Source organism: Lactuca virosa, chromosome 5, assembly GCF_052849685.1.
Source record: "Lactuca virosa cultivar CGN04683 chromosome 5, Lactuca_virosa_CGN04683_v6, whole genome shotgun sequence".
NCBI classification, from domain to species: Eukaryota; Viridiplantae; Streptophyta; class Magnoliopsida; order Asterales; family Asteraceae; genus Lactuca; species Lactuca virosa.
Window position 1 is genome coordinate 405,232,376 of NC_136430.1, and position 72,089 is coordinate 405,304,464.

At 37.3% G+C, this 72,089-nt stretch overlaps 1 protein-coding gene and 3 long non-coding RNA genes across 7 annotated transcripts; 3 read left to right on the plus strand and 1 right to left on the minus strand.

Annotated features, from left to right (window-relative positions):
* Positions 1 to 14,046: 14,046 nt before the first annotated feature.
* On the plus strand, positions 14,047 to 16,619 carry LOC145111416 (uncharacterized). 4 transcript variants are annotated; one of them, XR_013710260.1, is made up of 3 exons: positions 14,047 to 14,319; positions 14,443 to 15,029; positions 15,124 to 16,619. It is a non-coding gene; the product is annotated as an uncharacterized LOC145111416 (long non-coding RNA). The 4 variants fall into 4 exon arrangements; XR_013710261.1 differs by having other exon boundaries at positions 14,443 to 14,681; positions 14,829 to 16,619; XR_013710259.1 differs by having other exon boundaries at positions 14,443 to 14,681; positions 14,862 to 16,619.
* Positions 16,620 to 25,544: 8,925 nt separating this feature from the next.
* On the plus strand, positions 25,545 to 29,005 carry MEE12 (maternal effect embryo arrest 12). Its single transcript, XM_079047696.1, has 5 exons — positions 25,545 to 25,698; positions 26,537 to 27,106; positions 27,179 to 27,976; positions 28,220 to 28,353; positions 28,436 to 29,005. Exons 2-5 carry the CDS (start codon positions 26,560 to 26,562, stop codon positions 28,946 to 28,948), a joined length of 1,992 nt encoding a protein of 663 aa, XP_078903822.1. The 5' UTR covers positions 25,545 to 25,698; positions 26,537 to 26,559; the 3' UTR covers positions 28,949 to 29,005.
* A 6,187-nt stretch (positions 29,006 to 35,192) lies between these two features.
* LOC145116437 (uncharacterized) lies at positions 35,193 to 37,352 on the plus strand. The gene is made up of 3 exons (XR_013712085.1): positions 35,193 to 35,568; positions 35,662 to 35,733; positions 37,194 to 37,352. It is a non-coding gene; the product is annotated as an uncharacterized LOC145116437 (long non-coding RNA).
* LOC145116438 (uncharacterized) lies at positions 37,278 to 38,032 on the minus strand. The gene is made up of 2 exons (XR_013712086.1): positions 37,827 to 38,032; positions 37,278 to 37,732 (listed from the first exon to the last, which is right to left on the minus strand). It is a non-coding gene; the product is annotated as an uncharacterized LOC145116438 (long non-coding RNA).
* Between the last annotated feature and the right edge of the window lie 34,057 nt (positions 38,033 to 72,089).

Sequence of the window (72,089 nt, forward strand, 5' to 3'; positions counted from 1 at the left end):
TTTAACTTCTTTTCAGAATTCACCTTCTCCTTTTATTCCCCAAGCTTGCCTATTTCTGTCAGCTTCTTATCATCTCCTTTTGAAGAAATCATATCCTCCTTCACCTCCCCAATCTTATTCCATTTTAGCTCCTTTGATGCACCATCAAATAATTTTCTGTCTAAAAATATTTCTTGCACATAATCATTAGAAAACTCACAGCTGCCCTCAGGTAAATGACTGTCTAAAAATATTTCTTGCACATAATCATTAGAAAACTCACAGCTTCCCTCAGATAAGGACTGTTGGTACCCATAAAGTTAATAGAAACATTATCAGAAGTAACGATGGGAATAGTGGGAATAAATGAGTGTACCAGCAAAAATATCAAATTTTGTTTTGGCAGTTTTCATAAAAGGCCTTTGTAAAATAATTGAGTTTTTGTCTAATATGTCTAAATTTCCCATGTCCAGTATGTAAAAATCAGCAGGGAAAATTAACTCATTCACTTGGACAATAACATCCTCCAATACACATTTTGTACGTATTGTTGAGTGATCTTCCAACTAAATGATGGTCCTGGTCTTTTTAAAGTTCCCAACTTTAATTTTTCAAAAATAGATAATGGGAGGACATTGACTGAAGCATCTAAGTCAAGCATGGCTTTTGGAAAAGTAACGTTTCCTAATTTACAAGGAATCGAGAAATTCCCGGATCCTTGCACTTTGGGGGGGGAAACCTTTTTACAAAATTGCAGAAATGTTTTCGCCAACTTTTATTGTTTCATTTATTTTCAGCTTTGTCTTAGAAACACATAAGTTTTTTAAAAACTTGGCATAACGAGGAATTTGTTTAATAATATCAAGTACATGAATATTTACCTCCACCTTACGAAAGGTGTCCATGATATCCTATTCCTCTTGCTCACACTTTCTGATTTTTAGTCACGATGGGAATAGTGGGATTGTCTTATACTCCCTTGGAATCGGCTTGGGTTGCTGGGAGTCTTTTTTTCCACCTCTTTTTCAGCTTGTTTCTTACCCAAAACTTCTCCAGTTTCTTTTTTAGCCCCTTCTTTTGGTTTAGATTTGCTTGGGCCTTCATAACTCTTCCCACTTATCAAGGAAATTACACTCACATTATGCTTTGGATTGTTTTTAGTTTACCCCAATAACTTTCCTTGAGATTCCATCCGACTTACAGAAGTAGTAAGTTGAGACACCTGATGTTCCACATTTTTTATGCTCGCTCTGGTTTCGATCTGGAACGTGTGAGTTCCGGTGGCTAAGCTTTTTACAATATCTTCTAAGGCCACACTGGAACTGCTAGCTTGTTGTTGAACAAGTGGCTGATGGAAAGTGGGTTGTTGCTGATTCTGCTGAAAAGCAGGTTGGTGGAACCCAGGTGGTTGCTGGTATTGTTGTCTTTGTTGGATATTTTGTTGGAGCCTTTGCTGAAAGTTGTTGTTATTCTGGAATCCTCTCCAAGCTTTATTGTTGCGAGGCTGGTCAAAATATCTCTATTGGTGTGCTTGATAACTTCCCATGGCTTGAATAGCTTCAGTGTTTTCCTACAATATTGGGCACCTATCTATTGGGTGTCCATTCTTCAAGCATATCTCGCAGGTTTTAACCTTTGTCTCAACACCCCTTTCCTTTGTCAGTGAGAGAACAACTTTCGTTAATTCTGAAATATGAGATTCGAGGTGGGTATTTCTGATCTCTTTTACTCTTTTTGGCTGATGTGGGTACCATTCTTCATCATTTGCAGAATGTTTTGATTCGATCACCAATTTTTCTATTAACGCTCAGATTTTAGTTGGCGTCATATCTGCAAGTGAACCTCCGCTCGAAGCATTGATCAGTCGCCTTTCTATAGGTGATAGACCTTCACATAAGCACTAATAAATCTGTTAATCACTAATCTCATGTTCCGGGCACCAGAACAGTAACTTCTTGAAGCGCTTCCAGTAGGTGTGGAGAGCTTCTCTTTTTCCACGTTTTATGGAGAGTATTTCTCTGTGTAAATTAGAAACCATTGCTTCTGGAAAATATTTATCCAGGAAAAGTTTTGCAACTCGTTCCATGTGGTGATTGATCCAGAGGAGAGATCATATAGCCATTCTTTTGCTGTATCCTGAACTGAAAAGGGGAATGCCCTTAACTTGATTTAGTCTTCTGTAATAGCATGTGGCTTCATCCCAGAACAGACAACATGGAACTCCTTGAGAAATTTATGTGGGTCTTTGATTTCAAGGCCTCGAAAAGTAGGGAGCAGATGGATTAAACCTGACTTCAATTCAATGTTCCAAGCTTCTGGAAAAGTGATCAACATAGGCTATTGTGTAACCTCTTGTGTTGTCCATTCTCTATGAGTCTTCTCCTGATCGTCTCCTGCGTCACTCATGGTTAGTTTTGTTTCAGAATCTGAATAAGATGATTCGGTGTTCTCATATTTAACTGAGGGTGTTGGTGAGTATTTTTTTTAAATGGTATGTGATAAGGTGAGGATGGGGGCGCTTTTGGAAATAGTGAATAACTTGGTTCAGGTTCATTCCACAAAGGTCTGCCTTGTGGTGTGGTGATTTCTGGTAGTAAGGAAAAGGATGGAACTGAGGAAACCGCTTTTTGCTTCTGAAGTTTTGTCTGCTTCTTCAGCTTCCTTGCGGTTTTCTCAATTTCTGGATAAAAAACTAGAGGTGTACATGTACAAAAAGTTTTAGGCATACAAACTATTAGCAGTACAGTGTCTCAGACAACGAAGCCAATTTGTTAAACCGTTGTCGCGCACGATTTAAGAAAATAAAATATTCACTACTTGATTGCACTAAAAATATAGCACAGGGAATCATGGTCGAATCCTCAGGGACACAACTTAATGGTCAATGCCTCTTTGCGTTAGGCACATACTAGTAAAAAAATAGAAAAAGGAAGATTTTTATTATCAATTAAAACAAAAAATTACAGTGAAATAAACTAAAATAAAATTCAGTACTAAAAACGAATACAGTTGTGTTACGACTTTCCTAATTATGCAATCAATCTAGACTCGGTTATTCAAAATGTGTTCTATCTAAGTTGGTACTGAAAACTACTAATAAGCTCTAGTAAGTTCTCTTTTACCTAGTTAAATTAACCGAAACAAGATCTTCCGTTAACCATAACTTTTTACTAATTCAATTAAACAAGCTCTTACTCAAATCAGAAAAGCAGCATTACGATCAGTGTAAAATTCCCACCAATACCCAATACTTCTCACAAGCTCGGAAGCATAAAGAATATGAAATTTATGTTTATAATAAAGTCAAATCCAAAAATAGAACCGATTTATTACTTGTTATTTATTATAGATTGTCAAAACAATTACGGATTTCAACAACTGATTAAATGGAATGATTAAGCCATACCTAGATGATCAAACTAACAAGAATCAAAATCAAACATTCATTAAGCATAAAACTGAAATATCTAAATAGAATCACACAGTGAAAACGAAATCTTATGTTTGATCACATGAAAAATACTAGTCTTTTGCAGAACTGAAAACTAGGGTTTTAGCCAGACATGACTAAAACCAAATTAAAACTAATAAAAAGAGAAACTAAATGGCTAATCTTACAAAACAAAATGATTGAGATGATTTACATCCTTCATATCTTCAGAAAGTGATGAAAAGTGCAGAAAATCGCATTCAGAAGTCGTTTTCGACGTTTGGGAACGTCTCTGCTTCGAATTGATCAAATAGGTTGGATTTATATGCAATCCAGTAACTTCCGGAGCAAGAAAGAGGAAAACATGATCGTGTTTATGAAAAACACGATTGAATTTAATGGACTTTGATTATGTCAGGCTCATGTTTGACATTTAACTGATTTTCGGGAATTTCTGAACCTCGACCTATTAACACGATCATGTTTTGGGACCAAAAACTATTGAATTTTTGCTTCTTCTTCTTGAAACTTCAAAATAAGGCAATCAAACCTTGAATACTTCTCAATATCGAATTTATGAGGAAGCACGATCAAATTTGTGGTTTTTCGCGCATAAAGTTTGTTTTTCCTTGATTTAAGCAGCTTCCAGTCATTCCCCAACATCCTTCATAAGTTCCCAACTCCATTTAGGCTCCAATGCTCCATCAAACGCATCCAAAGTTGCTCCCAAACTACCGCTTCACCCACATATCCTGAAAATGAAGCCAAAACATGAGAAATACGGGAATTCTGACGAAAGACATGAGTTGAACATTATTTAAGCTAATGCACATGAAATAACATAAAATATGATGCAAAATGTTAATAAAGACTATCATAAAAAATTCATAAAATGGCATCTATCAATGGCTCTTCTTTCAAAAATTACATTGTAGGATAAGGGAGATTATATAATTGTGAAGTCTGTCATTTGGGTGTTTGCGGCATGCATCCGGTGGTCTTGCAGTGTCAATGGCAATGATATTATTCCTATGGGCCACACCGAGTGTCCGACAAAACTCATTAAATGTGAATCTGGTTTTCTTAGTTCTTACTTCATTTCCTATGGTAACTTGGAGAAACAATGTACGTACATTATTTTCGTCAAGCTACCGTTGTCACAGTACATTCTATAGATGCACACATCATTGATGTGACCATGTATTAACATTGGCTCATCTCCTTGTGATGGTTGCTTATGGTTGTGCTATGCAACAAACAAGTTGTGTCAACTCATCTCATCATTTGCTTCAGTGTATGAATTGTTTTCCCTTTGTTACATTTTGTTTTGGCTCACATCAATAGCTTTTCTGGTGTTAGTTTTCCTATTCTTATTCAAATTGCTCATGAAGCTTGATCATTGGTTTCATTGATGCATCGCTTAGTATTACATCACAGATGGCGCCAATGTTGCTACGTCCCCTCCTGGATGCTTGTTAGTTGGATGAGATGATCCTCATCGAATGTGACATCTAGAAAGCATGCTGCAAAGATGGACAACACTAGGTTAGAAAGCGATACAGAGATATGGACCCCGGTATTGCTCTCTGATGCCTAAGGTAGATGTCGATTAGGAAAAATGAATAGAATTGCTAGAGTTCCTTTCGAGTGAAATGCTCACACCTTTCCTTCTGGAAGGGTTTTGGATTTATAGGCTCCTAGATATGGGTTTGTGTGAGGTTCTACCCGGTTTCTTGCATGGTCCGGGTAGAGACATCTATCTGCTTTGTACTGCCATTCATTTGTTTATTGTTGTGATCTGCACTTTGCGATTTTCTTAGGATATGTATTTTTCATAAGGTATTTTCCTGATGCATTTTGTTTTTGGCTTATGGATAGATTTTTAAATAGTTATGTTTTGTTTTTTTTTTCTGAAAATGATTGTTGCTCGGGTCAAGATCTCGTTACCCGGGTCGGTATCTGCTTAATAAGGCGGACCGGGTACACCATTAGTGATGTGTATATAACAGGACCCTTAACCATTATAATTGTTGTGGTTGATATTATGATGGATACTTTTATAATAATCATATTTCTACGCTAAAATCTAAAGTAAGTTTGTTTTTAAACAAACACTTATGTGATATTATATTTACTATAGTAAAATGACCATGAAAAAAAAAAGCTAAAGGTAAATTATAATTGGCATTTTTGGTAATGATTTTTGAAGAGAAAAAAAATTGAAATAAATAAAAGGGATAATGACTTAAAATCAAGGTTGTAAAAATCGCTCGGCGGTAGCTCGGCGGTCGACTGGGGTCAAGCGATTAATCGGTTTGGCGGGGATTAATCGAAGGATTAATCGGGGACCATAAATTACTAATAAAACTATTTTAAAACTTAATATATCCTAAGAAAAAATATTATTTGAAAATTTAAAATTTTTAAATTTTGAAAATTTGAAATATTTGGTATAATATTTGAATATTTGAATATTTAAAAATTTAAAATTTTGAAGTTTTGTAAATTTTGGTGTAATATTTGAAATTTTGAAATTTTGAATTTTTTTAAATCTTCCCGCCAAGAACCGCCGAGGACCGCCAAGGGCCGCCGAGGACCGCCAAGGACCGCCGAGGACCGCCTAGCCCGAGTTTGATCGATATTGACCAATTTCCGCCAAGCACCCCTAATCGTAATCAGTTGCAGACCGCCTAGCGCCTAGGCGGCCGCCTAGGCCGATATTTACAACACTGCTTAAAATAGTAACTTATTTTTTTAATTTGTACACATTTAGTCACTGATTTTTTTTGTCTACATTTTCCTGTTGAATTTGTTTGAATTGTTCAAAAAACATCCTTATAACCTGCTATAGTAGGTTTCTGGAATATTTGGTAGCACCGACGAGGCTTTTCATTACCAGTGAGATTTCGATCATTTTCTTCTGCAAGTCTCCGACAAACAATGCTTTTTTTGGCGAGCATCTTCTCCGGACACAAACCACCTGCTTTTTTCCGGCGATATTTTGACCATCACCCTCCATCGCCTCTGCCATATTGCCCGCATTTGGCCGGAACCCTAACACCCTTCGGCGCCGACTTTGTCGGAGTTTCAGATTGCTCTCCCGAAGCCACCATCAACAATCATCGCCCTCCAGATCTTGTGTAACATCCCAAAAACATGATTCAAAAATTTCATTTTTAAGTCAAGTAAAAAGAGTATTCCAAAACATTGTTCATACAACCCAATAAAGTAAATACGTCAAACATCATAAAAACCAGAGTGTGTCCCATAAATAGAATCCATATGGTGTGTGCAATGCAGTCATCCCGAGCCCTTCCCCTTGGAACTGGAAGTACCTGAAACATAAACTGAAAACTGTGAGTACTAAGCTTAGCGAGTTCCCCAAACTACCCAATACCATACATAATAAATCACATACTGGGCCCCCGCCCGTCATCGGGCCTTGCCTGGCATTGCACCCCGTCCGTCATCAAGCATCGCTCGGTTTACAGATCTGTTATTCTCAGGCCTAGCCTGTCACTGGGCCTCACCCACTACACACATACAATACATATCACAATATCATGCTAACACATATAATGATTATAAACACTAGCATATGTTCCAGTCATCGGGCCTCGCCCGACATCGAGCCCCGCCCGGTAAACATAGCAGCACACAACACATGTAAGGGTCACGCAGACTCCTAACATCCTAGCATAATCAATAAGGGCTGACATTAGTGCCTTAGACCCAATAAACCCAATGAGGAAACTCACCTCGAATGTTGAATCTCACTGAAAGAAATCTCTAGTTGCTGTCCTGGCGACTCCCCGAGCTATCAGTATAAAACAACACCCAATTAACACTTGGGTGCCATTCTATATCCAATAATCCATACTTAGGGTAAAATGACCATTTTACCCCTGACCTAATTTAATCCAAGACCAAGGCCCAAATTCACAAACCAAGAGGCCCAAAACTAATTGTTTCTCCAAGGCTCACATATGGCCCAATTTTCCAAACTGGGCCCAAACCCCTCATATGGGCCTTACCCTAAAGCCCAATAATTTCCTTAGTCAAAAAGCCTGATTTCAGATGGCCCAATAATGCCCAAAGCAACAAGGTCCAAAGAAGTGGCCCAACTGAAGCCCAAAAGTTGCGAAGCCCAAACAGACCGAGTACGCGGGGCGTACTTAGCTGTATGCTTAGCGTACACGCTGCATGGATTGTACGCTGCGGGTACCGGCTTATACGCCCAACGTACTCCTTCATTAAGCCATTTCTCCATTAAGCTCTAAATGCTTAAGCTCAATGGTCCAAAACACATATCTGAGTCCCAAAGAGTGTCTAGAACCATAAAGTCACTAACTTAGTGACTTTGCATGCCCCAAATGAGCCCAAACTCGAAATATAACAGTCTACTTTCATGAAATGAACTCAAACTCAAGCATTGGTGAGATCTAACCCAAAAGATGCTAACTTTATGACTTCGGAACCTCAAAACGTCAAGAGGGGCAACTCATAACTTCTGGATTTACATCAAGCCACCAAAACTCACTCATGGGGCCAAAATTTAACCAAAACCAATCTAGAACTAGATCTAAGCTATAACACAACAAGTTCAGAGCTTTTTACCTTAAATGAGTGCCAAATGATGATGATATCCCATATCTACAAGCTCTCACTGTTCAAATGAAGCTTAAAGATGATATCCTTCCTTCAAAACACCAAAAATACACCCAACTATGGAGTTAGGGTTTCGAGTATAGGGCTAGGAGGACAAAGGAGGCTGAGTAAATGAGGGTTTCATGTCCATAAAGATGATTATATAGTGGCCAACCCCGAAAATTAGGGTTTTCAAAAGTCCTTACGTACACCCCGCGTACTCTTCTATACGCCTCCGGATCCCCGATCAACCTTCGCATGAGTACGCTAAGCGTACTACTTGGTGCGCCCCACATACAACTCAAGGACCAAAATGGACAATTAAATAATGCAAGGGAAAATGAGAAACTTACCAAGATTCAAGTGTTACATCTTGCCATCTCTGTTACATCCGGTTCCAGACCATTACCACAACAAACCACAACCCCTCCTGATGTGGTGCCGGTGAGTTCTCCTCTAACGATTAAATCTTCGTTGGTTCCTGAACCGGGGAGCTCTCCTGCGCCGGATGTTGCTCATCGGAGTTGAAGGGTATTCGATCTTCAAACTGAAGCAACATATGAAGTTATTGTAGGGTGTTTGATTTTCCGACAAACCATAGCAGATCTGGAGTTCTTGGTTACAAGAAATCAAGAACTCATATTTTGATTTTGATTCCAGATCTATTAAGGTTGTACAAAAACCCTAAGATGAACACCAAAATCATCAAAAACACAGATCTAGCCATATTGTTCTTGTACAAAAAGTCGATTTCATATTCGAAACCGGAATCTCGTCTGAGAAGATGATCTGGATCTCGCCGGAGCTGCTAAGACCACCGGAAACCGACTACACCCACACCAGCCGGTCATAAGGGTAAGATATGGACAAAAAAAACAAGTTAAATGGGCTAATGTGGGCAAAATAAAACTTAGTGACTAAATGTGTACAAAACAAACAATACATTACCCTTTTAAGTCATTTTCCCTAAATAAAAATCGTAGAACTTTTACATAAATAAATAGCATTTTTGGTTCCATTAGCATCCTAATTTATGTCAAATAGTTTTATATAAATAAAAGTTATAAATTTTAACTTTTAGCTTTTATTTTTCCGTTTCTAGGTTGTAAATACAAACTAATTTTGTCAAATATATTATATATCCACATATAATTTATATGATATTGTAAAGAACACAATCAATACTCTTTTTAATTGATTAACAACGACGGAATGGGATATTGGATTAATCTCCCACATCAACTTGTTTTCATGCGTGTTCGGTACATAACTTTTGAGAGTTTTTGATAGCTTTTAATTTTTAATTTTTTAGAAAAAAGAGAGTTTCGTTGGATTGGAGATTTTAGTTTTTTGGTTTAAACAAAAAACTCATAATTCAAAGTTACTTCAACTTGTTTTTGAGAATTTTTTGCTTTTGCTTTTTATGTAATTTTATATTTTTAAAATATAATTATTTTGTTGCACATTTATATGGAAATCTTCAGAAAAGTCCTAATATTTTACCATAATTTTCAAAAAAATCTCAAACTAAAATTTGTTTATGAAAAATCATGAATTACAGGTAAAAATGACGATTTGACCACTTTTTCTCAGTTTACTGGTTTCATTACTTACTCGGTTTCATTAAAGTCTCATTATTTTATCATAATTTATGAATAAGTCCCAAACTAAAATTAAGTGATAATTTGGCCATTTTCTACCTGTAACATAAATATCACCGGTTTCATTCTTGATCTGGACGCTATTCATTAAATGAGCTGATGAGATAGATATGTGTAACAATCCGTTATTTCGACTCTATGTAATAGTATAGATCAATAATAAAGAGAAATTTTTGTATACTATGTGCATTTACATAATCAACCCTCAAAAATGAAATGTTAAACAAACTTGTTTGGGATGAATATAGTGGAAGAAATCGTGTCAAGGATTCCAAAAATATAAAGAATGCCCAAATCCGAGTCATAACAAAGAAGTAATGACCTATCGAAAATCCGCGACAAAACCGGCAAAACACTGTTTAACGTAAAAAGTGAATTTTCAATAAAATATTTTTTAATCTTAATTATCTAAATGAAAGTTATAGTATGCGTTAAACCGAGAGTGTTCATAAAAAGAACAACTAAATCTGACTTCGTATGAAGAAGTTGTGATTTTTCAAAGTTTCGACACAACAGTACGCAGCCCGAAACTCGAAATTTAGATCGAGCAACTTTTGGCCAAAACAAACTAAACGAGAATCGTAGATCTTATCAAAAGCGATTCAACGGTAAAAAAGACAGACAAAAACGAACGTCGGATGAAGAACTTATGAATTTTTAACGGACTTTTTCTGTCCCGGCTTGTTAAAAATATAACTTTAAAAATAAAGTCAAAACTAGCCGATAGAGTCTAAACGAAAGTTGTAGAGCATGGTCTCACCTACGCGTGGATATAAAGAACGTCAAAAACAGAGTTCGTATGAAAAATATATGAATTTTTGAAGTTTGGAAAAAGGAAGTACGCCCCGCGTACGTGAGTACGCCCAACGTACTCGGAAGCAAGGTCTCGGATTGTCCACGTAGTCTCTTTCTTCGCAAGTGACACGTATCTCGCTCAATCGAAGCGTCCAAAGCCAGGTGTCCACTACGCCCAGCGTAAGAAAAGATTACGCCCATCGTAATGGGACTAGCCTCGACGCATGCCTCGTAGCTTCACCACGTCCGAAGATCAGATAAGGCCCGAACTAGTACGCCCCGCGTACAAGACGTACACCCAGCGTACTGAGGTTTTTAGTAGTACGCCCAGTGTACACGAATATTACGCCCAACGTAATGAGGGCCAGAACCCTCCTATAAATAGGATGCGAGACCTCCGGGTTTTGTTTAGAAATTCTAAATCCTCTCTCCACTTAAACACTCTTTTAAACTCTTCTAAACCCTCCGAAGTCCCGGGTACCTCCTTACCACTTGAAGCAAGCCCCGAAGTCCCGAAGTCCTCAATTTTAAGCTGAAACTCTGCCCGAGTGAAGCCGGCTTTTCATCAAAAACTCTCGGTTACGTCAAGAAAACTCCCTTCTAAGAAACGAAACTATGTCCGAATCACCACCTATCAAGTGAGTTCATACCCCCCGTATTTTCATAGTTTTTACAGTTGGGGGGGGGGGGGGGGAATACAAGTGAAACACAATAAAATTGTGTTAATATCTTAAAAGTTTTTAAATATTTTTAGTACTTTTAAATTGTTATAATTGATAAAAATTACATATTTATATATGTGTAAATTATATAATTTGGATTCAGAAGATTCAGAATATGTAATTTGACCCCATTTCCTGTTCCTTGTTTGGTTGTGGGCTTGGGGTAAAGTTATTTAATCGAAGGTCTAATTAATCGCAATTATATAAATATTACATTTATATAAATATAAAATGGTTTTCAAACTGTTTGATACTACCTGAGTACAAACAGAGAATTTCATGGAATAACAGTATTACAGATTCTTACAGTAAAACAAACAGCTAAACTATAATAGGTATAGTTTAGAGAACCCATTCATTTATTTCAAGTTTCAAAGTACATAACATGAAAATTAACATAATACATAACAGAATACAAATAGAATACATGAGGGAAAATAAACAGATAACATTATTAGAAAACAAACAGAATACTTTACTAAGAAACAAACATATAAAACTATATTTTATATAGTTTATGAAACTTACTTTCAATATAGTTATTACAAAATAACTTTTTATTATTCTACATGTAATCATCGATATAGCACTTGTGAGACACGCTTCAAGTACTTATTTAAATATAAAACAAAAGTCCTAAAAATTATAACCAGAGTCTCCTTGTGTGAGAGCGTGACACTTGTGTATAGATCTATATGGGACTGACAATCCCGTACCAGAGCTGCTTGCAACAGCTAAGTCGGAAGACCTGTTGTGACAACTGTCGTACCATATTTCGACGCCTGAAGAACGTCGTGTTTTAGGCGATCCTAGGTCATCAAGCATGGTTATGATAACTCACAATTTGGTATTGAACAAAATGATTATTGTATGAATAAGTAATACTTCACATAGTTTTATTTAAATATAAAATTATAATACAGTATCTTACAAGTATAAACATGGAATACTACTTCAATTCAGAGAAAACATACTTTTCAAGGTTTTTATGAGAACTAAACTACATTTTACAAGTTGTTACATAAATCATTATACATTTTGGTTACAGTATAACATAACAGAAAATATAGGATTTTATGGGAAAAACATGTTCACTTTTTCAATATACAAGAAAACAGATTTCAGTTGCAAACATACTTATGAACTCACCAACTTAATTGTTGACACATTTTCAAAAACTACTTGTATTCTTAGGGAAACAATGATACAGGTACAACCACACAAATTTGAGAAGATGGAGCATAGTAGCTTCAAGTCTTTGTTCTGTTATTTACTTTTGGGAGTCAATCCAGTTGTGATTCGAATACAATGTAAACACTTTATTATCAATACAATGGTTGTTGTTGCTTTGATTACTATTATACAATTGTTGTGATATTGTACATGACGTCCTCCTCCCCCGAATGTTTCCGCCGTTCAGGTTTGGGGGTGTGACAATATGTTGGGTTATATTATGTTATGTTTACCATAAAACTTGATATCCTGATGTACTGTACATTTTTTGGAATATAAAATGCGTCCAACGAATACTACAATAATTACATAAACTAGCAACAACTCCTTTCCCACCCTTTTTTTCCCAGAAACACATATTTTACCGGGTTCATTGATGACCTTGATACATAATCATAAACGAGCCGATGAGATAGATATCAAATTTTACGGTAAATGTAGAATTATATAACTTACGATATCCATCTTATCAGCTCATTTAATGACTAGGCGTCAAAGTCAACAATGAAACCAGTAAAATATATGTTACATGGAGAAAAATGGTCAAATCATCACTTAATTTTAGTTTGAGATTTATTCGTAAATTATGATAAAACAATAAGACTTTAATGGAACCGGGTAAGTAATGAAATCGGTAAACATGACAAAAGGGGTTAAGGATTTGAAAATCCTTGAGTTCGTTCCAACCCAAATTCAGAAATTCCAAAAGCGAAATCCACACATAAGTATATAAGACTTGACAACTCAAAATTTGTATTATGTAATCAATGGATAACTAAAAATAATTAACCCTAATTAGCTTACCCTAATAGATTATGGAAAAGTGAAAAAAAAAAAAGTAAAACACATACCGTTTGACGTTGAGGATTTGAACAACCGATAATTAAGATAGAAGCATATAAGATAAATGCAGTGTTTCAGATTTCAAGATCACACTGATGTGTCACATGCATTTCATCTTCAAAAATCAAGATTGTTCACAGTGATGTGGTATATCGAACAACCAGTGATGGACTAATTGAGATTTGAGATATATTAATATTGTGTTAAGTTTTAAGAATATAAGGCTCTTTAGAATTGAGGGCCCTAAGCCCTAGCTTAACAAAATATAATGTTGATCCGTCCTATATCATACGTCAAAACACCATTTTTATATTTAATACACCATCAACCACACTAAAAAATATTGTTTTAGCATTGATAAAGATTAAAACATCGAATTTGATATTACCCGATCATTTTATACATACGTTGTTAAATATTTAATAAAAATAAATTTTAAATACACTCAAAATATATTAACAAAAAAGAGTGTGTTTGGCTTTTGCGTTTGAATATGTATAACAGTAAATATCTTTTTTAATATGCATTTAGAATTCGTTATTTTTATGATTACAAGTTCATATTAATTACTAACAAGTTTAGTAATAACTAATTATATATATACTTAATTGTGGGGAGCCTTAAGCACAGTACTCTTTTGGATTTTCGAATTTAACCACAAAACTTTCTTCCTTTTAAATTTTGACCACATAAGTTTTTGTGGTTATATTTTGCCCCTTTCCCTTGCTTATATTCTTCCACCGCCATTCTTATCCGTCAACGACTCAGTCCAGTCAGTCCAGATGCTTCTCTAATCTTTTCATAACCACCGACTCAAATACTTCCCCACATTTAGATAATCTCCATTAACGCCCGTTATTTGACCTCCACCTGCTCCGTCGTTGCTGCACCTCAGAGATCGTCGGTTATGTGATGGAAGAAGAAATTCAGGCGTTGTTCACTCCACCGACTCCTTCCACCTTCTGCTTATTGTGACAGTCGTCGATTTCAACCACCCGAACGCTAAAAGGTAACGTATTTCTTTGAACCACTTTTCACTGCAAAAGTATATGTTCGAAAGAAACACATACGCTATGTATCTCTCTCACCCTAAATCCGGATACCGACGACAATGATTTTCTCCCGTCTCCAGCATTGGCTAGGGTTCGACACCGCCACGCACCACCCCCACCAGGGCTGGCGCCAGACGAAGAGGCAGGCGATGAGCAAACCACATAAGGTAGCAGCGGATCACTTCCCTGCTGTCGATTTGGCCCCTCCACTGCCTCTTTCATCCAATCACCTATTACACAGAAGAAATCTTTCGATTTGGTTTTTGGTCATATGGAAGTTCTTTCTTTGATTTCTGCACCAAAATATCTAGAAAAGCAGGTACATAGTAGTATACTACTAACATACTCATTTCTTACTTTATTTGTTTCATTCTCTGTATTAATATTAGCATAAATGCCAAAGTTTCCTGAACATGCCGTATAATTAGGGTTTTAACTGATTCATTCACTGAACATATATATCAAGGTGATTGTTGTTGACTTTGGTTACCTTTTGAAGTCTTCATTGATAAAGAAAGTGGAGGACACTGAAGTTGATACAACAGAGCTAAGTGCTATCAAGACTTTTCGCCCTCTTTTTGTCTTTATGGTTGATTTTTGGGCCTGGTTCCTAAACCGAAAAGGGTTTGAGTGTTATTGTATTCGGACTGGTAGTGTACAACTTGATGTGAGTTTATTTTTTTTGCTGTTCTTTTTATGCACTAATTTTTGGCTGCCTCTAATTCCTTTCTATTTGTGGTGGTTTGATGTGATTTCTAAAGAATAAAAGATAGGGTTCTGTAAACCGTTGTGTCTTCCTTCACAGCTTCTGGAATGGGTCCAAGGTACTATCTAAATCCTAGCTTCCCTCTCGATTAGGTTTCTTAACTAATTTTTTTAATATCTTTATGTTTCGAATAAGCTATCAAATAATGAAACATTGGATTTCTGTTTTTCAATCCCACCTAGGTTTGTTTCTTCATTGTTTTTTAGACATTACCGCATTAACCAAACTGATAAAGGACTAAGTATAAGTTTAGTTATTTTTTTCTTTTGTCTCCTTTTATTAACTAACAACTATCTTTGTTCTTTGTTTGGTGATTCCAAGTTGATTCTTTATCAACAATGATATCCCTTAAACTTATGTTTCTCTGTTGGTACTGTTTACTTCCTTATGTTACTATCTTCTCAATTCACTAAATACTTAATAAGAACTATAAATAACAATCATAAAGAAACATGGAGCAAGAGAAGGATGTGGTTGGTTTGGTTGCTAAGGAGCAAGAGAAGAGGTAGATTGCAATTTCTTTTGAGTGTGAAACACTTAAAGCAGATGAAGCAGCAGAAGGGCATATTAGGCAGTTCATGCCCAAATTAACTGGATTAGATGCTGTTGGTAAGCATATCTTCAAACTCAGTGCAGTTAATATTGGGAACAGGAGTATCACAGGTTTGGACTTGAAAGCAGAAGTGGGACGTTTGGAGTAGAAATCTACCCTTTGTTAAAATTTGTTTATATTAAATCTATCAATGTTAGAATTAATGAATCGTTTGATGATAAACATGGTTAGTGAATCTAACTACGACAACAATGGTCCCTAAACTATATGGAAGTACAAAAGTATGCTAACAATCAAATTTTATGATTTATTATAGGGAAAAGGCAGTCACATATTACAAAAGTTGTCATTACAAACACTATTTACATTTCAAAGTTTGTCATTAAAAAAAGTAATAAATTATTTAAAAAAGAGTAAATGGAACATTTCTTTCATTGCTTATCCAAGTTCATGATTTTTTGGTTTTTATTTTTTTGACTGCGAATTTACAGGGCGTCGGTGTTATCTAGAGTATCATGGACGTCAAAATGACGGGTGAAATCCAAAGCTTATGTGCCCGGAAAATTGGTCAAACCCAAGTTCTATAGAAAGATTTATTGTGTTGTTGTTTACAAACCCACCAAGGTGTGGGACAGGGGCAATTCTGTCTTTTTTTGTCTATAAATTTGTTTGTGTTAATATACTGCTATGGTTAGTGAAACTTCTGCAGAGCTTCCTGAGGCTGTATGGAAAGAGAGCTCAAAGAAAACTACAAAGTCAAAGAGAGATGCACAGGTAGTTTCTCGCAACATTTATCTGAATTTCTTCTGCTCTCAAACTTAGAAAGACACATCAGCTTCTGTAATTAGAGGATGAGGATGATGTAAGTCTCAATCCTTCTTTTTATTGTTGCATAAACAAGAATATTTTTTTATCGATTTTATCATTCATGTCGATAAGTTTATGATGAACAGCTGCAATTAAAAACCAAAAATTCTGACCCATGTGTAGCATGGGTGCCTCTTTCCTAGTTTGTATTATATTTGATATGCTATTTAAATTAATATATTGATTTATTTATATGTTGAATTCAAAACATAGTTTTAGATATTTAATACATATCGGAAATCGGGAACGGTATAAACTACCTGTTGGGTAGGGAGGGCCCAAGTAGAGGCCAAAAGTAATGGGCCAGTCCATAAGAAGCATGATATCCGTACATCCATCGATTCATGTCATGACTCAATAACCATCATCAATATTCATCATCATCATACCCTGACAAAACCACCTTTCTACCCAACAATGAACACTATGTCGACCACAACATCACAATGTTCAGTAGTAGCATCCTACCTAAAAAACCTAATTTATGCAGAAAAAGCAAATAAATCATCAATACGGTTCTAATTTTGATTTTTATTAGGTAATTGCTACGTGTGTTCTATTTATTTTCTTATCATACCTCACAAGATTTATTCTTTTATAAGTTCAAAGCTCATACATAAATTAGTTACTTAGTGGTCGGTTTAAGGGTATTGGGACCAACTTATTAAGCAACTAGATTATAACCTGTATGCTACGCGATTTTGCAAAATAAAACAACTTTAAAACTTAATAAACCTAATTGATAAATAGATTTGCAAACAACTATATTTTTAGGAATTTATATATTTTGTCTGTAAGTGTATTTTTGTTAATTTTAAGTAATATATAAGCTGGTTTGAAGATATCATAAAACAGATTAACGATAAAGTGGCTATGTTGTAAAATGAAAAATAAAATCGAATCAAATATATTGGAAAACGAAAGACAAACAATGATGGAAAGGGTATTTATTGGTTTTTGTTTTGGTTTCAAGATATAGGTTTTTGTTTTATGTTAAAAATAAAAATATGTTTCTGTCTTGAATTTTAAATAGACAAAACTACAAAAATATACCTATCGTATGCATTTTTTTTTGGTTTAGATCCAAATCCCAACTTTTCTGGATTGGTGGTTCTTTTAAGTTGTTTGTGGTTTTGGTCTTTCGGAAAACTGAAAAAAAAAACATGCCTTTTTTATACATTTTTTTAATGTTCTTTCTATTTAATTTAAAGTTTTATTTATAAAAATTATAGGGCCTAATAAAATGCCTTTTTTAATGTTCTTTCTATAAAATGCATTTTTTATACATTTTTTTAATGTTCTTTCTATTTAATTTAAAGTTTTTTCTGGGTTAGTTGTTGTTCATCTTCCCTATTTTCTTGGTTTGTTCGTGTGTGTTCATAATTTTGAATCATAAGAACCATACTACAATGTTTACAATAACAAGAATAAGGTATGTAATCTTTTCTTTAGTAATTTTGAAATAACCTAGGGTTGTTAGGGTTCTTACTTTGGTGTTCATAGTTATAGGTTCAATAGAGAAAACATAGATCTTTTGTATTAGGTTGCATGCACACTTAGGATTTAGTTTGTTTTGTAATGTCTAAAACCCATCACCTTCTTCATTGTTCAATCACTTCAGTTGCCATATTCCTCCACCATATCACTGCACTAATTTCCCTCACACGTTCCATGATTTCGTCAATAAACAAACAATCGGTGGAGATCCAGATCTGATAACTAATGGTGGTCATCACTCATCATGTGACAAACCGAAATTTTTTGCCTTGTAAAGCCCAACCATTCAACTCAACTGAGTGTCAGACTCATTTCTAATGAGTTCTAGCCTTGTTAAAGGTCATTCTAAGGAGTTTTAAGCCTAGAACACTTAAGGAATGGGTGTTAGAATGTACCTGCTAGAGTCACTGTGCAACATTCAAGCCTTAAACTCCATCAAAAGGAGTTCACGGCCATAACACATGAGTTTACGGCCATAGACTCAAGGTTGGCCGTAAACTCCCCCGTTAAGACTCCTTCCCTTCGCTTTTCTTTCATTATTACACTTCCAACTCAAGAACACTTCCATTCTCTCTCAAGTATCATCGAGTTCTTCACTTTGATCTTCAAAAACGTAAGTATTTCTTCCACCTTTTGAGTTGTTATTCTTCTTAATCTAGTACACCCCTTTGATTCCATCCATAAAATCATCTCTTTTGGTTAGATCTTCAAAATCTTCATCTTTCACCAAGAACACACACTTGTTCTTGGTGGCCGTAAACTCATCTAAGGCCCTCAAAAGTGTGAGTATTCCATCTATCATCTAGTTAGGCATGTTATTCACTAGATCATAGTCTTGAAACAACAATCTAGGCATATTTACCAAGAGTTTACGGCCATGGAATCTCCCTTGGCCGTAAACCCTAATTATGGTCAAGTATTGAGCCCTAAACACTTCTAGACACTAGCTATCCTTTGGGACACATGAACCTTTGAGAACCCTTCCCTTTAAGACCCAAAAAGACACCATTTGGAGAGTTTACGGCCATACACTTTTGGTGTGGCCGTAAACACCTCAACACCTCCTAAAAAGTTAGTTTTGCTCACCCTCTTGTAGAGCAATAGTCCCTCAAGCTTCCCTACCATTCAAACACCCTCTTATGCACCTTTTACCATGAGTTTACGGCCCAAAGCTCCATGGCCGTAAACACCATTTAGTGGCCTTAAACATCCCTTAGATGAATCACATGTGATTCTAACACTTGGTCCAAGTGTTTCATAGTCCTTAAAGATGTTTCCTTGCATGTGGTTGCTTCTAAACACTATATTCATCCCATTATATGTCATATCTGTCATTTAGGACTTGTTGTGTCTCGGGACTTCATTCGTGGAACTTCTCATCCTTACGCGCATATTCGTTTGAATCATCCACATAAGGTGAGTTCATACCCCTATAATGAATCTTTTAACTGTTTTAAATGCTTTTAGGGGGGGGGGGGAATACAAGTTGAACACAATGATAATTGTGTAATTGTTTGTTATAAACATCTTTCAAAAGATTGCTAAAGTCTTTTATAAGTGATCACAACATTCAAAAACTCTTTTAAAGTTATGTTACTTTATAGTTTAACAAAACTCCGTTTTTAAAGTACAAGCATAACTTAGTAGCAAAATGAGTCTTTCCAATAACAGTTCAAGTAAACATGCAAGTAAACTATAGTATGTATAGTTTAGGGGTTCAGTTCATACTAGATGCTAGAACATACTATAAAGAGAAACAAGGAGGAAGATACAATACGCGATAACAGAAGGAACATACTAAGATATTATAACAGAACAAACATACCAATGCTATAGCAGGAGAACAGTACAGGATCTAATTATACCAATAATCACTAACTCGTTGTGCTAAACAAAAGTAAATTGGGTATACATGATCATATAACTTAAATGTGAATTTACACGGCCTAGCAATTTGTTTGCGGAAGTCGCGTTTGGTCCCCAGAATCTCTTGCAGGGAGAGCGTATAGTATGGGTACTATCCATCACATTATGACCTTAATAAAACAAACATGTTTTAAGGTAATCAGTACGTCAGGATGTCAATTCAAAAGACAACTGGGTACTTATAATTTCCCATTACTTTCATTTTGTGACAGTTCCACTTGAAAGTTAATGCAAGCTATTTTCGAGTCAAGATAGTTATAAACTAGGGAAAACTTACATCTTTTCAAACTACAAACAGAACAGTCGAGTCTAGTACATTCAGTAGAAAGGGGCCTATAATGCTAACCTTATGATTCCTTAGTGTGTACATCATGGATATATATTAATCGGATCCGACAGGTAGTAGGATGTGTGCTTTCCGCTTCATTTCCTGTTCCTTGTTTGGTTGTGGACTTAGAGCAGATACACCCCGCCTACTATTTATTCGATCTTAGCTATATATATTCTGTATACGCCAAGTAATCATAAGGGGTACCAGATATGGGTCAGGTCATAGGACACTAATTCAATGCACATTTTTCTAGTACAAAACATACTTTGCAAATAGAACATTTGGTATTCAAAACTAGAAACTTAACCAGTAAAGGGTTTAATCCATTTTATTAAATCAGTATAACTTAAAGGACCTTAGGTGGTTAATTCTATAATACCTTAGTTTATACATCATGGTTATATATAATTAATACCCGATCGGTAGTTGGATGTGTGTTTTCCGCTTCATTCCCTGTTCCTTGTTTGGTTGTGAGCTTAGGGCAGATTCACACAATTAACTATCTGTTCGATATTAGATTATATATAGCTAGTATAAACTAAGTAATTATAGAAGGAACCACTGTGGTTACCATTTTTATTATAAGAAATAAGGGTTTTCTTAAAGAATTTTTTCATTAAATATAAAAGAACTATTACAGTTAACTCCGTGAGTACCAAGTGAATACGTCATGGTTATATACAACGACGATCCAACAAACAATGGGATGTGTGTCTTCCGCCTCATTTCCTGTTCCTTGTCTGGTTGTGGGCTTAGGGCAGATACACACAACCGATTATTTGTTTACTCTGGGATTTATATAACTTGTATCCATTTAGTACTCATAGAAAGGATTGTAGAGTCATTTTTACTTATCTTTCATCAAAGCAGGAAATATAGGATTTTCTGGAGGAACAGACAAATTTTTCTAAACAGAACTTACAACTTACTACAACTTTCTTACAACTTACTTACATCACTAAAATCTTATGAACTCACCAGCTTAAATGTTGATCTATGCTTTCAAAATAACTTGTATTCTCAGGAGACCAGTAGACATGTACGCGCTCTGGGAATTCAGAAGATGGAGCAGTATAGCTTCAAGTCTTGTTTTGTTATTTACTTTGTAGTCTATGTTATGTGAACACATTTTGTAAACACTTTCTTTCAAATGAAATGGTTGTTTATTACTTTGATTACTATGATGCATGTCTTGTGATACTAAACATGACGTCCTCCACCCCCGAACGTTTCCGTCGTTCCGGTTTTGGGGTGTGACACATCACCACCATCATATCTACAAACAACCAGTGAAATCATGAATACTTGAGGATTAGACTAGGGAAACATAACCATGACATCCTAGATTCCCATAGAATATAACATTGTTCCTCTATTAGGGAGGAGGGAGTCATTCCCTCCCAACCCACTGAACCCACTGCCACATCAGTTTTTCCCTTTCATTTTTCTTCATCTTTCCCAACCCACAACACACGGAAACCCTATCTTTTTCAATCAACTCAAACCATTCAATTAAAAAAAATACAAAACAATCAAGGTAAAATCTTAATTAGCAATAGAGTTACCACCGGTACCTCCAAGATACAACTCCCTTATTTAATTGGTTTCACTAACCCACTTCATCATCATCTCTCTCTCTCTCTCTCTCTCTCTCTCTCTTTACCCTCTCTCTCTCTCTTATTTTCTCTTGTACCGTGTGTTTTAAGACTTGTACCTTAGTTGTTTTGTATTTTTGTTTAATTGAGTGGGTTGAGAAAGATATGATTTTCATATGTTGTGGGTTGGGAAAGATGAAGAAAAAAAAGAAACAAAAACTGATGTGACAGTGGGTTTAGTAGGTTGGGAGGGAATGACTCCCTCCTCCCTTAGATTCCAGAACAAGAAAAGCAAACACTACAAGTAGGCAAAATCCCAATAAGGGCATTTGACACAATACATAAAAATGTATAGATCTCACAGTAACAAAACATAAAGGATAAGAGACTATATGAAGAACAACTATTCCACTGGACAGAAAAATAATAGTATTTTTGTATTAACACATCAAAATTGAAAACCATGATATTAAAGGATCAAATGAAAAATATTATACTTATACAAAACATAGACTAGGATTACTGGACAAATAGAACATGCCCTTTTAGAATGGTTCAAGCCGATCAACTCAAAAACTTATAAAACTCAAGCATATATTAATTAGAATACAATGGCCCGGTAGTAATATCACCATCCATTGGTAGAGCATCACACCCATCATCTTCAACAACACGTACAAATCATTCTTCCTAATCTCTAAATATTCTTTCCTCTTTTATGATTTCTCCGTAACAGTACGATTCTTGAAGATTACAAATTGAAACTCTTAAATCATCCTACTCAAAATCTAATCCTCTTTCTTGCTAATCGGATCTAACCAGCGTAAAATTGACATTATCACGATTATTAACAAATATGTGTTGATTATTCACAAAAGAATCCTCAGCAGGCCTATGTATCCTATGAAATTTTTATATGTTTGTGGCCTCGGTGTAAAATCTATTTTTCCGATTGGTCACCATTGATTTATGGCCCGAGATCCAACTCCGTGAAATGAAAGAGGGGAGGAAGACGATGGTGGCGCTGGAGGTTTGGGCATGGTGGTTTGTTTTTACCGAGAGAAAATAGACGTAGGATATAGAATGAGAAAGAAGGAGGATATACGAGGGTAAGGTGATTCCTCTTTTTTAATAAGTTTTAGTTAAAGAAAAAAATAAAAGAAATTAAAAGGGTAACAAGTCATTTCATATGGTTTAAAAATCATAAACATCATGTTCGTCAAAATAAATCTATAGAGACTAAAATTATTATTATTTTTGATAAACCACAATAACCATTTATATAATTTTGTCTTTTAGATACCTTTACTTAGGCTGTCCGGAGTGGAGGCCAAAAGGACGCGTGGGAGCTGACGTGTCAGCCCCCTTCATGCGTGAACACCGCCCCCCACCTTCCGGTGGGTTGCTTGTGGCGTGGAGCTGCAGACGGAAGAAGACGCGAGAATTGATTGGGTGATATGATTTTTTGACCGTTGAATGCTTTTGACCGTTTGTAAAAAAAATTTAATTAATTGATTAATTACAATCCTTTCTCTATATATATCAACCTTTTTATCTCATTTCAAACACACCACACACTTTGAACACAAACATATACACTCACCAAAAAAAATACTTTCCTCCATGGATCCAAACCAAAATAACCCACCTACCCCGAACACCCCGAACACCCCAAATGATCCGTTAGCGAATATTGGCTATATGCAATTGTTATCATCCCCCGTTCAACAACAACCTCTATTCACCGATCTTTTATACCACCCACACTACTACCAACAACAACAACCACCACAATTCGTTCAACCACATTTCAAGCCTTTCAACCCCAAACTTTCCAACGTCCACAACCATCTCAAGTTCCGTTATCTCAATCTTCACCCGTAAACCTCGATGACGACGACGACGACGAACGGGTTGAAGAAACCCAACCAAGTCGTAGAAAGCAAAAAAAAAAAAAGCAAAAGATCCAAGGAAAAAAAAAACACCCAATGGACCGAGGAGGAGGAGGCAACTTTAGCTAAAGCTTGGATTTTCATATCACAAGACGGGGATGTCGGCAACGCGCAATCGGGTCAAAGCTTTTGAAATCGTGTTTTAGACCACTTCCACGCATTATGAGGAAGGCAAACGAGCCGCACATACGACTCGGTCAATGCTAAATGGCGTGACCTTAGAGCGGTTTGCACCAAGTTTAACGGCATATTTGACAATCTAAAAAATATGCATTGAAGTGGTAGCAACGATTTCAACATTTTGTCAACGACGTTGCACCAATACAAAATTACCAACAATGGTAAACCTTTTGGCAACCAAAAAGCGTGAGAAGTTTGTCGCAATGGCCCAAAATGGGTTCTTTATCCCGTAACGGCGCATTCAGGATCTACCACCGGTTCCAACAAAAGGCCAAGAACGTCCGAGTCGGACATTGGTGTTAACCTCGACCTCAATGATGAGTTCGACGCCACTGAGGGGGAGGGTCCATCGGACGTCCATCTTCGTCGACCACCGGGAAGGGACAAAACGAGAAAAGGGGCTTCGTCTAGCGGAAAATCAACCAACGATGACGTACTAGCGGAGAAAATCGACAAAACTCTAAATTTTTTAGAAATTTTTTTTTGATTCAACGGAGGAACAACGCCGGCGACAATTGGCACTCACCAATCTTCAAATCATAAACACGGTGCCGCAGCCAAATCTCGACCCGTAAAATTTAAGGGTGTTTTTGAAAATTCAACAAGAAGTTCTCGACCAATATCGCAACTAGATTCGATGTTTTTTAGTAATTTAGGTTTAATTTTCTAAGTTATTTTTATGTTTTTTTTAGTATTTTAGTTTTAATTTTCTATGTGTTTTTATGTTTTTTTAGTAATTTAGGTTTAATTTTCTATGTTTTAAATTATGTAATGTGGTTTTAATTAATATAAAATATTTTATTATGTTTTAAGTTATGTTTTTATCTAATTTAGTCATTAAAAAAATAATTATAGAGTGATGACCATTTCCTAATTTTAGTGGGTTGGTGGTAAGGTGATGTGGCGCAGAGGTGACACCATTTTTCCGGTGGGTTGGTGGTGACCACTAGGGGTGCAAACGAGCCCAGCCGAGCCCGAGCCTGGCCAGGCTCGGCTCGGGCTCGTTTAAGTTATATGAGGCTCGAGCTCGAGCTCGGCTCGATTCAAGCTTTCTTTTACTGAGCTCGGCTCGAACTCGTAAAGAGTTATACAAACTCGGCTCGGGCTCGACTCGTTTTTATCTGACGTGCCTAAATAAGCTTAAGGTCGGCTCGAGCTTGTTAAAAAGCTCGTTTACTAATACACTAAATTCATAATTCCCCTAATATGTTTTTATTTTAATATATATAAATAATAATAAATTATATTATATAAAGGCTCGTTTAGGCTCACGAGCCTAATCGAGCTTAGTGACATAGGCTTGAGCTCGTTTAATAAACAAGCTTAATATTAAGGTCGAGTTTGGCTCGGGCTCGTTTAAAATCGGTTTCGAGTCGAGCTTTTAACGATCCGATCTCGAGTAGCTCGCGAGTAGGTTGACTCGTTTGCACCCCTAGTGACCACTCCCCACACCCTTATCAAAAAGTCTTTATTTTACCATTTAATAAAATTGACCGATATACCCTTAGCCTAATAAAGCTTATACGGCGACACAAACGCCTATCGTTGCCTCCTCAAGCTAGCCCTCCCTGCTCACCCGCCGTTAGCCATCTCCTCCCCTGTGAAGCTACCGGCCGGAGACAAGTCGCACCCCACAGCAACACCGGATACCTTCGACCCCACAGCTAAGGTTCGTTTTTGTTCAATTTTTCCTGCTGTCGAGCCCTTTCTTGCTGTGGATTTTTTTCCTAGCCTTTCATTCATTCTTCTTTTTTCCTGGTGATTATTTTGTTGATTGATGCGTAACAAACTCATAAAAGAGCTCTAAAATAAAAACATTTGCAATGAAAGTAGCTTACATTTGAATGTGAATTGGGAATTGGTTTTGAATGAAATACCGAGGAGATTGAAGGATCGTTTGAGTTTGAAGGATTAGCCAAACACTTTTTAAAAACTCCAAACCGCTGTAAGTTAATAAACTATAAGTTAAATAGTTAGAAGCATTTTTAATAAGCTTAGCCAAACACCCTCTATCTCTCACTCGATTCACGTTCGATTCCACTCAAACAAGGTCAGTTTGTTTATGTTTATTGCTCCAGTAATGATTACTGATTAGGGCAAATTTTAAATCCACTGAATTAGGATTAGAGCTGGTAATTAAATATCCATCACAATCAATTGGATTTTTCTATTTGAATTAGGATTAGGGTAACTGTTTACTTTGTTTTTTATTTGAAATTCATGAGTACTTGAACTTTATTGCAAGACTTCTTAGTTTTTTATTTTGCTTATTTGTTCCAAATTGTTCTTTATTCCAATCAAACTAAGTTACTAAAGAAACCAATCAGTGTAAATAGTTACTTGTTTCAACCTGTAATTTATTTAATCAAACCAAGTTATTAAAGAAACCAATAAAATTCAAATAGTTAGCATTCTGCAAAAGAATCATTAAGTCCAAAACCAATAAGAGTCATGTCACTATGAAAATCTAAACTTCTCATTTCTTACATGATGTTGTGTTTCTATAGGCACTTAGGCACCCAATCCAAAGATGACAGATGGATTAGGTTTGGAATGCCAAGTTTGTGGCTTTGTGGGATTGGATGATGGTTCAGATGGCTTCTTTTACTGTCAAAGATGCGGTTCTCAAGCTGATGGAATCAGGGATACAGCTGTTGATGATGATGAGATGCTTTTAACAAAGGAAAATGTTGGTGGAATTGTGCAAAGACGTGTAGCTGTGGTCAAACCTGAACCTCTTTCTCAATCCCAACCCCCTTCACAGTTTTGGGAAACTTTAAGGACCCAAGAGAATGATGATGATGATGGGGTGGGTCCCACTGAGCCTATTGATTTTGGGAGAGGGCCAAGAACATTAAGTTATGAAGATTATTATTCAGAAATTAGGATGAGGTATGTGATGGGATTGCAGATCATGATTGAGTTGCAAGTTAAGACTTTGGTTGAAAATTTTAACGTGTGTCCTATAATTGTTGATATGGTGGAGCCCATTTGGTTAAGATTTGTGGCATCCACTAAGCTTTTCAGTGATGATTGGGCTGATGAGGTTATTAATGAATCAGAATCTCAAGTACAAGGTATTCGTTTTATTGTTTTTTTTTTGGTATTTTTATAAAGAGAAATACTAACATTTTCTTATTCTATTTCAGGGGAAACAGAAGCTGTTGCACCAAATGCTAAACACAAATCCGAACCTCATAACATACTCGGAAAACGATCCGTAATGATATGGTATAGATCCGTAAGCAAAACAATACCCTTACCCTATTCTTTAGCCATTTCTTTTTTACTCTGCCACCTGGCAAGAGAGCCAATTTTGTCAACTGATATAGCAAAATGGACACTCGAAGGAAAACTCCCTTATTTCACAGCCTTTCTTGAAATAGAAAAACAAATCGGATCCCCAACTAATGCATGTCCATTAAGCTCAAGTCGTATGTTCAGACCATTACATTGTATTTCTATTCAGAAGCTGGAATCATTAGCTGCTTCAATTGCTCATTCCATTGGATTGGAATTACCTCCGGTCAACTTCTATGGAATTGCTGCCCGGTATCTCGGGCAGCTGTCTCTTCCAGTTGAGACCATTCTCCCTCATGCTTCCCGGATTTATGAGTGGTCAATGCCACCTGAGCTTTGGTTATCTGGTAATGAATTCCGGCTTCCTACACGTGCTTGTGTGTTGTCTATACTTATTTTTTCAATCAGGATTCTTTATAAGATACATGGTTTTGGGAAGTGGGAAAAGGGTTTGGCGAAGAGAAAAGACGGAAAGGAATCTAAGATTTTTGATAAAACGGCGGAATCGGAATGCAAGATGCCGTCTCTTTCTAATAATCTTGTTTTCGAGAGTTATGATAAGCGACTACCGAAACAATCGAACTTGGATGCTACAGAGATTTTAGTTTTGCTCGAGTCAAAATACAGTCAACTCATTGATACAAGTGGTAAGCTCTTACAAATTTCAAATTAAACTTTATACCCTAATCTGAAAATGTTATAAATCGATGCAACCTTTGATTTTCATGAAATTTACAATACGTTAAGTTGTTTCATATGTTTAGGTTAGTGATGGAATAAGGAAAGGAATGGAATTGTTCATTCCATTCCGCTCCTTTGTTATTCCATTCCATCCAACTACACCTACTCTTAGTATTTTTCCAACAGATTGTCCTGTCTTTGTTTGGTAGTTGATGGTAGGGATCTTGAAACGTATCTTGAATATTGCAAGAATGTGGTGTTTGCTGGGGTGGAATTGTCATTTGAGGATCATGAAGAAGATCAGATAATAGAAGATCTTTGGAATTATTATCATAAAGAAGAGGTATGTATGACATGATATAATTGAGGAGAGATTTACATATGGAATTCATGATAAGTTTGTTTGTTTTGGTGATTAATTGTAGGAGGATCACAAGCCATCATCTCCAAGCTCTAATTGTGGTTCCCACAAGAGACCTCTTGATTTTTCCAAAACCAACACTAACATGAACAAGGTCAAGAAACCTAAAGATGACAATGATGCACAAATTAGCAAAGAGACCCAAAAAGAAAAGGCAATAAGGCGAATTATATCAAATATGGAAGAAAAAAGATTTTGTTATATTCCTCCAAGGACTAACATTAAAAGACCCGATGATTATTTACATTATACAAGGAAAAAAGACGATGGAAACTATACTTATGCTTCACATGCAGATTATTATATTTTATTAAGATCATGTGCGAGAGTGGGTCGACTCGATGTTAGGGTTATGCATGGTGCAGTGTTGAGTTTTGAGAGGCGATTGGCGTGGCTTGAGAAGAATATTGATCAATGCGTGAAAGAAATGCCTAGTTTTCAAGTGTCTTGTGAGCTTTGTCAACAAGATGATATGAATGGTGATGAATCCATGGATTTTTCTAAGTTAAACTTGTAACATTTTATGTATATAATGAGAAAGTTGAGACTTGAAAGGTCTGGCTACTATTTAAGCCATTCATAGTCTAAAATCTTTTAGGACCATTTTGGATCGAATTTGGAACACAAAAATAGTCTAAAATCTTTGGTATTTTGGTTTCAAATGGTTTACATCCGCTTTTGAATCATGATACATCTTTATGAATGGTTTAAATTAGACGGTGATTCAAAAGCATTTAAAAACAAATGTAAGAAAGTAAGAAAGTATCAAATGTAACAAACTATGGTCCGTTTACATATTTGGTCATTGTATTTTGTTTGTACACGATTTACCATTAACTCTCTCATATGATGTTTGAAATCTATAATTTTGATCGATAATAGACAGTCTAGTTGGTTTCAACGACCGGTTAATGACTTTACATGGTAACAAAGTATGCACTTTGTACACATTTGAACTTTGATTTATTTTTTATGCAAATTATCATTAAAGTAAAATTTATGTTCTAAAAACACTATTAAACCTTTTTTTAAACTTTTTTTTACAAACGTTTATTACCACTTTTCATAAAACTTGTTTTGCAGTTTTTTTTATAAATTGTTTCCAATGTTTTTACCAACTTTTTAGTATTTTTATTCTTTTTTTTTACAACTTTTAGACCTTTTTTTTACAGAAGAGAAGTTGTCAAAAAGTACATAAAAATATTAAAAAAGTTATAAAAAATGTAAAACAAGTCTTACAATAACTTGAAAAGAAGTCTAGAAAAGTTTAATATGGTATATTTCGAACAAAATTGTCAGTGGTAATTTGCGTAAAAAAAAGTCAATAACCAAATATTTTGAACACTACAATGGGTTGATTATGGATCTACATTTGTCTACATTTAATATTTTTATGTCCCTAAATAACATTTTGACTTTAGGATCATAGGCCAAATTTAGGTGAAAAAAAATATTCATTTAAACATTGCAATGTCTAAAACCACTAATAAATAAATATTTCAATAAATAAAAAATAAAAAATAAACATATTAATACATTTAAGTTTTTCTATACAAAACAAGAATTAAGCATAAGTTCAAAATTGAGTAAATTACACGAATGGTCCCTATGGTTTGGGGTAATTTGCACGCTTGGTCCCTAACTTATTTTTTTAATTCGGAAGGTCCCTACAGTTTGTTTTTGTTACACAATTGGTCCCTACTATTTGTTTTTGTTATGCGTTTGGTCCTTGTCTTACCTAAAAAGACTATTATTTAAATAGAAAAAAATGATAAGGTAGGTAAGGTAATGTGAGGGGATTGGGTTAGGGGTGCGTTTATTTGAATAAATTAAAAAATAAAGGGCAAAATAGTCTTTTTAGGTAAGATAGGGACCATGCGCGTAACAAAAACAAACAGTATGGACCTTCCGAGTTAAAAAAATAAGTTAGGGACCAAACGTGCAAATTACCCTAAACCATAGGGACCATTCGTGTAATTTACATGTTAGCTTTCAAGCTGTAACGTAGAAAATCTTAATTTTGGAAAGCTTATAATATAACCGTTGGAAGTCGAAAGGGTTGGCTTCGTATTCCCGCAATATATTCGTTCCCGCTCTCAACAGACCCAAACCCCTGACGATCTCTCTAACTCCTCCGCTCCCCGGAGTCCAAACCCACCTTCCTTTCTTCGCTGGAGATCTAAGAAACCCTTTGAATTCGAAAGAATTGGTTTGTGGTCGCGCGTTCTTCAGTCATTCCGCTCTCAACAAACCCAAACACCCCCAGACCCATAGCGATCTATGTAACTCCACTGCCGGAGACCTAAACACCCCCAACCTCGCGCAGGAAACTCTGATTCATCTCTCTAGTCCAAGAAATTATCAAGATCATTGTAAGTTTTTGTTAGGTTTTTTTTTTGTGATTAAGATATTGTAAAATTAAAATTGATGTTTGAATAAGAAAGAATCAAAGGTCAATTGCTATTTTCTTCTGTCTGCTCGTTGGGATTAATGCCTTCTTCTTCATCTATTCGTTGGCGGGTTTTTCTGTAAACTCTGATTTTGTCTTTTTAACTAACTGCACCAGATACATTACAACTTAAAAAGGAAACTGCATTTTATTGTTCTTTTCGTTGGTATTCTTGGTGTTCATCTTCTCGTTGGGGGTTTTTCTTCTTCATCTATTCATTCTTATATTTTTTTTATTCTCTATTCTACTTTATTTGTCCAGGGGTTTTCTGCTATTGAGATGTGATTTTTTTTTCCTGTACAAATAAAGTTTAATGTATGGACATGAAATCTAATTCTATCAGATCACGATGTTTTAGTCAACAATCTTTCCTCGTATTTCTGTTTGGTTAAAAATAGGTATTCTTTTCCTCACCTTCTTAATTGTTAAGTTACTTTTTTTTTTTCTCTTCTATTTGTCAAGAAATATTTTTGCAGTATGTGGTTTTAGGGAAGATGAAAATCAAAACCTTTGCAATTCACGGATGAGGACTGGAAACAACTGAATGACATTAATTATTGGATACAAGGAAGGTGATAATGATGAACAGTCTGGAAATAAAGATGATTTCCACATGAAACATAATTATGCTTCAAAACTTACTGAAGTTCATGAGTTTGTTGCTAAGTTATCATGTGAGAACCTTGTTTGATGAAGATTTACAAACATGCAAGAGTTTTTGACACCTGATGAATAGTTTCCTGGCTGAGGTTAGGTTGTTAATACATTTGTGTATGTGCGATAGACTGATAGTATATATGCATCTGAGACTGATTGTTTAAATACTTGGGTTCTGATTTTTTTATGCAAGAGTGTGACAAAACTCTTGCTTGATAATCTGTACTCAGGTTGGTTTATAGTGATTTCTCTTTGGTCAGTTCAAATATCATGAAGATGATAACTTTTGCATAAAATTTCTCAAACATGCATGCACAGGATGATGATGACATGGATATTTATCTCCAATTCTTGCTCATGTGATTCTTTGTCTCAGGTGAGTGGGCTATGGATGGATGCTTTACAAAGCTAACACATGGGGAGAAGGTCTTCTCTCATAGGGATAATGAGGTTCACGAGAGCAGCAACAACAGTATTTAAAAATAAAAGGTCATTTGAAAAGCTTAATAATTTGGTTGTTAATTTTCATAATGCTACTGTGGTTGCTAGGGTTGTTGGAGTGCTTAAAATTCTTAGGTTAAAAGGGAAAAGGTTAGCCATTTATTTCAACTCAAATACTTTAAATTTCATTTAAGTTAATGATTTGCAATTAAATTTTGCATCTGTGACAGAAGATGATCTTAAGCTGATGTTTAGGGTTGCAGAGTTGATTCGGGCTGTTGAGGAAGAAGAGCAAGCATGCATAAATAAAGTTCATGTCACTTTTTGTTTCCAAGTTTCAGTATTTCTTGAAATATGAAATTATAATAATTATTTTATTCTTATATAATACAGGATATTATATAAGTCTCCTCTTGTAGATGTAGTTACGGTTGATTCTTGGTTGGTTTTCATCACTAATTCAGTGACTCATAATATTCTAATAGGTAATTCTGAAACAATTAGTTTAAAGAAAGGTAAGATATATTTAATAATTGTTAAATTGGACTCATAGGGTGCCAGTATTTGAGGAACAGATTGATAACAATGTGGGTGTTGACTTATTCAATGGATTTGTTAGATCTTGTACAAAAATTAAGACGGATTTTTGTTGATCTTTTTGGGATTCTTTAGTTACTTTATTTCTGTTATGGGTATATTTTTCTGTTCCCCAAGTTGGTAATAGGGTTCTTTTTTCTTGTAAATAGGAGCATGATCTACTGAACATTATTATTGTTGTTAGCTGATATATTGATTACCAAGATACTTTCAGTTCTTAATCCAGGTATGTTCTTTCTACTAAACATCTATATATTTTGTTTACATTGATTAGCACTTCAAACCACAAACCTCAATAAGAAAATGCGACAAATGCATATCAATTTATAAAACGAGAACAAATCACTCAAAAGATTACAAGAAAATTATGATTGCTAGAGATTCCAGGTTTCACAAAAAGAAGATGTGCTCTCCTTCCACTAACAAAAATAAAACAAAAAATGCCTAAATTACCAAAGATGCTCTTTTAGTTGGTGAATTCCCATTTTACCCCCCTCTAGAATACTTGACTTAGTAGATGCATAGCGATATTCCGCCCTCGAAGAACTTATAGACTACACCTGTAATAGAAATTAAAACCTAAAATGCCTTTACATTTTACATTTTAACTTTTAGTCTTTTTTTGTGACAACATTTTAACTTTATAGTTTTTCTTTAAGGCATTTTTCTTGTAAAAGTATACCAATTATAGCATTGCACTTTAAGTTTTTCTTATTTTAAGAACATTTCCTTTGAAAAATAAACCCAATTTTAGCATTGCACTTTTCAGTTTTCTTTCGTTTAAAATTTCAATAAATTTCCAATCAAACCATTTTACTTTAAAAAATCCACCAAATTTAGCATTGCACTTTTAGTTTTTATATTATATGCATATATCTCTTTGAAAAATAAACCCTACAATAGCATTGCATTTTTCAGTTTTTTTGTTAAAAGATTGTAACTTTGTAATTTTTTTTCATATCAAGGCATTTTACTTTGAAAAATCTACCGGTTATAGTATTGCACTTTGCATTTTATTTTTAAAAGCATGTTTCTATTTGAAAATTCAACCGGTTTATAACATTGCAATTTTTAGTTTTTATTTGTGACAACATTTTAACTTTAAAAGTCTATACATTTTTTTCCTTATCTAGGCATTTTACTTTAAAAAATCCACCACTTTTAGTATTGTATTTTCATTAGTCTGTTACTTAATCAGTTCATGTCAAGGAAAATGTAACATTTCATACAACTCAATATGCCATAGAGAGGATCAGGGGGCGTTTAAAGTTGATCAAACAAAGTACTTCACTATTTGTTGTAATGTTCTATTGTATTTTAGTTTTTTGTAATGTCCCTTTCACTTCCCTTTTCAAGCACCATGATGAAATTTCAAGGGAGTTTCTCTCTTTCCTTAAAAACTATTGTTATATATGTTGAAGGAGCATAACTAAACCCTAAATCCTTAAAACTAGAATCTTCTTGAAAATACGGTACTCATTTCATCACTTTTCTTAAAAATTATCTGTCATATACGTTTAAGGAGCATAACTATACACTAATCCCTGAAAAGGTTCTCTACAAAAATAATATTTTTAGAAATTTTGGTACTTGTTTCATGGTTTCATAACATTTTTGGTCCTTAGGTCGTCAACTTTAACAACACAGATTACAGATGTTTGTTATTGTTTTGATATGGCAGCTGCTGGAATCCATGATTCTTGGTGTTCATCTTCTTCTTCACCTTTTCATTATTATACTTTTTTTTTATTCTTTATTATACTTTATTTCTCCAGGGGTTTTCTGCTATTGAGATATGATTAATGTATGGTCGTGAAATCTAATTCTATCAGATCACGATGCTTTAGTCAACAATCTTCCCTCGTATTTCAGTATTCACTGTTTTTGTTTCTGTTTCTGTTTCTGTTTGGTTAAAAATATGCAAAAACACCAGACTGAGTACATGGTTTGGTTAACTTTACAAAGGCAACTACATTCCATTATAAAAGTAGTGAACAATGTTGATGAGTATGTTATTTTTCTTTCTTATTTTTTCAATAGCATGCTTATTAAGAAAATAAACTTCCGTGATCATAGTTTGATGCATAATTGTGTAGAGTATGAAAATCAGATTTCTCAGGAAAACTGATTGTGTTTTGATTTAAAGCATATATTTATTTGTGAAATGGCAACATACTTTTGTTGATTTCTTTATTATAGCACCCTACTTTTGTTTCTTGTTGTTAGGATCATTGTAATTTCAAAAATCTACCAAGTTAACAATGTCATTTATATACAAAGCATTTTTCATTTCTATAATAGTGGTCATTTATTGAAAAAATAATGTTCTAATAAGAAAAAAAACGGAAGTACATTGATATAGTTGGTTAGATTTTTTAAAGTAGAAGGTGTTTAGTAAGAAAATGTTTAATGTTGTAATGGAATTGATATAGTTGCTATTTCCTGCATTTTACCCTTTATTTATCTATTTACCCTATGTGTATGTGTTTAGAATTGAAGTTGATTTCACCATATTCAAGTTTAATTATGTGATATTAATTAAAAAAAATTAACTTGATCAATAGTAATAAAGTGTAATGCATGAAATTAATGTTTTCTTCATGCATTTTTACAAAAACCAGTGTGGCAAATTGCCAAGACACTGAGAAGTGATACTTTTGAATGATGAGACAAGAGATTGTACTATTTTACCCTTTTGTTGTAACTTTACAGATGTCACAATTTGCTTGTCAAAGGTTAGCAAGTCATCATTAAGATGATATCTTTGCAACTTGCATCAGTCCTCATCATAATGATATTTGAGTTCATGTTTCTGAAGTCTGAACAGGTTAAGATTTCAATGAGAGCAAGTGACATGTTAACATTAGACAGTTCATTGATTCGAACTCTGCTTTCCATGATAACATTGATAAACGTGTGAATTTCTTTTCCTGCTTTCTTTGGTTCTTCTTCTCTAAGCAATTGTTTCTTAACTTCAGGTGATGGTTATAAAGGTATTAATTAGGGTTTTTGAGAATGTATTACAAAATCGATGTAAGATACAACTGAGTGATACTAAACATCTGTATATTTCTTGTTCATTATAGTGGAGATACTGAATCTTCCTTATGCTCCAAGTGGACTGAGAAAAAGCAAAATACTTTCAGCTCTTAGTCCAGGTATGTTCTTTCTACTAAACATCTATTTATTTTGTTGTGTCTTCTAAATTCTTGTTGTAGTTTACATTGATCAGCACTTCAAACCAAAAACTTCAATAAGCAAATGGGCTAAATGCAATAAATAGCTAAATACTGCTATGAACTTGACTACAAATTGATTTATAAAACAAGAACATCTGATTAAGTCAGAATCACTCAAAAGATTACAAGAAAACTTATGATTTGCTAGAGATTCAAGAGCCTAGCCTTCCCCAAGGAATCAATTCCAGATTTCACAAAAATTAAGACAATGTGCTCTCCTTCCATTCACGTAACAACCAAGGGACAAAAATGACTAGCCAACCCTCCTAACAGAAATAAAACCAAAAATGCCTAAATTACCCTTCCATTACTAAAGGTGCTCTTTTATTTGGTGAATTCCTCTTTTACCTTCCTTTAGAATGCTCGACTTTGTCTAGGCATGGAATGCACTTTTCAGCTTTCTTTTGTTTAAAACATCGTACAAAAAATTTCCAATCAAACCATTTTACTTAAAAAAATCCACCAAATTTAGCATTACACTTTCAGTTTTCTTAATATGCATATTTCCCTTTGAAAAATAAACCCAATGATAGCATTGTATTTTTCAGATTTTTTGTTAAAAGATTGTAAATTTGTTTGTTTGTTTTTTTTCATATCAAGGCATTTTACTTTGAAAAATCTGCCAATTAAAGCATTGCACTTTGAATTTTATTTTTAAAAGCATGTTTCTATTTGAAAATTCAACCCTTTTATAACATTGCAATTTTTAGTTTTTATTTGTGACAACATTTTAACTTTAAAAAGTCTATACATTTTTTCTTTATCTAGTCATTTTAATTTGAAAAGTCCACTAATTTTAGCATTGTACTTTCATTAGTCTGTTACTTAATCAATTCATGTTGCATCTTGTATCTTTAGGTTCTACTACCTATTCTTGATATGTTTTAGGGCACAAATAGTTTATGTCAAGGAAAATGTAACATTTCATACAAGTCAATATGCCTTAAAGTTGATCAAACAAGGTTCTTCACTATTTGTTGTAATGTCCTATTTTTCTAAAGTACTTTTTTAGTTTTTCGTAATGTGATGATCTACTTAATTTTAGGCCCTCCTCTTTTCAAGCACCATGATGAAATTTCAAAGTAATAAGTTTCAGTGCCTAGGGACGGACCTTGCTAATATTTGAAATAAACATTTTTTTCCTCTCTTTGCTTTATCAAAGGTCCTCCCTCCATCTCAATGTATAACAAGGGTCTTTTGGTCATTTAGTTAAAAAGAAGAATGAAACTGAATTCCTTCCACCTGTCCCTATGAATGGTTGAAGTCCATCAGATATAAAATTTAAGTTTGAAATAAACAACCAACTCTGCTGGAATCCATGATTCCGTTTTTTTTTCGCTGTGGTTTTTAACATGTTTATTATTGTTTTGATATGGCAGCTGCTGGAACCACTCAACAAACAACCCATTAGTTCAAACAAAACGACTGCTTGAATTACTTCTTATGTTTCCGTTGGATTCCGATCCAATTCAAAAGGCAAGTAAATTTACTCTTCTACCCTCACAAACTACAATACTAATTACAATTTATCACATGGTTTCAGTTAATTTGAATACAATAAAACAATAAGGTTATGGGAGGTGTTATGGAAACACTATTTAAGTGAACACCTTTCATTTATACGGAGCCAATGTGGTTGATGAATCTCAACACAGACTGCAACTGACGAGAGAACTCGGACTTGTGCTGTTGACGAGTTAACTCAGATTTAAGATGTTGGGTCAGCTTCAGCCACCAAAAGAGCCCAAGATGGTAATCATTCTAAAGTATGTTCTTGGTTCAAAAGGCCTTCTTCATGTGAAAATATCCCAAGGGAAATAATCAAAAGGAAAAAAAAAGGTTTGGGTTCCAAAGAAATCGTCTTTAGAGCAACCAAAGATTGAGCAAATTTGGGTACCCAAGAGTGAATCCTCTCAACCTAAAACAAATTCATGTAAAAAAGTCAGATGAAAGCAATGGAATCCTAGAAAGTTTGTTGAACAAAGTTATATAAAATGGAAGATTCCAGAAACATGGAGATGGTGGTTCTTTGTTTGATGAGAGACATCTTGGAAAAGAGAAGTATGTTCCAACACCCAAACTCAAATGTGTTTCTATGCATTTTTTGTTAAATATGAAGAAATGAGAGACTTTGAAACCTTCAATGTTCATATTTAGTTGTTTCTATCTAACAGGCATGAAAACTTGTGTTTATGTGGTTATTATTTCTGATCATAAAAGATTTTTGGAAGATTTGGTGTGTGAAATTGTATCCGAAGATGTGGCAACTCTTTTGAAAGGTAAGTCTATGATAGAGTGATACAAAACATTTGGTCCAGGAGATTATAGAAAGCATGATAATGGTCTCGTGGCTATCTATGAAGAAGCAAGATGTTTCTTGTCATTATTCATTGGTCTTTTGAATAAGTACAACAATAATATTGTTTGAAAGAAATTGAAATATGAGGCATGTGTACTCTCTTTCATAAGAGCGGGCCATTTGTTTAATAAAAGAAGACATTAGTAAGTGAACATCATAGCTATGGTGTCTTGTTCAAGTCATCCAGAAAGACATCAAAATGAAAGTGACATGTGATCTCTCTATACAGATAAAAGAAAGGCCACACAAAAGACAAAGAGAAATGTCGGCTCCACTTTTCTTTTCTTTCTCATATCACCCCTTAGCCTCTATATTTTCTAGACTCTCTTTAGTTCTACACTATGAGACCCTACCTAAGTCAGACCTCATTATTCCCTTATAAAAGCAATGCCATCAGGAAATGTCTTATGGGTTGTCCCTGTCAGCTCAAAGTCAAAAAGTAGATTTGATTGTCAACTGAAGGGTATTTAGGTTCGAATTGTTCAAAGAAAGAATTTATATTCAAGAAAGAAAGGATGCATGACACAATGTTTATAGTTGTTCAATGTCTTGGAAAGATGCTTGCTCCTATTATGTGACATGACATCTCCTTTGTTATGTAGTGTGTTCACATGATTCTTTATGAGTGTCAAATATAGAGTGAAGACAACGACACAATCACATGTGGACCATGTCGATCTCCTTAAGTACATGTATATATGGTATTGGTATTGCAATAAGAAAGAATTCGTTCTTTATGATGGAATTAAAGCTGCTTGGATTTCTCTTTATTTTTGATATATTTAAAAGTTAAATGAAACATGATATATCACGCGACACAGAGAAAATGGAGTAACTTTTTTTGTTTTGGTTTAGTGGTGGAGTACATGGCATAGTACTTTTGGTGGCTGCACTGTGACATGTATGCTATATTTGGTATTATGAACTATAGTTGTCATATCTGTCAAAAGAAAGCATGTGTTGGTATGGTTTTTGTGCAAAGTGAAGAAGTCTTTACCAAAGAAATTAATTTTGATATGAAGCATGTCATGAGGAATTGAGTCTCACGTTCCTAGTAATAAAGTTAAAGACATTAAATGAATATTCAATGATGCGTGGCCGGTGCTCCGTTCATCGGAAATACAGTTAACGGTAACCCACAGGAGAATGAGCCGACGGTCGAGAATCACGAGGCGAATAATAATGACTTGCACCCTACTCCCAAAGCGGTGGAGACGCTTGTCCCAAAACCTCGGATGTTGAAAACACTTATCACGACACATCTGATCCAGCTAGGGATTATTCTAAGCTAGTGGAGCCCACTTTTGAGTCATTACGTCCAATTAATCCCACATTTTGGCCTATCCAAAATTTAGCCCCCCTCGGATGTTTTGGGCCTTTTCCTAAACACGAAACCCATCACCACTTTTCTTTGAATTCTTCCCAGGCCCAAAAAAACGAACTCCCATGTGGCACACAATCTAACAACGGATGGGAATCGGACAATTTCGTCACCTTCCCTCACCCCATCCTCCTTCTTCTCCATCACCGGTTCGACCACCCCCATTGACAATGCCATCGTGGCTCCTGACATATACCACACCCTTGAAAATGATGACGACAATGATAAAAGCTCGAAATCAGAAGACGAATTACGACAAACTGTTGAAATTGGGGCTGCTATCGGTTTTCAAATCGATGTGCACAACCAAGTCGTGGGATGTACCGGTGAGAATCACGGTTCCAAATGAATTGCATGTCACTTAATGTTAGAGGAATTGGAGAGGCGGTGAAAGTCAACTGGGTTAGAAGATTAAAAAACCTCCATAAGGCCAGCTTCATAGGTATTCTTCTGGAGACTCAACTCACTGACCATGGAGACATTGACGTTATGGGATGTTGGGGGTCACTAGACTTCGACTTTGAAGGGGTGAACTCTTTAGGAAGATCAGGTGGCATATTATCTATATGGGATAAAATCAAGACACTATATTATCACGATTGGTAATTGGATTGGTATCAACGTAGATACCATCTTCGCCAATATATATGGATCTCCTAGCCTTTGTGATCAGAAGATCATGTGGAACGAAATTCTTGCAATTAAAAACAATAAACCTGGGAACTGGATACTCTTTGGGGACTTTAACCTTGTGAGAAGGTCAAACGAGAGATTCAATTCTCAATTTTGCCCATCTAGTGCTTCCGCATTTAACAGGTTCATTCATGAAGCAGAGCTATTCGATTTTAGCATGGGTGGGGAAAAGTATACATATATGAGCAGGGTTGGAGCCAAACTGAGTAAATTGGACAGGTTTTTAGCTTACCCTAATTTCTTGTCATCATTCTCCTCTGATTATGGTCCTCCCCCATTCAAGATGTTCAACTGTTGGATGATGAAAGACGGGTTTGACAGTATTATAAAAAAATGCTTGGAGTAGTTTTGTTGGTTATGGTAATCCGGATGCATACCTAGCTGCAAAGTTATGGTACTTGAAGACGGAAATCAAAAAGTGGATCAGAACAGTTCACGAAGAAGAAAAAAAGGAGTTGAATCTTATTAAGAACACAGCTCCACGTCTAAAGTGAAAAACACACTAAAATCTAAAATGACACGTGGATAAAATTTAATTTAGAATTACTAAAAAATAACATGTATCAAAACTTATAAAAATAAGACAAGTGGAAAAAACATTCTTATTTACTAGGATAGATGGAGATTCGATAGCTTCCATCATAATCAAGGACTTGAAGTAGATTCGATTTTGATAGCTACCCTCATAATCAAGGACTTGAAGTTTGGACTAATAAATTTGGGCCTTAAAATCCATTTTTCTTTGAATTTGTTTTGGAAGAACCGAAGTACTTCATATTTGACCTCCTCCACCTCAGTAGTCCATTTGCCATTCACAAACCGTTAATTATGTTCCTCTTATTCCCCTTGTTGATATACCCATGGAAAAATTTTGTGTTTTCTACGTTAATATTACCATACCTCATTTCCGTTTGTGTTAAGTTTCTCAAAAAGATTACCAATTTTTTCAAATAGATTCGATTTTCTCTTAATTTTATTTTAGTTTTTTTATTTTTTTTTTTAAATTTTGATGACTTACAAAATTTATATATATAGTTCGATTATTTTAAAAAAGTTTAGAATATGCACCTTAGGATAAAAGGTGTGGTGATGTTTTTGTCAATAGTAAAACAGTGACACATAGGCGCCACATAAATTTTTACAATTTTTGTTATACTTTGTCTATGAATGAGGTGTGGTGGTTTTTTTCCCAAACGGTATATAGAGTGGTATTTATGTTAAAAATAAAAAAAGAAAAAAGAAAAGAAAATTACAATGACCAATCAAGAAACAAAAAAAAAAAGTTTACCATTGAGATGTGTCATGGGTGGAAGTTCACCATTGAGATTTACCACTAGCAAAAAAAATGGTTGGGGTGTGGTGTTCACCATCAGTAAAAGTGTGACAAGTGTGACAGAGGCTTTTACCTATGACAAAACTCTCCCACGTCGTTTAGTCTTATAGTATTAGTTATTTATTTGTGTCTGTTAGTTTGTTGTATTTAATTCTTATCTTATGTACCCTAATAAATAAATATCATTTACATGAAATGTCAACTTTTTTTTTTTGAATTAGACACGTCATTTTTTTAGAATTTTAGAATTTTATTTCACTTGTCATTTTGTTGTTTTTTTTTATTATTTTTTATTCAAACGTCATTAACTAAATGTCACCTCATATTAATTAGTTTTATTAATATATTACTTAATGTATATTAATGTAGACGGTAAGATTTCATTTTTTTTTGAACGACAAATACAATATAATCCTAAACTACTCTTAAATCCACCTATGTTTCCGACGAGACTTGAACCCTCAACCTCAAAGAGGAATGACAACATCTGATATCGCTTATAAATTTTTATATTTTAGGTTTGAAACAAAAAGAAAAAAAAAGGTTCTTTAAACTATAAAAAAGAAAATATTGTCGATTTTGAAATCAATACTCTTAAATTAAATTTGTAAAGTTGAAAAATATTATTATTATTATTATTGAGGTTTGAATCGAAAATTGCAAGTCACAATCGTGAACTCAAACATCTTTAATGATACTTTGTAAACAAAACCATCTAATTTTCTTTCTAATTATATTTATTAAAACAATGATTATATATATATATATATATATATATATATATATATATATATATATATATATATATATATATAACATGACACATTTTGACATTAACTCGTTTCTGTACGGGTTATATTGACAAGTGATGACTTGCGTCCATCAATATGTGATTTATTAAAATTTAGTTTACATATATAAATATAAATTTGAATTACGACTCTATTAGCATATTTTCTTTTTAATATTTATATTATTAATTATTATTATTCTTAATTTTTAGTTATTCATAAATTTAATATCAACAAAACATAATATGTTATTTTTATAAATTTTTATATTTATAAATTTTGATTATATATAATGATATTTTGGTTATAAATTAAACATTTATATAATTGGTTTTAAAACTAAAGAATAACTACTCAATTAAGAAGCATGAGAATGTGACTCTACTTTAAAAACTAAATTATAGCTACTATAAAGATGTGAAAATGGAATATGTTAAAGTGTAATGTAATTATGAAGCTTTCTCTCAGTATCCAAGTTGCTTAAATTTGTGAAAAATCTTAGTATATATGTTGATCTTTGAAGGTTTTTAGACATGTTTACGAATTCTGGATGGTGTTGGTGAATTCTGAAAAATTCATGGGTCTTGGTGGTTGCTTTTTGTTAGATTTATTAATGTTTAAATATTTTCTTGGTGCTAGGATGTTTTACTATTAGACGTTAGCATGGTGACTTGAATTCATCATAAGTTGTTTCAATAGGTGATGTAAGTTCCTTGAGTTTTAGCTACACAAAATTTGTCCTATTTTGTTGAATTGTATTTAAGGATATAAAGATCATTATGATCAAGTAACGACTTGTGAATATGAATTACATTGTCAATTGTATAGATTTAATTACTTATTTATTCATCATTTCGTTTGTATTTATTTCAAAATTTTAATCAACCCGTGTAATACACGGGTATCACACCTAGTTTACTAATACAGAAATAAAAAATGCGGTTTGGGCCTGCGGGAGCAAAAAAGCTCCAGGGCCTGACGGGTTCACATTCAATATCATCAAAACCTATTGGGATACATTCAGGGACGACATAATAAGGTGTGTCATGCACTTTGAGGAGTTTGGTTTCATAGCATGAGGATGTAACTCGTCTTTTATTACACTTGCGCCAAAGACTAAGGACCCTTCCAATCTGATTGATTATCGTCCCATCAGCTCGGCTGTATCTATAAAATTATCTCAAAGATCCTTGCCCTCCGTCTCAAATCAGTAATTGGTATGGTCATCAGTGATGTCCAGTCGACATATGTTGAAGGTCGAAACATACTAGGTGGTCCTATGGTGATCAACGAACTATACTCTTGGGCCACGAAAGTGAAGAAAAAAATCCTAATGTTCAAGGTCGACTTCGACAAACCGTTTGACTCCATAAACTGGGAATATTTGGACTCTGTCTTAGCACAAATGGGATTTGGCAATAAGTGGCGCATGTGGATTAGAGGGTGTCTTAGATCATCAAGTGCACCAATCATCATCAATGGTAGTCCCACGGATGAATTTGAAATCTCCAAAGGGGTTCGACAAGGAGATCCCCTCTCACCTTTCCTCTTCATAATTGCCATGGAGGGGTTACACGTTGCTCTTGAGGAAGCACGAAAAAAAAAGAATTTTCAAAGGCATACAAATCCCCAATGGCGGACCAGAACTCACCCATTTATTCTATGATGACGACACATTATTCGTGGGTGAATGGTCCCGACCAAATCTCAAAAACCTTGCTCGCATTCTCAATTGCTTTCACATTGTCTCAGGCCTTAAAGTCAACTTTAACAAATCTAGGGTATTCGGTATTGGTGCTATGGAGGGTGAGACATCGAATTGGGCGAATATCTTGGTTGTGAAGTTGGCACATTCCCTTTCAAATATCTAGGTGTTCCAGTAGGAGCAAATATGAATACAAAAAAGCATTGGAAAATCATTATTGACAGATTCAACTCCAAATTATCCACATGGAAGTCCAAAACGATTTCCTTCGATGGACGGTAACATTGCTCAAATCTATTTTGGGGAATCTCCCCACATACTTCTTTTCTTTATTTATTGCCCCGGTGGCGGTAACTGATGCACTTGAGAAAATTAGATGGAACTTTTTATGGGGTGGAGACGAAGTCAAAAGGAAAATCCATTAGGTCTCATGATATAAAATTGTGGCTTCTAAAACTGATGGGGGGTTGGGAGTTGGATCAATCAGAGCCCTAAACATTAGCCTAACAGTCAAGTGGTGGTGGCGAGCGAAAACTGAGCACAAGTCGTTATGGTGTAAAGTGATTACAGGCATCCACAATCTGCATAATAAACCTCATGATCAAATAGCAAACAAACATCTCAATGGTGTATGGAACAACATAACATCAGTGAGGAAAGATCTTATAAAACACGGGATGGATGTTGATGACATTTTCAAACTACACGTTAAATCAGGAGACAACACGAAGTTTTGGTACGATAAATGGATCACGGAGGTACCCCTCAAAGATAAATACCCCTCTCTCTTTAACTTATAGTCAAGGAAAAAATGTGTAGTAGCATATAGATTTTACGAAGGTGAATTTGTGGGCAACTAGAATGCATGCCTGGGAACAGCTGGATTAGCACAAGATCTATCCAATCTTCACATGGATTTGAACTTAATCCAACTTTCAAGCGGTGAAGATAGATGGAGCAGCTTACTTGATGCTGATGGAAAGTTCACAGTTGGAGCGTTAAGAAGGAGATCTGACCAACAGGTTACAACACATGTTTCTACCCCTCACCCCTAGTGGAACAAAGAAATTCCATTAAAAGTAATATGTTTTATCTAGAGAGGTACAGAAGAGAATTCTGACAGTGAAGGCACTACAAGAGAGGGTTAACAATGGGGCTCCACATAACTTCCTCCCCAGAGTCTCAAATGTGACTTGCTGCTCAGGCCCCCAAAGGAAATCCGCACCTGTGACATCCCCATTTTCACGGCCAGAAAAGACCGATTTTGTTTATGCTTTATAAAAATCAGAGTACTTCTTTTAATAAGAATCTTGCAGAATTTGTTCCCAGAAAAACATGATAAATACGTTATCAAAGAATTTCCGAAGAAATGTATTTTTATTCATTTTAAAACATTTGGGATGTCATCGTTAATACAGAAACATAAGCCTAAACAGAACTTACATTCATTTACACTAGTGATCTACATCTCTTTTAAATCTCTCAGTGTAATGTAACTTCATATCGACACCTGTGATACAAATAAACTGAGTGGGTCGGGTTGGGAAACCTGGTGAGTACATAGGGTCTTCTAAATTCTTGTTGTAGTTTACATTGATCAGCACTTCAAACCAAAAACTTCAATAAGCAAATGGGCTAAATGCAATAAATAGCTAAATACTGCTATGAACTTGACTGCAATTTGATTTTTTTTTTTTTTTTTTTTTTAAAACAAGAATTTATGATGGCTGAAGATTCGAGAGCCTAGCCTTCCCCAAGGAATCAATTCCAGATTTCACAAAAATTAAGACAATGTGCTCTCCTTCCATTCACGTAACAACCAAGGCACAAAAATGACTAGCTTACACTTCTAACAGAAATAAAACCAAAAATGCCTAAATTACCCTTCCATTACCAATGACGCTCTTTTATTTGGTGAATTCCCCTTTTACCCTTCTCTAGAATGCTTGACTTTGTCCAGGCATTGATTGTGCTTTTCAGTGTTTTTTTTTTTTTTTTTTTTTTTTTTTTTTTTTTGTGTTTAAAACATCCCTACTTTCAGAAATATCCCAATCAAACCATTTTACTAAAAAAAAATCCACCAAATTTAGCATTGCACTTTCAGTTTTCTTATAATATGCATATTTCCCTTTGAAAAATAAAACCCAACGATAGCATCTCATTTTTCATTTATTTGTCAAAAAATTGTAACTTTGTATTTTTTTTTCATATCAAGGCATTTTACTTTGAAAAATCTACCAATTATAGCATTGCACTTTGAGTTTTTTTTTTTTTTTTTAAAAACATGTTTCTGTTTGAAAATTCAACCTTTTTATAACATTGCAATTTTTAGTTTTCTTTTGTGACAAAATTTTAACTTTAAAGAATCTTCACATTTTTATCTTATCTAAGCAATTTACTTTGAAAAATCCACCAATTTTAGCATTGTACTTTCCGTAGTCTGTTACTTAATCAGTTCATGTTGCTTTATATTGTTATTTAGAAGCCCACATCTTGTTTTAGGGCAGAAAGAGTTTATGTCAAGGAAAATGTGACAATTCAAACAAACCCAATATGCCACAAAGACCCTCTTCAAAGAACTTTGTCTTATTTAAAGCTTCCAAGATCTTTTGCAAATGGAACACCTTCATGTTCATTCAGAGGCTCTCCCTCAGGAGAGACTTGAATTAGGTCACCTAATCCAAACTATAGCAACCCTGCAGATGATTGGTATATAATCACAAGCCAAATTAAAATATTTAAACAGTTTATCAAGCTATTAGAAATTAAATTAGGGAAAGATAATTTTATGTTTGTATTTTCAATTCAATTAGAAATAGAAGTGTATTTTGGTTCTAACTAAAAGTTGCATATAAAGTTGTGCGTTCCTGTATAAGTTGTATATTTAGAACAGTTTTTGATTGTCATTTCTACAGAAATATTTGGACTGATGTTTGTAATTTTCTTACTGCGGAATTTAGGGAATTTTAGAGTTTTTGAATGTCAAATGCTTGAATTTTAATCAAATGATGTTTGTAATTTTCTAAGAGGCGCTGCTATTTTTTGGGCCTGTTTATATCATCGCCTCTCCTCCTATTTGACTATTTCTGAGATTCCCAGATAAAAGAAAACAAGTTCTTTGTATTTGTGTGATGTTCTCTCTGTTTCTGAATCTCGTGTGATATGTAGATGATACGAAAAAGGATGAAGTTGTGTTGCATGTAGCCCCAAAAGAATGTTTAGAGCTTCTTGTAGCCACCATTAAACCAGTAGAAGAGTGGGAGACTATCTCCCCTACTCCAGCCGTAGTTCATTTAAAAAACTGTCTTTATTGTTTAATTTTTGAAATGAAATCGATCTTTTGAATGTAAGACTACAAAGAAGAGGGCCATCTAATTAAACACTTTCACACTATAGGTTACACAAGTTCAAATTGCATCAGATGTTCGACAACCAAATGTTGAGGTATAAACTTATCTGTTTAGATGCTGACAACATTCATCACATGTAATAATGTCTAAGTTCACTATATTGTACTTTCTTCGTAAATTGTATATACTAATTATTCCTTATCGGTTTTGTACCTTTTTTAGACAGTCTTCTCATAAATTCTGTGTATTGGTGCTTAATATTACCACCTTCTTTGCTCTTCCACTCTTCACTTATCCCTCGCTTCTCTCCAAACACCATCGGAGACTCATCCCTGTAGTATTGGGTAAAACACTTATGGCCACTATACGGATATAGGGATATTAACCAAACTAACTAAATTTTAAGTTAATAGTAAAAAAAACCTAATATGGACTCCGGATTTTCGAATGAAATTCCAAAAATCAGCAAAAAGAACTACATAATTTTAATAAAAAACATTGTTTTTTTTAACTAAAATCTAACAAAAAAGTTAAGAAGATATAGCAAATTGGGAAGTATATATGCTACAAGAACTTAACATCAGACATTTCATTGAAAATGATGATACTAGACACTTAGAAATAGATCTTTTGGAAATGAGTATAGAGTTTTGTTTGAAAAAGTTGTGCGGATGAGAAAAAGAAATACCCATTATGTATATTTTTTTGTGAGTGTGGACTGTCTACAAGCCCAAAAGAACCATTTGGAACAAAGTGGTCATTTTTGCAAAACATAACAAACTTGGTTATTTTTGTTAAAAACCCTCATTTATAATCGTTAGTTTAATTAATATCCAAAAATAAGGTTATTCCTCACTTTACAGACACATGCATGATGATTCACAACTCCCACCTAGTGACCGGCTACCCCTTGTTCTTTGGCAAAGCTTTCTTTCCGGTGGCACCATCTTCTCCGACGACTAAAATCAATGAAGAAACTATGTTGGTGATTTTAGTGTCACCATGTCATTTTAAGTAACTGAAACTAACATGTGAGGTAAAGGGCTTTATAATTTGTACTCTATTATATGTACGGGGTTGTGCGGAGTACACGCATTTATAAGATCGAATTAGAAGCCGGTTCGACGACTAGTTGGGGGTCCGGGGGCAGCGCCCCCGAGTCTGGGGTTTCCAAAGGGGCAGCGCCCCTAGCGGGGTCCAAGGGGCAGAGCCCCCCTGACTGGGGTGTTTATGGTAAAACTAACGAAACTCGTTAGTTTTGGTAACCCTAAATCCTCATTAAATCTGGATTAATATTACTTGCTTCCAAAGCAACTAATGACGGCCCAACCTAATAAAACCCTAATATCATTTATTATATAAACGGCTCTTCTTTTCAGAAGAGGGTTACGATCTTAAACTCTCGTTTTTCATCATACTTTCACAGAATCCTCTAGCATTTTGGCTTACGATTTCTGTGCCTAGAATCGTAAGTGTCCACTTGGATTATCCTAGGCTGAATTTCTTGTAACCCAGGCATAGGGTAGAAATATCAGTTCGGAAAGTGATATCACGATCCAAGTCGGTATCCAGATCTCCACTACAAACCCTAATATTCCCTACATTCGAACTGATAATTTTGTTCCTGGAGATGGTGACTCAATCCGCGAGATGACTACCAAGTTTGCCAAACTGGAGAAGTTCGAAAGTGTCGATTTCAGGCGTTGGAAGAAGAAGATGCACTTCATGCTGACTACTCTGAAAGCAGCATATGTGCTGACTACTCCAAGACCAGCAGAGCCTGCAGAAGGTGTTGTTGAGACGGCTGAAGAGACAAGAAAGAGACAGAAGTGGGACAATGATGACTACATCTGCAAAGGTTACATTCTGAACGGTATGTCTGATGCATTATTTGATATCCATAGTGAAGCCTTGTGTGCCAAAGAGTTGTGGGACACCCTTGAACTGAAATACATTACTGAGGATGCTTCTAGCAAGAAGTTTATGGTCAGTGACTTTAATAATTATAAGATGGAAGATTCAAGGTCTGTCACTGAACAGTACAATGAACTCCTTGGCATATACGGTCAGTTTAAACTGCACCGTATGAATATAGATGAATCCATTGTTGTGTCCACTATCATTGACAAACTACCTCCGTCCTGGAAAGACTTCAAACATAACTTGAAACATCAAAAGGAGGAACTGTCATTGGTTCAACTTGCTAGTCACATTCGTATTGAAGAATCTCTCCGTGTGAAGGAAAGTGACAAATCTGAAAAACCCAAAGGAAAAGTTGAACCTGGACAACCCTCGGTTCATATGGTTGAAAACAAACCAAGGAACCAGAACCACAAAGGACATGGAAAACGTAAGCAGGAACATGTCCCAAGCAACTCCAACAAAAAAAGAAAGGATCTGGTTTGTTGGAGATGCAATCAAGTTGGGCATTGCAAGCGTGATTGTTGTGTGAATTTGGGCAACAATGGTGCTGGAAATAGTGGAGCCAATGGGAAAGTGAACGGGTCTTCGGCCCAAGTTAAAGGAGGTCAGTTTTTGACTAACTTTGATAATTCTAATCAGAATTATGTTTATTATGTTTCATTTATCCCTGAATCATTCTATGTGCAGGATGATGATGTTGCTTGGTGGATCGACTCCGGTGCAACGAACCATGTATGCAAGGATAAATGGATGTTTGAAACATTAACTCCGCTTGAAGATGGGCCGGTGCTGAAAATGGGAGACGATTCTTTTATTCCTATTTGTGGTTTAGGTGTCGTTTGTCTTGAATTTACTTCTGGAAAGACAATTAGGTTATTTGATGTTTTGTTTGTTCCCAAGATTCACAAGAATCTTGTTAGCTCTAGTTGTTTGAATTCTGATGGTTTTAAACAAGTTATTGAGTCGGATAAGTTTGTTTTGTCTAAAGGTGAAATGTTTGTTGGCTTTGGATATTTAAAAAATTGAATGTTTCGTTTGAATATTGTTGACAAATTATTACCTGTTCATAATTCTGCATTTGTATCTTCTGCTTCTAATGTTGATAAATCTATGATTTGGCATGTAAGATTAGGTCATGTCAACTTTAGAAGGATGCATGAGATGTCAAAAGATGGATTAATTCCAGCATTTGATATGACATCTGATAAATGTAAAACATGCATGCTTACAAAAGTGACAAAACAGCCGTTTCCTAGTGTCACTAGAAATTCAGCTGTTTTGGAACTTGTACACAGTGACCTGTGTGATTTCCACTCCACTCCTTCTTTGGGAAATAAAAAATATGTGGTCACTTTTATTGATGACTGTACTCGGTTTTGCTATGTGTATTTGTTGCATTCTAAGGATGAAGGCTTAGATAAATTCAAAATATACAAAACCGAGGTGGAATTGCAATTGGGCATTCCGGTTAAATGTCTCAGGACTGATAGGGGAGGTGAATATATGGATCCCATATACTTCCAATCAGTGGGTATCATTCATGAGACCACGACACCTTACACGCCCCAACAGAATGGTATTGTTGAACGCAAAAATCGAGTTTTAAAGGAAATGGTAAACTTGATGTTGTTTTACTTGGGATTGAGTGAAGGATTCTGGGGAGAGGCCATGTTAACAGCCTGCTATTTATTAAATAGGGTTCCAAATAAAAGGAACAAAACAGTCCCATATGAACTTTGGTTCAAGAAAAAGCCGAATTTGAGTTATTTTCGGGTTTGGGGATGTCGGGCAGTTGTAAAACTCACCGAGCCCAAAAAGAAGAATTTGGGAGAACGTGGAATTGATTGCATATTCATTGGATATGCTGAGCATTCCAAGGCATATAGGTTTTATGTAATAGAACTTAATGATTCGGTTTCGGTTAACACTGTTATCGAATCACGAGATGCAATTTTTGATGAGATGCGGTTTTCATCGATTTAAAGGCCTAAGGATCTGACTTTTGGTGCTCTTAAAGAGAAAAATTCAGAAAGTCAAGATGGTGGTAATGTGCAAGAACCACAAGAGTTTCGTAAAAGCAAAAGAGGCAATATTGCGAAAAATTTCGGATCCGACTTCCAACTGTATTTGGTGGAAGGTTCAACAGATGAAATTAATCTTGAATACTCTTATTGCTATAGTATTGAAGATGATCATAAGACTTATCAAGAGGCCATAGAGTCTCGTGATAGTGCCTTTTGGAAGGAAGCAATTGATGATGAAATGTCATCAATTCTTGAGAACAACACATGGGTGTTGTCTGATTTGCCTCCAGGTTCTAAACCACTCGGTTGCAAATGGATTTTCAAAAAGAAAATGAATGTTAATGGGACTATTGACAAGTTCAAAACCCGGTTAGTCATTCAAGGTTTTAGACAAAAACCTGGTATTGACTACTTTGATACGTATGCTCCGGTTGCACGTATTGCTACTATTAGATTGTTGATTGCTTTGGCAAGTATCCACAATTTGGTTATTCATCAAATGGATGTGAACACAACATTTTTAAATGGTGATCTTGACGAGGAAGTTTACATGAAACAACCTGAAGATTTTATTATGCCTGGTAAAGAGCATATGGTTTGTAAACTTGTCAAATCTTTGTATGGGCTGAAACAAGCGTCTAAACAATGGCATCAGAAATTTGATGAAGTTATTTTGTCCTCTGGTTTCAAGACAAACCAATGTGACAAATGTGTTTATAGTAGATTTGATGATACTACTAAAGCTGGGGTGATCATTTGCTTATATGTAGATGACATGTTGATTTTTGGTACCGACCAAAATCAAGTAGATGAAACAAAGAAATTATTATCATCTAAGTTTTCTATGAAAGATTTAGGTGAGGCCGATGTAATTCTTGGAATAAGAATTAAAAGGATGAACAAAGGTTTGGTAATGACTCAAAGTCATTATATTGAGAAAATTCTCAAGCGGTTTAATTTTACCGACTGTTCTCCTGTGAGTACTCCTATGGACCCAAGTTTGAAATTAATGCCAAATAATGGTGTCTTATTTCATAATTTGTAACGCCCGTGTTTCTAGGCTAGACATTAATATTGACGTAATAGTCTAGGTTAACCTTTGTAACTCATTTTGAAGAAATGAAAAGGAATTATGTGATTATTATGTGAATTATGTGTTTTATGCTTAATTATTAGGATTTAATTAATTAAGAATAAAAATAAGCGTCGAAAATAAATATTAGATAAACCCAATATCTATGAAGGAAGTTGTAGTGGCCGCGACAAGGATTCCAGATATATAAAAAATACCGAAATCCGAGTTATAACGAAGAAGTTATGACCTGTCGAAGTTCCGCGACAAAACTGACACGGCGCCGAATGACGTAAAAAGTGAGTTTTTGATAAAATACTTTTTAGCCTTAGTGATCTAAACGAAAGTCGTAGTATTCATTAAACCGAGAATTTTGATAAAAAGAACGTTAAAATCTGACTTCGTATGACGAAGTTATGATTTTTCTAACTTTCAGCTTAGCAGTAGACAGCTAAAAACCCGAATTTTAGATCGAGCGATTTTTAGCCGACACAACCTAAACGAGAATCGAAGGTCTCGTCTATAGTAGTACAACGGTAAAAAGACAGACGAAAACGGACGTCGGATGAAAAAGTTATGAATTTTTAACGGATTTTTTTGTTCCGGTCTGTTAAAAATAATAATATTAAAATTAAAGTCAAAATTAGCCGACGAATTCTAAACGAAAGTTGTAGAGCATAATTTTACCTACGCGTGCATATAAAGAACGTAAAAAACGGAGCATGTATGCGAAAGTTATGGATTTTAGAAGTTTTTGGCTCAAAAATCGAGAAAAACACGAAATCCGAGAAATTTCGCATGGTCCGGAATAGGCCACGTCACCCATTCCTTCAGGCGCCCCGTGTCCGATCTTGGTGAGTCATCAGACGCGTGTCCGATCCGGAGAGCCATCCGATGCGCGGTCCAACCGAAATCCGACGCGTGCCCGGTGACTCCTCGCTTCCGAAGCCGCCTCGCCTCCGTCCGACGCGTGTCACACCAGGTGTCCGAGCCTCGCATGCGCGCCACCTGCCCCCTCGCATCTGCTGCCGCTTGTTCGCTTCTCAGCCCTCGGATCCGAAGCCTCCCCCTATAAATAGAAGGGTGCGAACCCTCCCGGTGGTAATTTGGAAAATTGCCATATTTCACCCCTAAACCCATATTTCTTCCATTCCAACTTCTCCCAAAGCCCCGGTATCATACCAAACACCCGAAACACGTCCCGAAGAGCCCGAGAAATTTATCTTTTCGGTTTTGAAGCCCAACCCTCGCAGAGCCCGGTTTTTCATTAAAGCTCCCGGTTTTATCGGAAACGATCGTTTTAGGAAACGAAGTGCTGCCCGATTATCGTTAAATCATGTGAGTGTATAGTCACTTTCATCTTACACATAGATATGAACTATTTTATATAAAATACATGCTATGTGAATATATATTGTTTAGTTATTTGATATGGATGATGAATGAATGATTTATACGGGTTTTTAAATAAATTAAACTGTATATGTATTTTTATCTACAAATATGTTGGGTAAAACATGGGTAGATAGTTGATGTGTGATGAAATAAAATGATGAGAGGCCTCGATGTTATTGTGATCCAGTCATCTAGCGGAGTATGGATGACGACCACAGACTTTTCTAGATAGTCCTGTGGAACGCTGGCAGGCTCGCAACCTGTAGGTGTTAATGAGCTTGGGTGTTCATTTGCTGTACTCCATCCCCCACATGGTTGCCTTATTTGACATAAATTGCTGGGAAACCCCAAAGCAGTGTTGTCGCCCCGATGAAAATCCTTAGACTAGGTCCCTTGTGATAGTTGTTTTAGGGACGTAAAGTGAGGATAACGGGAATGGGTAATCGGGTTATTGTTGTTTGATGAAATTAATAAATTTATTTATTGTGGGTTGAAAACCCTATATGCTCACCAGGCTCCCAAGCCTGACCCACTCAGTTTTCTTTGTATTACAGGTAGTGGCGCGAGAGCATAAGTTGAACGACTTATCAAGATATTTTGATTATAGGCATGTAGTGTATATAACTGTTGTAAGGCTTATAATGTGCCGTTTATGCTTTTGGTATGTATCGGAACATGACATCCCGAGTTTTGTTATATAATGAAAATACATTTCTTTAAGAAATGCTTTGGTAAATCTTGTTTTATCATATTTCGTTTTGGGAACAAATTCCACAACTCTTTTAATCAAATGATTACTCTGAAATTATTTTAAAAGCATAAATTAAAACCGGTCTTTTTTGGCCGTGAATTTGGGGATGTCACAGTTGGTATCAGAGCATTAGTTTAAGCGAACCAGGAATTTGTAGGATTTCTAGACTTAAACTTAGAATGCTAAGTGATGATTGTGAGATGAGTGTCTATCATAGGTTAGACACGAGCACTAGAATATTTTAGGAAATTGCCTAAAATGTTTTTATGTGCTAAATGCTATATGTTTGCCATATATGATATTATTTGTTCGGATCTATGGTCTGTTGCCGACCGGATCTGGAAACCTTATGTGTTTAGGATTCTAAGCGTACGACTACGATATTAGAACTAGCATGTAAACGTTTTGGAGTGATAAGGAGAATTAAAAATATCGATTGTGGATAAAAATCTATATTCGCCTTATTTGGTATATAGATTATAATGGCAAGAACTCGCAGTGGAGTTGGAAACGCAAACGGAAACAGGAATCAACAACCGCAACCCCCAGTACTTGAGCAAGTACCTGTTGCAGGAGCTGCACCTGAGCCAATGACGATGGCTGGGGTACAAGCAATGATGCAGATGATGTTGGATCGCCAAATGGAGGAGACAAGGCGATTACTACAACAGAATAGGGAAGAAACTACGATACCTGTTGAACAACCCGAATTGAATGAAGGGCAATCAGAAGGAGGGAACTACAGTGGGACTGTTGGTCAAGCCAACCCACCGATAGTTAAACGAAACAACCAAGATGGAGGAGGTGATGGACGTGGATGCAAATACAAAGATTTCATGGCATCCAAACCACCGTGTCTATCTGTAACACCCAAATTGTCAAGACAATTTTTCACATTTTATAAAACACGTTTTCATTCATAATCGTTATAAAAACACCATTGTATCACATAACATCATATCCCAAGATCATAATAAAATCTCCCCGCGTGTGTACTGATCAAGCCGGCGCCTTCCCGCGATCCTCGCTGGTACCTGAGACACATAACACAACACTGTAAGCATAAATGCTTAGTGAGTTCCCCAAAATACCACACATAACACATATTAGCCACTCGAGGCTATAACTCTGTTTGACACTCTGGTCAAAGTGTCTCTGTGGGACCCCCCCCCCCCAGTCCCATAACTCTGTGGGCCCTCTGGCCCTAACTCTGTGGGTCCTCTGACCCTAACTCTGTGGACCTTCCGGTCCTAACTCTGAAAACTCTATAACATACATAGCATATAACACATAGAAATCACATCATGCAAAAGCATACACAATACTCTGTCTCATAGCTCTAATTACCACTCTAGGTAAAGTATAGTGAGAAGACTCACCTCGGGTAACTCGGTAAAGCTCGAACTCTGTAAAGTCGGGTCTAGCCTCCGCCTAATCATATGAAATAAACACTCTGAATCAATACATCTCTCAAGGCTAGACTATTCCTCCTCTTAGTACTCTCAGAAGGGTAAAAGACCATTTTACCCCTCTCATGGCTCAAAGACCCTAAAGTTGACCAAACCCTAAAAGTCAATAAAAGTCAACGGTCAAACTTTTGACCCGACTCGCCGAGTGCACAAATGTGACTCGGCGAGTTCAGTCGTGAACTCGAGTCCTCTATTCCCCCTCTGACTCACTGAGTCATTCCCCCCAACTCGGCAAGTCACTCACTGAGTGATTCACGGGAAACCCTAACCCTACTCGCCGAGTCTGCCCTTGGACTCGGCGAGTTCATGTCATGCACCAACTCAAATGACCTCCTGAGGTCAGATCTGTTCCTCTAATCCATAGATCTGGCCTTCCCAACCACTATAATCACGTAAAGTCTCGATCTTGATGCACAAGCAACATTTATATGACCATATATGATGATTTAGCCCCAAATACCTTAACCCAAGGCCATGACCTCTATTGTTCTTCATAAAGCTTGATGAATAAGGCTCTCTGGACCTCTATGGATCCATATCCAAAGCCTTATCACTAGAAGGGGCTATTTGGACATCAAATCTAACCAACAAAGGGTCTAAGAAACCCTAAATCCATATGATCATCATAAGAACAGAAGGAGAGTCGAATTACTACCTCAAATGTGAAGATCTTAGCTCCAAATCCACAGAATAGCAACCTCCTATGCTTCCTCTTGGCTAGTACCTCCTTCTTCTTGCTAAACAACACTTCCAAGGTCAAGAATGGCTTCCTTTCTCTCTCAAAACGCTCAAGCACTCTAGGGTTTCTCTCTATGGTCTGGTAGCCGCCATTGAAGGCCATAAGGGCCTTTAAATAGGTCCCAAACCCAAGAAATTAGGGTTTCATTAAACAGCGTGGACTCGCCGAGTCCACGTATGGACTCGCCGAGTCCGGTCATTAACCCGGATGGAGATTCGCGACTCTACTCGGCGAGTCTGAGTGCCTACTCGCCGAGTCTCTCTCCAAAACTCAATAAAATACATAATTTAAGATACCTGGGAATCCGGATGTTACAATTCTCCACCACTAGAATCAGACTTCGCCCTCGAAGTCTCACTCCACAAATAACTCTGGATACTGCTCGTGCATCTCTAACTCCGGCTCCCAGGTCATTTCAGAACCCTTCCGATGTTGCCACTGGACTTGAACCAATGGCACCTCCTTGTTTCTCAAAGTCTTGATCCTTCGATCCACAATCGCAACCGGTCTCTCAACATAATTCAGGCTCGCATCTACCTGAATGTCCTCTAACGGAACCACTGCCGACTCATCAGCGATACACTTCCTCAACTGAGACACGTGGAAGGTATCGTGAATCTGGCTCAACTCCGTAGGTAGCTCCAAACGATACGCTACCCTGCCCACCCTGGCAGTCACCCTGAAAGGACCAATATACCGAGGTCCCAACTTACCCCTCTTCCTGAATCGGATCACCCCCTTCCAAGGAGATACCTTCAGGAGTACTAAATCGCCAACCTGGAACTCAAGCTCCGAGCGACGTCTGTCCGCATAACTCTTCTGGCGACTCTGAGCGGTCAACAACCTCTGTCTGACCTGCTGAATCTGCTCAGTCGTCTGGAGTACTATCTCTGTACTACCCATCATACGCTGCCCGACCTCACCCCAACAAATAGGAGTCCGACACCTCCTCCCATACAACAGCTCAAAGGGTGGCATACCGATGCTCGAATGATGGCTGTTGTTATAGGAAAACTCAGCCAAGGGTAAGTATGTGTCCCAACTCCCTCCGAAATCCAACACACATGCCTGAAGCATGTCCTCGAGCGTCTGAATCGTCCGCTCACTCTTCCCATCTGTCTGGGGGTGGTATGCAGTACTAAAATGCAGCCTCGTACCCAACTCCTCATGAAACTTCTTCTAGAATCTGGAAGTGAAACGCACATCTCGATCTGAGACGATCGAGATCGGCACTCCATGCCGTGATACCACCTCCCTCACGTACAACTCTGCCAACCTCTCAGCGGAGGAGCTCTCACTGATAGCAAGGAAGTGAGCGCTCTTCGTCAACCTGTCCACAATCACCCAAATTGCATCGACGCCCCTCGCAGTCCTTGGCAATTTGGTGATAAAATTCATGGTAATTTGTTCCCACTTCCACTCGGGAACCTCCAACGGCTACAACTTACCATGCGGCCTATGGTGCTCGGCCTTAACCCTGCGACAGGTCAAACACCTCTCAACAACCCATGCTACATCCCTCTTCATACAGGGCCACCAATAATCTCTTCTCAGGTCCAAATACATCTTAGTGGCCCCGGGATGGATCGAAAACCTAGATCGGTGTGCCTCCTCCATCAATATGGTACGTGCCCCGCCCACAAATGGCACCCAGATCCGACCCTGGAAGGTCATAAGCCCTCTGCTATCGGTAACAAACTCCGATACATATCCGATAACCCGCTCTCTCTTGCGGTTCTCCGGTCTCACGGCCTCAGCCTGGACCCCTCGGATGGTGTCCAACACCGGAGTCATCACTGTCAATCTCATACAAACGTCCCGTATCGGGGCGCTCTCCGCCCTACGACTCAGGGCATCGGCTACAACGTTAGCCTTGCCCGGGTGGTACAGGATCTCACAATCGTAATCCTTTACCATGTCCAACCATCTCCTCTGGCGCATATTCAGGTTGGGTTGATCCATCAAGTACTTCAAGCTCTTGTGGTCCGTGTATATGGTACACCGAACCCCATACAGATAGTGACGCCAGATCTTGAGGGCGAACACTACAGCCCCCAACTCCATATCGTGGGTGGGATACCTCGTCTCGTGAGGCTTCAGCTGCCTCGATGCGTATGCTATCACATGCCCTCTCTGCATCAGCACCGCTCCCAGCCCCGATATCGATGCGTCATAATACACCACAAAGTCCTCCATCCCCTCCGGAAGGGCTAACACTGGGGCTTCGCATAGTCTCTGGCGAAGTGTCTCGAAGGAGGCCTGCTGCTCTGGTCCCCATGAAAAAGCAACACCCTTTCGGGTCAACCTGGTGAGTGGCACGACGATCTTGGAGAAATCCTTGATAAATATCCGATAATAGCCAGCCAACCCTAAGAAACTTCTGATCTCGGTGGGGGATCTCGGCACCTCCCAACTCATAACTGCCTCAATCTTTGCCGGGTCGACCAATATCCCATTCTGGTTAACGAGGTGCCCAAGGAACTGGACCTCTCGTAACCAGAAATCACACTTGGAGAATTTGGCATAAAGCCTCTCCGATCTCAAAAATCCAAGTAACTCTCTCAAATGCTCCTCATGCTGCTCTCTGGATCTCGAATACACCAGTATATCATCGATAAACACAATCACCGAACGGTCCAACATCGGTCTGCATACTCTGTTCATGAGATCCATGAACGCCGCCGGTGCATTGGTGAGCCCGAAAGGCATCACCACGAACTCGTAATGCCCGTAACGAGTCCTGAACGCTGTCTTCTGGATATCCTCATCTCGTACTCTCATCTGATGATATCCAAACCTCAAGTCGATCTTGGAAAACCAAGACGCTCCATGCAACTGATCGAATAAGTCGTCGATCCTCGGTAAGGGGTAACGGTTCTTGACCGTCAGTTTGTTCAGCTCCCGGTAATCAATGCACATCCGGTGTGAACCATCCTTTTTCTTGACAAAAAGGATCGACGCTCCCCACGGCGAGCTACTCGGCCGTATAAACCCCTTCCCCAGCAGCTCCTGAAGCTGCGAGGATAACTCCTGCATCTCTGGTGGCGCAAGGCGATAGGGCGCCTTGGCGATAGGCGCTGCCCCCAGAACCAAATCAATACGAAACTCTACCTGCCTCTCGGGAGGCACACCCGGCAACTCCTCGGGGAAAACATCCGGGAACTCGCGCACTATCGGGACCTCACCGATCGACCTCGGTCTCTCTGCATCTACTCTCGTATCCACCACATAAGCCACAAACCCACTACAGCCCTGTTGTAAACTCTGCCTCGCTCTAGCGGCCGAACAAAATGCTGACCCAGAACGGGAACCCTCGCCGTACACCGTAAGTACTCCCACACTGGGGTCTCGTATCGTCATCAACTGTCGCTCACAGTCAATCACAGCTCCGAAACGGCTCAACCAATCCATGCCCACTATGACACATACGTCCCCCATAGCAATCGGGACCAGATCTATCGGAAACTCGACACCGAAGATCTTGAGTACACATCCTCGAATCACATTAGTAGCATACACCGCTCGCTCGTCAGCTATGGAAACTCGTAGAGGTCGACTCAACGCCTCACGCTGGGTACTGATGTGCTGACTAAACGCTAGTGACACAAAAGACCGACTCGCACCCGAGTCAAATAACACCAAGGCAGGTACAGAACACACAAGAAATGTACCTACGCATATCACAATATAAGCATAACACTACAAACTCAAAATAAACAGAGGAAAGAATACATACCAGCTACCACATCGGGTGCTGCGCGGACCTCCTCCGTTGTCAACTGGAAGGCTCTCCCGCGAGCCTTCGGCGCCTCGGCCTTCGCCGGCCGACTCTCTGTAGCTCGAACAGCAGCAGGGGCAGATCCCTGAGAAGCTCCCTGAGCTGACCCTCGTAACTGCGGACACTCGGCCTTCCGGTGTCCGGTCTGGTTGCAGTGAAAACAGACTGCAAACCCCTTGGGGCAATCCTTGGCCATATGCCCCTCCTTGCCACATTTGTAGCAAGACCCTGCTCTGCAGACTCCATCATGACTCTTACCGCACTTGCCACAAGTGCGGCCCTTCTGGCTCCCTGATCTCGAATCGGCGGGCTTGGCCCGCTTGGCTGCCGGCTGAGACTGTGACGGTCGCCGATCCCTACCCTGAGACTCCGCCTCCTCCCTAGCCTGAGTCTCCAGCTCTATCTCCCTCTTCCGGGCATTTGCCTGAAGCTCGTCAAATGTCCGGTACGTCGAGTTCGCCACGAACTCTCGTATATCCCTCCTCAAAATGCTCAGATATCGGCTCATACGTGCCTGCTCGGAGGACACGTGCTCTGGACAGAACATCGCCCGCTCATGGAACATCCTGGTGATCACTGTAACAGACTCTGTACCCTGCTTGAGGGTCAAAAACTCCTGGGCCAAACGCTCCCTCTCCACCTGGGGAACGTACTCTTCTCGGAACATAGCAGTGAACCTCTCCCAGGTCACTGCAGCAAGCTCGGTAGGCGAATAATGCGTCGTCACAAACTTCCACCAGTCCTTCGCTCCCAAGCGAAGCTGGTTCAACGCGAACCGGACTCTCAAATGCTCTCGAGATGAGCAAGTAAAGAAACACCCCTCAATGTCTGATATCCACCTCATCGCTGCAATCGGGTCCTGGGTCCCATCAAACTCCGGTGGTTTTGTGTTGCTGAACTCACGAAACAGCAACGCATCACCACCCTGCGGCCTAGTCGCAGCTATAGCTGCAGTGGCCGCAGCAACCGCAGCCTCAGAAAGAGCAGCGTATCTCTCGTCAAATGTCTCTATCAGTGTGGTCTTGATAGACCCGAACATCTCTGGTATCTCTGCCCTGATGGCCGCAGCCACCTCCTCATGAATGATCCTACAGATCTCCTCATCACTAGTACCGCTGCTCTCTGGTGTGTGGCGTGTCCCAACCATGATGTCTCTGAAATACAACATAATAAATATCAGGGACTCGCTCGAGTATACTCGCACTCGATAACTCCACCCTACTTGCTCCTTAGTACCCAATGGATTCTTACTTAGGGTGCGCACTGCTCCGGTGTCTTCAGTAGTACGGGCCCTATACTACCGTCCACACCGCATCAGCATCCACTCTAAGTCCTCCTCCTGGGATCCCAAGTCCCAAGTACTCTACTCTCTTTAACCATATGCTACTCACTAGCGGCTCTCTCATAAACTCCTCGCTGCTATCTAAACACTCTCAAGTATCCCTAGCAGCAAAACTCCTAGACTAGGGCATCACATATCAGGCCACTCTAGTCCTAAGAATGCCTAGTCTACTCTAGCATGCATAGCATAACTCATCATATATCATAACATAATATATCTCATAACACTAATTACAAGGGTATTTTGGGAAATCACCGTTCGGGCGCTGGCTGATCGTACACACGGCTCTGCTCTGTTTATCTCAAAACTCTTTTTACTCTTTTAAAAAAGTTTTTAGTCATCAAAATTTCTCTCAAATCCTCAGTTTGAGTTCAGATACGCCCGAAGATGAATCTGAATCCCTCAAACCAAGGCTCTGATACCAACTTGTAACACCCAAATTGTCAAGACAATTTTTCACATTTTATAAAACACGTTTTCATTCATAATCGTTATAAAAACACCATTGTATCACATAACATCATATCCCAAGATCATAATAAAATCTCCCCGCGTGTGTACTGATCAAGCCGGCGCCTTCCCGCGATCCTCGCTGGTACCTGAGACACATAACACAACACTGTAAGCATAAATGCTTAGTGAGTTCCCCAAAATACCACACATAACACATATTAGCCACTCGAGGCTATAACTCTGTTTGACACTCTGGTCAAAGTGTCTCTGTGGGACCCCCCCCCTCCAGTCCCATAACTCTGTGGGCCCTCTGGCCCTAACTCTGTGGGTCCTTTGACCCTAACTCTGTGGACCTTCCGGTCCTAACTCTAAAAACTCTGTAACATACATAGCATATAACACATAGAAATCACATCATGCAAAAGCATACACAATACTCTGTCTCATAGCTCTAATTACCACTCTAGGTAAAGTATAGTGAGAAGACTCACCTCGGGTAACTCGGTAAAGCTCGAACTCTGTAAAGTCGGGTCTAGCCTCCGCCTAATCATATGAAATAAACACTCTGAATCAATACATCTCTCAAGGCTAGACTATTCCTCCTCTTAGTACTCTCAGAAGGGTAAAAGACCATTTTACCCCTCTCATGGCTCAAAGACCCTAAAGTTGACCAAACCCTAAAAGTCAATAAAAGTCAACGGTCAAACTTTTGACCCGACTCGCCGAGTGCACAAATGTGACTCGGCGAGTTCAGTCGTGAACTCGAGTCCTCTATTCCCCCTCTGACTCACTGAGTCATTCCCCCAACTCGGCAAGTCACTCACTGAGTGATTCACGGGAAACCCTAACCCTACTCGCCGAGTCTGCCCTTGGACTCGGTGAGTTCATGTCATGCACCAACTCAAACGACCTCCTGAGGTCAGATCTGTTCCTCTAATCCATAGATCTAGCCTTCCCAACCACTATAATCACGTAAAGTCTCGATCTTGATGCACAAGCAACATTTATATGACCATATATGATGATTTAGCCCCAAATACCTTAACCCAAGGCCATGACCTCTATTGTTCTTCATAAAGCTTGATGAATAAGGCTCTCTGGACCTCTATGGATCCAGATCCAAAGCCTTATCACCAGAAGGGGCTATTTGGACATCAAATCTAACCAACAAAGGGTCTAAGAAACCCTAAATCCATATGATCATCATAAGAACAGAAGGAGAGTCGAATTACTACCTCAAATGTGAAGATCTTAGCTCCAAATCCACAGAATAGCAACCTCCTATGCTTCCTCTTGGCTAGTACCTCCTTCTTCTTGCTAAACAACACTTCCAAGGTCAAGAATGGCTTCCTTTCTCTCTCAAAACGCTCAAGCACTCTAGGGTTTCTCTCTATGGTCTGGTAGCCGCCATTGAAGGCCATAAGGGCCTTTAAATAGGTCCCAAACCCAAGAAATTAGGGTTTCATTAAACAGCGTGGACTCGCCGAGTCCACGTATGGACTCGCCGAGTCCACGTATGGACTCGCCGAGTCCGGTCGTTAACCCGGATGGAGATTCGCGACTCTACTCGGCGAGTCTGAGCGCCTACTCGCCGAGTCTCTCTCCAAAACTCAATAAAATACATAATTTAAGATACCTGGGAATCCGGATGTTACACTATCCGGAAGTCTGACACCGGTGGAAGTTATAAATTGGATCTCCGAAATGGAGACAATGTTTGAAAGTTGTGAGTGCAGCAACAAACAGAAGACCGCACTTGCAATTCCTCTGTTAAAATCTGGTGTATTGAGTTGGTGGAAGTTACTAGCTGATTCGATGCCCAAGGGAGAAGCTAGCAAGATGTCTTGGGAAGACTTTATGGTACAACTAAAATTGCAATACTGCTCTGAGCAGGATCTTCTAGAAATCAACAATGAGTTCCAGAATTTGAAGAAGGAAAAGATGAGCGTCACTGAATATGCTGCTAGTTTTACGGAAAAGATGAAGCTTGTTCCTTACCTAGTTCCAACTGAACTCTCCAAGGTCAACAAGTTTGCCCACGGATTACCAGCGGACTTTGGTCCGATGGTCAAGCAAGCAACCACTTTGAAAGCAGCCATCTGGGTTGCTAAGAATGTTGAGACCCAAATCAGAGAGAAGGGTCTGGAGAGGGCAGAAGTTGGCGAAAAGAGAAAGTTTGAAGGAACTTCAGGTTCCAACAAGAAAATCAAAATTTCAAAGTCTAAGAAGTTTGGAGGAAGAGGAGGAGGCGAAGTGAAATGGTGTGAAAAGTGCAAGAAAAAGCACTCTGGGAAATGTAGTGAGGAAGTGACTTGCTACAAATGTGGAAAGACTGGGCATTATGCCAATGAGTGTCCGTCCAACAAGAGGGTATGCTTTGGATGTAACGAGGAAGGGCACGTTTTGAAAGACTGTCCGAAAAGAAGGAGGCAGCAAAACCCAACATTCCACCAAAACCGAAGGCGAGAGCCTTTCAGATGACACTTGAAGCTGCGAAAGAAGAAGCTGATGTCGCTTCAGGTACCTTTCTCGTAAACGAATTGTCTGCCCAAATTTTATTTGATTCTGGAGCCAACTACTCCTTTATTTCGCATGAATTTGGTAGAAAACTAGCTTTGCCTGTCGATAGACTAGATAATGCTTTATTAGTCGAAGTTGCTAGTGGTAAGTTTGTATTTGTTAGCCATCGCATGAAAAACATCTTCATTGATTTGAATGGGAATAAGTTCCACGAGGAATTATTGCCTATCAAGCTAAATGGTTTCGCAATCGTGCTGAGAATGGATTGGCTTAGCACCAATGATGCCGAAATATTGTGCAGAAAGAAGATAGTGAAAGTAAACCCGCCAGGGAAAGATTCATTTATGGTGTATGGGGACAAACGTAGAGTAGATTCTGGAATCATTTCCACAATGAAAGCCAGAAAGTGTTTGGCCAAGCGATGTACATCATATCTGGCATTCGTGATCGATGCAAAGAATGAGAAAAAGGAGGTGCAGAGTATACCAGTGGTGTGTGATTATCTAGAAGTATTTCCCGAAGATCTTCATGGATTACCGCCTGATAGACAAGTGGAGTTCAGAATAGACTTGTTACCAGGAACGACGCCAATAACAAAAGCACCATACCGATTAGCACCAACAGAGATGAAGGAGCTTATGACACAACTTCAGGAATTATTGGACAAAGGTTTCATTAGACCTAGTTCGTCACCCTGGGGAGCTCCAGTGTTATTCGTAAAGAAGAAGGACGGGAGTATGAGAATGTGCATAGATTACAGAGAGCTGAATAAGGCACCGATAAAGAATAAATATCCACTGCCAAGGATTGATGACCTGTTCGATCAGCTGCAAGGCTCAAGCTATTTTTCAAAGATCGACCTAAGGTCAGGATATCATCAGCTAAAGGTGAGAGAGCAGGATATCGAGAAGACTGCATTCAGAACACGATATGGACACTACGAGTTTTTGGTTATGTCGTTTGGACTAACCAATGCTCCAGCAGCATTCATGGATTTGATGAATAGGGTTTGTAAACCATTCCTCGATAAATCTGTGATGGTGTTCATAGATGACATTCTGATTTACTCGAAAATCCAAGAGGAGCATGACAAACACTTGCGAGAAGTGTTAGAAGTCTTAAAGAAGGAGAAGTTGTATGCAAAGTTCTCCAAATGTGATTTTTGGATTCAAGAAGTCCAATTCTTGGGTCACGTGGTCAACCATGAAGGGATAATGGTTGATCCAACAAAGATTGAAGCTGTGATGAAATGGGAGCAACCAAAAAGTCCCACGGAGATCCGAAGCTTTTTAGGATTAGCTGGATATTACCGAAGGTTTATCCAAGGCTTTTCTTCAATCGCTACTCCATTAACAGCTTTGACCCACAAAGGAGCTACTTATACTTGGAATGAGAAGCATAAGGAAGCTTTTGAGAAGTTAAAGAAGAAATTGTGTGAAGCACCGATTCTTTCTTTGCCTGAAGGAGTTGATGACTTCGCAGTTTATAGTGATGCATCTGGAGTTGGGTTAGGTTGTGTTCTGACCCAAAGGGATAAAGTGATAGTGTATGCATCAAGGCAATTAAAAGAGCATGAAAAGAACTACCCCACTCATGATCTGGAGTTGGCAGCGGTAGTATTCGCCTTAAAGATATGGAGGCATTATCTTTATGGCACAAAGTGCAAACTTTTCACCGATCATAAGAGTCTCCAATATCTCTTTAATCAGAAAGAATTGAATATGAGGCAAAGACGCTGGCTAGAGTTACTCAAGGACTACGACTGTGAGATACTTTACCACCCTGGTAAAGCAAATGTTGTTGCTGATGCTCTCAGTCGGAAGGTAAACCTTGAAAAGAAAAGGCCAAGAGCGTTGAGAATTGAAGTTGTCTCGACAATTGTGGAAAGTATAAAGAAAGCTCAAGAGGAATCTTTAGAGAACAATGACCGAAAGAAAGAACGTTTGGGCAAAACGTTAGTGTTTGATACAAACGGTCAAGGACTGAAGGTATTCCAAGATAGGATTTGGGTACCTAAGACGGGAGGAATAAGAGAACTTCTGATGGAAGAAGCTCACAAGACCATGTACTCGATTCATCCCGGCAGCACAAAAATGTATAGGGATCTAAAACCCTACTACTGGTGGCCGACGATGAAGATAGATGTTGCTAAGTATGTGGCCGAGTGTGTAACAAGTGCTAGGGTTAAGGCACAACATCAGAAACCGTATGGGAGTTTAGAACCTTTACCTGTACCCATGGGTAAATGGGAAGACATCACCATGGATTTCGTGACTAAACTGCCCAGAACAAAGAACGGTCACGACATGATTTGGGTGGTCGTTGATCGCTTCACTAACAGTGCGCATTTCATAGCAGCCAACGAGAAATGGTCTATGGATAAGCTTGCGAATTCTTACGTGAAGGAAATTGTGAGGCTTCACGGTGTTCCATTAACGATTGTATCAGATCGTGACAGCCATTTTACCTCAAGGTTTTGGAGGAGTCTACAAGAGGAATTGGGTACCAAGTTGTGTTTGAGTACTGCTTACCATCCGCAGACAGATGGTCAGAGCGAACAAACAATTCAAACGTTGGAGGATATGCTAAGAGCATGTACCCTGGAATTCCAAGGTAACTGGGATGAACATTTACCTCTGGTAGAATTTTCCTATAATAATAGTTTCCACTCAAGCATCAAGATGGCACCTTACCAAGCTTTGTATGGAGAAAAGTGTGGAACGCCGTCATGTTGGCTGGAAGCTGGGGAAAAGCAGTTTATGGGACCTGAAATAGTCCATCAGACTGCTGATGTTAGCTGCTCAAGATCGTCAAAAGAGTTATGCTGACTAGAAAAGACAACCGATAACATTCGAAGTTGGAGATTCGGTTTTACTTAAAGTCTCGCCGTGGAAGGGACTTATAAGATTTGGTAAGAGGGGAAAGTTGAGTCCAAGGTTTATTGGACCGTTTAAAGTTCTTCATAGGATCGGGAATCAAGCTTACAAGCTAGAATTACCAGAAGAACTAGAGGGTATTCATAACACCTTCCATGTGTGTTATTTGAGGAAGTTCATGGGAGATGTACTCGACATAATTCCAATTTCTGAATTAAGGTTGGACGAAAACAAGAGGTTAATTGAAGAACCAAAGGCAATCGTTGACCGTAAGACTAAAAAGTTGCGACGCAAGATGGTCGATTTAGTGCTTGTGCGTTGGAAACATACGAATGGGCCAAATCTCACCTGGGAAATGGAGAGTGACATGATGAGTCGCTACCCGCATTTGTTTGCTGATGTGTGATTCCGACGACAGAATCATCCTAAGGGGGAGAAAATTGTAACGCCCGTATTTCTAGGCTATGCATTAATATTGACGTAATAGTCTAGGTTAACCTTTGTAACTCATTTTGAAGAAATGAAAATGAATTATGTGATTATTATGTGAATTATGTGTTTTATGCTTAATTATTAGGATTTAATTAATTAAGAATAAAAATAAGCGTCGAAAATAAATATTAGATAAACTCAATATCTATGAAGGAAGTTGTAGTGGTCGCGACAAGGATTCCGAATATATAAAGAATACCGAAATCCGAGATATAACGAAGAAGTTATGACCTGTCGAAGTTCCGCGACAAAACCGGCACGGCGCCGAATGACATAAAAAGTGAGTTTTTGATAAACTACTTTTTAGCCTTAGTGATCTAAATGAAATTCGTAGTATTCGTTAAACCGAGAATTTTGATAAAAAGAACGTTAAAATCTGACTTCGTATGAGGAAGTTATGATTTTTCTAAGTTTCAGCTTAGCAGTAGACAGCTAAAATCTCGAATTTTAGATCGAGCGATTTTTAGCCGATACAACCTAAACGAGAATCGAAGGTCTCGTCAATAGTAGTACAACGGTAAAAAGACAGACGAAAACGGACGTCGGATGAAGAAGTTATGAATTTTTAACGAAATTTCCTGTCCCGGTCTGTTAAAAATAACAATATTAAAATTAAAGTCAAAATTAGCCGACGAAGTCTAAACGAAAGTTGTAGAGCATAATTTTACCTACGCGTGCATATAAAGAACGTAAAAAACGGAGCCATTAGAGCATAATTTTACCTACGCGTGCATAATGAAAATACATTTCTTTAAGAAATGGTTTGGTAAATCTTATTTTATCATATTTCGTTTTGGGAACAAATTCCGCAACTCTTTTAATCAAAGGATTACTCTGAAATTATTTTAAAATCATAAATTAAAACCGGTCTTTTTTGGCCGTGAATTTGGGGATGTCACAGTTGGTATCAGAGCATTAGTTTAAGCGAACTAGGAATTTGTAGGATTTCTAGACTTAAACTTAGAATGCTAAGTGATGATTGTGAGATGAGTGTCTATCATAGTTTAGACACGAGCACTATAATATTTTAGGAAAATGCCTAAAATGCTTTTATGTGCTAAATGCTATATGTTTGCCATATATGATATTATTTGTTCGGATCTATGGTCTGTTGCCGACCGGATCTGGAAACCTTATGTGTTTAGGACCATTCCTAAACTTCTGGTTGGGTATTCTTGCTTGGGGGAGGTGCCATATCTTGGGCTTCCAAGAAGCAATCTTGCATTACAAACTCGAAAATGGAATTTGAGTTTGTTGCGTTAGCAGCTGCTGGTAAAGAAGCAGAGTGGCTAAGGAATTTAGTCTATGAGATTCCTTTGTGGTCTAAACCGATAGCACCTGTTTCTATCCTTTGTGATAGTGCAGCCGCTTTGGTTAAGGCATATAGCCAGGTTTATAATGGCAAGTCTAGACACCTAGGTGTTAGACATAGTATGATTAGAGAACTAATCATGAATGGTGTTATTTCGGTTGAGTTTGTGAAATCGCAACAAAATTTGGCAGATCACTTGACTAAAGGTCTGACAAGAGACTTAGTGCACAAGTCTGTAATCGGGATGGGATTAAAGTCCATTTAATTCTATAATGATGAGACACCCAATTCCCTCCTAATATAATGTTAGGAGTTGAATTCAATATGGAAAGCTCTATAGATTGGAATACATGAAGTATTCATCCCAGGTATGTGTTCGGTTCTACATGTTAGCCAGGTTGAAGTTTAACTTCTTAATGATTCCTTTGATAAATGTATGTGCAAATACATGGAAAGGAGTTACCTACGTGATTGTGAAGTGTAGCCGGATTTCAAGAGGTTGTGGACTTGACCTTGATACGACCATGAGAGGATTGGGACACACGGCTTTATAATAGTGTCAAGTTGTAATTTGCTAGAAATGTAATAAACTAGTATGTATTTTACTTTCTGGTATTCAAATGAGTTGATGGGTTCAATTCTTAGAACACCCTGATTCTCGAGTATTTGCAAATGTATGATACTAAGTGGAAATTCAATCGTTTCGATATTTTCATTATGTACTAGTTTGGTTTGTTTGATAAAGGTTATGTTTGTTCAAGGGTTACACTAAAATGGGAGAGGATTGTTGGTGATTTTAGTGTCACCATGTCATGTTAAGTAACTGGAACTAACATGTGAGCTAAGAGGCTTCATAATTTGTACTCTATTATATGTACGGGGTTGTGCGGAATGCATACATGTATAAGATCGAATTAGAAGCCGGTTCGACGACTAGTCGGGGGTCAGGGGTTTCCAAAGGGGCAGCGCCCCTAGCAGGGTCCAAGGGGCAGAGCCCCTGGCTGGGGTGTTTATGGTAAAACTAACGAAACTCGTTAGTTTTGGTAACCCTAAATCCTCATTAAATACGGATTAATATTACTTGCTTCCAAAGCAACTAATGACGACCCAACCTAATAAAACCCTAATATCGTTTATTATATAAACGACTCTTCTTTTCAGAAGAGGGTTACGATCTTAAGCTTTCGTTTTTCATCATACTTTCACGGAATCCTCTAACATTTTGGCTTACGATTTATGTGCCTAGAATCGTAAGTGTCCACTTGGATTATCCTAGGCTGAATTTCTTGTAACCCAGGCATAGGGTAGAAATATCAGTTCGGAAAGTGATATCACGATCCAAGTCGGTATCCAGATCTCCACTACAAACCCTAATATTCCCTACAAACTATACCCTCAAGACCGTTTCCAATGTTCTACAACTTATCACTATCTTTCCATCATCTGACCATGTTTCCTTGGCATTATAGTTGTCCCAACCATCGATAAAGTCTTCATCAACAAAACCTAGTTCCTAATGCGACATCTCACTAGAGTGTTGATAAATTCTGAAATGCACCTTGCTCTATTGACGTCCACCACTAGAGGTTTGGATAATAAACAATAAGCCCCTACCATCCATGTAACTCTCATAAGAGGATCACGTCCTCTTGTTCCATGTAGATAAAAAAAACAAAAGTTGAATGACTAGATTTCGTGTATCAAAATAGACACAATCCAACCTTAAGTTACGCAAGATGTTAACTTCTCATTTCTTATTGACTTCCATGTAAAGACTCAAGATCTATCCTCTTTGCTGAATGTAGCACCGAAAACATGAACATACATTATCATCAGCTCGAGCTTATATACACAAACACAAGTCGAAAAATATGAATTATGATTAACTATCAGTGGTTTAGCTATTTTAATACTTATATGGCATTCCAAAATGGTCGCTAAATTTTAGTTGTACATCTAAGGTCCTTAAACAAAAAATATGTTAGTACTAATATTTTGTTCTAAAAAACAAATCAAAACCTAACTAAAAGGCCACTACTCGGAAAGTCACAGTTATAAGTCTTGCCAATAAATAATAACACAATGCATGTTTCTCTGAGAAGGTATTCAAATCACATGTCGTGGAAAAACAATATGGCTTTGTGACCTGCTACTTTCTACTTGAAGTCTTATTCAAACTCGATGCACCTTTTGTACTTGATTTTGCATTGTTTTATTTCTATTTTTAGTTGGACGGGAAAAATTTGGTGTAGTCTCTGCTAGTATGGCCTATTTCGTTACATCGAGAACAATGTTTGATTATTGGCCTATCCCTTTGTCCATTATTGGTGGTCTAACAATCATCAAACCTTCTGAGTTCTCCCAATTGTAAGGGGCAGGTAAAGGGTTTCACTTCCTCCTCGTATATTCACCGCTAATAATCAATGTGGTAGGCTGATAGCCATTACGAAAAATCCATCATGTTTTGAATACTTTTAACATAATAATGGGATGACCACACGAGAGGTCATGAATCTA

Coding starts and splice junctions, on each gene's coding strand:
- MEE12 (XM_079047696.1), top strand. CDS start 26,560: ATGACAGATGGATTAGGTTTGGAATGCCAAGTTTGTGGCTTTGTGGGA. Junction 27,977..28,219: donor TCAACTCATTGATACAAGTG/GTAAGCTCTTAC, acceptor TTTGTTTGGTAG/TTGATGGTAGGGATCTTGAA. Junction 28,354..28,435: donor ATTATTATCATAAAGAAGAG/GTATGTATGACA, acceptor GATTAATTGTAG/GAGGATCACAAGCCATCATC.